Source organism: Mixophyes fleayi, chromosome 2 (assembly GCF_038048845.1).
Source record: "Mixophyes fleayi isolate aMixFle1 chromosome 2, aMixFle1.hap1, whole genome shotgun sequence".
NCBI classification, from domain to species: Eukaryota; Metazoa; Chordata; class Amphibia; order Anura; family Limnodynastidae; genus Mixophyes; species Mixophyes fleayi.
In genome coordinates, this window is record NC_134403.1 from 64,300,719 (window position 1) to 64,372,807 (window position 72,089).

At 39.5% G+C, this 72,089-nt stretch overlaps 4 protein-coding genes across 4 annotated transcripts in view; all 4 read left to right on the forward strand.

Annotated features, from left to right (window-relative positions):
- The first annotated feature begins 772 nt into the window (after positions 1-772).
- LOC142140120 (keratin, type II cytoskeletal cochleal-like) lies at positions 773-10,652 on the forward strand. The gene is made up of 9 exons (XM_075197977.1): positions 773-1,189; positions 5,170-5,378; positions 5,777-5,837; positions 8,799-8,894; positions 9,022-9,186; positions 9,294-9,419; positions 10,005-10,225; positions 10,362-10,390; positions 10,489-10,652. The coding sequence occupies exons 1-9, from the start codon at positions 773-775 to the stop codon at positions 10,650-10,652; spliced, it is 1,488 nt and encodes a 495-aa protein (XP_075054078.1).
- Positions 10,653-22,221: 11,569 nt separating this feature from the next.
- Positions 22,222-32,073, forward strand: LOC142140121 (keratin, type II cytoskeletal cochleal-like). The gene is made up of 9 exons (XM_075197979.1): positions 22,222-22,638; positions 26,623-26,831; positions 27,230-27,290; positions 30,160-30,255; positions 30,383-30,547; positions 30,655-30,780; positions 31,375-31,595; positions 31,732-31,760; positions 31,859-32,073. The coding sequence occupies exons 1-9, from the start codon at positions 22,222-22,224 to the stop codon at positions 32,020-32,022; spliced, it is 1,488 nt and encodes a 495-aa protein (XP_075054080.1). The 3' UTR covers positions 32,023-32,073.
- A 13,711-nt stretch (positions 32,074-45,784) lies between these two features.
- On the forward strand, positions 45,785-52,615 carry LOC142140122 (keratin, type II cytoskeletal cochleal-like). Its single transcript, XM_075197980.1, has 9 exons — positions 45,785-46,195; positions 49,826-50,034; positions 50,386-50,446; positions 50,538-50,633; positions 50,760-50,924; positions 51,032-51,157; positions 51,875-52,095; positions 52,244-52,272; positions 52,371-52,615. Exons 1-9 carry the CDS (start codon positions 45,785-45,787, stop codon positions 52,532-52,534), a joined length of 1,482 nt encoding a protein of 493 aa, XP_075054081.1. The 3' UTR covers positions 52,535-52,615.
- A 13,156-nt stretch (positions 52,616-65,771) lies between these two features.
- The window catches only part of LOC142139811 (keratin, type II cytoskeletal cochleal-like), a 6,536-nt gene continuing 218 nt past the window's right edge, over positions 65,772-72,089 (forward strand). The window contains exons 1-8 of the mRNA XM_075197679.1: positions 65,772-66,182; positions 69,991-70,199; positions 70,575-70,635; positions 70,727-70,822; positions 70,949-71,113; positions 71,221-71,346; positions 71,648-71,868; positions 72,017-72,045. Coding sequence (XP_075053780.1) covers positions 65,772-66,182; positions 69,991-70,199; positions 70,575-70,635; positions 70,727-70,822; positions 70,949-71,113; positions 71,221-71,346; positions 71,648-71,868; positions 72,017-72,045 — 1,318 coding nt within the window. The remainder of the gene's footprint in view (positions 66,183-69,990; positions 70,200-70,574; positions 70,636-70,726; positions 70,823-70,948; positions 71,114-71,220; positions 71,347-71,647; positions 71,869-72,016; positions 72,046-72,089) is intronic.

Below are 72,089 nucleotides of genomic sequence, written 5' to 3' on the forward strand. Positions count from 1 at the left end.
TCTGTGGGCCCATTTAATTCAGGTACTAGGCCTATGTGAACTGATGACACTTTATATTGCACATATATATTGTACGTATCCAGCAGTGTGTTGTGTCTTTTACTTGAATATAGGCAAACGTGTGTGCAATTGCTGTCTATTTTAAAAAAAGCAAATTGAGTTCACTTTGCTTTCTTTGATGAATCCGGTCCTGTATTTTTTATTTTTCAAATAAGAAGAGAATAAACAAAAACATGTGGAGCACATATTTAGTGTCAAATTTTGCCAACTGAAACAAAGAAGTGTGATTTTATTTGACTACTTTTCACCAGCAGCTAATAAGTACAGTGCCACATTGGAGAAAGACATTGACGTTTCGTGCACATGTAAAGTATACAAGACATAAAAACATTAAAAACACCTTTCCCGGCATTGTACATTTTTACATCTGATATTTTTGAAAGGTAAAATTATTTTTTAAGGTTAGAAGATTTCTCTGTGCTAGTTTTTTCTTTGTGTACTTTCTGTCTGGAACTATTATGAAGATTATTCATTTAATTAAGAGCAGCCAATAACATATGTATTATAACTTTGATAATGCAGGCGTGTTTCTGGTCTGCCTACTATAAATTCAAGTAGATGATGCTACAAAACAATTCTTATGAGCACATAGTCATTTTATTTGATTGTTAATAACCTATTCAAGTATAAAAGCAACAGGTAAGAGCTCTACAGGGAAACAGCCAACTTGACTTCCTATCCTCTGTAGATCACCTCCAGGAGAAGAACCATCATGTCTCATCACTCCATCCTCTCCTCCTCTGGGCACAAGGGCTTCAGCTCCTGTTCTGTTGCTTTACCTAAACATTCCAGCTCACACAGCATCTTCTCACACTCTTCTAAACATGCAGGACATGGTCACAAGGCTCAGCATTGCTTTAGCAGTTCAAGTGCCCACAATATTGGATCAAAAGGACATAAAATTTCAGTGGGAAGTTTTCATGTAGGAAAAAGTGGACATGGATCTGGCTTTGGTGTTGGTAGTTTTGGGAGATCATCTTGTTCTGGAGGAATCACCTCTGTTACTGTGAATCAGGGTCTCCTGGCACCTCTCAACTTGGAAGTTGACCCCAACATCCAGAGAATGAGGACTGATGAGAAGAATCAGATCAAAGGTCTCAACAACAAGTTTGCCTCTTTCATCGACAAGGTGACATTTTTGTGCTTCATAAAATCTGCAGGGCTGTTAACAATAACATAGTTGAAATAAAAATAAACTACATATAGATTTACTTTGTCGAAAGCTAAGGTGTTGTATTTAAATAGAGAATAAGCAAGTTTGCATTGAAATGGCAAAATGTTACTTAGTTGTGAGAAATGTTTATACATATCCTGCATTGAATCTCTAGTTGTTAAGGCAATTCCTACCTAAACAGCATTATAAGAGTCTGAGCTTCGCTAAAGGTTTCTATATAGGGTTCATTGATAACATAAAAATTGCCATTCATGGTTTCATATCCTCTGCTGTTGTTTTAAGTTTATTAATTAAGGCCACATCTATCCCACATCTCTAGTTATAAATGCAGTAGCAGAGATTTTAATTATAAAGGTTTATTTGAACTGTTGTCAAAATCATCAGATCATAAAATAGCCCTTGAGAAGACATCTCAATTTGTCTACTTTACTATATGTTTATCCTTTAATCTGTTAACATATTTAAATTCCCATACGCTATTATCCTCTTTCACCACTAACCTTTCTGTGAGGTAACTCCTCCTTAAATTTTCCCTAATCATGTTACCCTTCTGATTTAGTGTTTGTCTCTAGTTCTAATACTTTTCTTCCTCTGTTGAATTTTATTTCCCGTACCTTGCTAAACCATTTATGTATTTAACTTAAATCATATCACCCCACTCTCTACTCCAAACCGTACATGTTTAAATCCCTTAGTCTTAGATCATTTAATATTTTCTGATTTTAGACCACGCACCATTTTACTTGCCCTCTGTATCTATGTGTAGGTGCCCAACAATTCTTCACACAAAAGGGTAAGTGGTAGGGCTTACATATATTGAAAAGAAATATCAGAACTCCAATGCCACCTGGCCATCAAGTTCAGTCCTTACGTTTAGATGCTGCCTAAGGTAAAACAGTTATATGAATCTATTCTAACTTATCCAGTATAAATAGTTTCCCAATCATGAAATAATAAGTGTTGCCCCATCATAATTAGGGGCCCTGGGCTTGATTCATTAGGGATCTTAACTAGAGAAACTTCTTATTTCAGTCTCCTGGACAAAACCATGTTACAATGCAAGGAGTGCAAATTAGTTTTCTGTTTTGCACATAAGTTAAATACTGACTGTTTTTTCATGTAGCACACAAATATCAACTTTAATTTCAGTGTACAAATAAGCTATCAAGTATTTGTGTGCTACATGAAAAAACAGTCAGTATTTAACTTATGTGCAAAACAGAATACTAATTTGCACCCCTTGCATTGTAACATGGTTTTGTCCAGGAGACTGAAATAAGAAGTTTCTCAAGCTAAGATCCTTAATGAATCAGGCCCCCTGTTAGCAATCAAATGTATCACTCTTTTTGTCGCCTGACTCAAGTGGGCATTTAGGTTGTGCAGACTGTGTGTGTCTTGTCTACTTTACCCTACCTCACGTAGCACAGTGCCTCCACCTCGGTCCAAGTGCAGTAGGTTTGTGGATGTGTATTGTTCTAGACAAGCAACACCAGAGGGAGACAGAGGAATCTACTAATAAAACCACAGGCACACATAAGAAATAAAATACAGTAACATACAGTTTGGTATTTAAAAGCCATGCTGGCACTTTTATTGGTGAGGCGCAAGCTTCCAAAAGATATTTTATGTCTATGCGGGTTCTTTTTATATCAAAAATAAGAATCTCATTTGGAAGTTAAACTTTGAAGAAATAACTTTTGAATATCAGTTACTAAAAAAGTCTACAATAGATATACTATAATGCAGTGCAATACCTCAACTACTATCTGCGCTTACTAAGAGGTACATCTGTTTTGCTAACCTGCTGTTACTCTACACATAGCAATAACCTTAACCCATAGTACACTTTACACTTCAGTAACATATAATTCAATTAATATAAAAGATCATAAATCAACATATACACATTTGCCTAAAGGATGCAATTAAGTGGTCTTTTCTATTAATGAAACAGATCTCCTCCGATGCTTTACTCCGCTAGCAGCAATTCAAGCACAAATGGCCAATGAATGAATGATAGTTCTCCTTCAAGACATATATTATTCCACACTGTGACACTTTGTTAGACTTTCACTATTCAGCAAACTCAGATTTTGAAGTGTGTTGGCTCCAATTTAGTGATAACATGAAGTAATATATGTGCACGTTTTCCCTCTTTCCTCGATTATCACAAAAGCACTGTCCCGAAGTAGATTATAGCTTTACAGTAGTCCGATATGATAAACTTCAAACTCCTGAGGTAAATTCTGTAGTCTATGGCAAAGTCTAACAATTTATCTAAGTCTTTGCTCCCTAAATGTCTTTCCTTATCTACCTTATAGCAGAAATAATACAATACTTAGTCCCAATACATGAATTCTGAAGCAAAAAAATGGGTACTTATCAGATTTTCCTCACAGGACTCTGCAGTTGTCTTGCTAATGACAGGCCGGATAAATCTGACAGACTCACTTTCTTCTGTTAGTGCTGAGAGAGCTGACTTGGTCCACTTTCCTGTCAGTCCCGATTGGTCACCAGGCTCTCAGCTGCTGCCCAGCTCCTCAGATGCCTCTCCCGGTCGGCTTTCATCAGGATTTTTTTTCTCATTAGAGGCTGACAGTGCTCTCCTATCACTCTCTCTCCTCTTATCTCTCTGCTGCAGCCTGGATCTGGGCGCTGCCTCTCTTTCTCTCAGAATTTCAACTGCCTTTTTTTTTTTACTGTTCCTTCCCCAGCTCCTCATTGCCACCTTATGCAGGGAGATGCTTTTCTCTGCCTGTAGGGGAGGTATCTAAAGAGCATGTGCAGCCTGCTCAGGTTGTCAGTGCTACACAAATAATATTGCCCCTTAATATAATTATAAAATAATATAGACCCGATCATTTTAATTTTGGAGGCTAAAATCACCAGAGATGTACGTTGTTTTACTCAAAATTGCCCAAAACATTGCGGCTTGATTTTTACTAATGCTTTGGATCTCTTACTATCAGTCTTTTCAGTGAATGAGCCACAGGAAAGATATAAGCAATGTACTACTCAAAACAGTATTAAACTCAACAGCCACAATCACCTCCCATTTTTCTACTTGGGGCAGCATGACTCCCAATTTTAATAGAAGTGTTGTTGATCCTAATTATTAAGTTTACCAATAAGGATTACAAATTTCCCCCTTTATCTTCATGGAACGTCCAAGGTAACGATGTCCTCAAGCAATTTTGCTCTTTTTTTCACATCGCATGCATAGATAAAGACAAAGAATTACATTTTGATTTCAATTCTGGTTGTAGACATTGTGTAAAATGTGTTTCCTGAAGGAACACAAAGATCTTATTTAAGTTGTTTTATGTCTACTGCAAATTTCTGGTTGCAGATACACCTCTTTCAGCAATGTTTGTAAATGTGTGGTTTGTTTCAGCAGAAAAAAATAGGTAGAGACAGGAGTTTACGGTTCATATCATGTCTAAAGTCTTTATGTGACTCTAATCTGGAAATATTATTGTGCTACAATGTATACTGTGAAGGAATTATATTACTAGCATAATTTTTATATTTGTGAGATTGGTTTGACCAAAAGTTCAAGGTCACCAAACTGGGTGGGTTCGACCGACTTTAATCTAGATTGAATAATTTGATCATCTCTATTGGGGCATATTAGCTGTTGTAAATTATAACGAACTTGGGTTAAGGTACATGTACCTCATAAACTTGAGAAATTAAAATGTGTTCTAAATTAAATAACTGGGCACAATGTGATTTATCTACAAACAGTGTTCACAGGAGCAAATTTGCAGCTCTCCATTTATCCTTCTAGTGCAAGGTTCCTTTTCAGCGATGTTAGCAAATGTGTGGTTAGTTCAAGCAGAAGAAAATAGTTATTGTCAAAATCATGCACATAGTCTTAACCTTCTTAATATATTTTATTGTTATAACTTTCTGTTTTTATGTTTTGTCTATAGGTGAGATTTCTGGAACAACAGAATAAGATGCTGGAGACCAAGTGGGATCTTCTCCAAGACCAAAATACAGCCAGAGTTCAGATTGAACCTCTGTTTGAAACTTTTATCAGCAACCTCAGGAGACAGATGGAAAACCTGGAATGTGAGAGCGCTCGTCTAGAAGCAGAAAGGAACAGCACAGAGGGCGCAATGGAAGAATTTAAGAGAAAGTAAGATATGTATGGTTATCATGAATTCATTACAAGGCACAAGAATTACCTCTTATAAACAGTTATGCTGAATTTCCAGAAGTAACAGAAAACCAGCTCTAGCGTGAAGACTTATTAAGCATCTTTATAACTAACATTAAGAGAAAAATGTGATTGCATTTAACACAGATATTAGAAGCTTAACAATAAGCAAAAGCAGCATATTCAGTGCTTCTATGTGATCGTTTCTGTAGCTTTGCCAGTCACAGTCAATATATTCAATGGTGAGTATTCAGTGTACTGGAATAATAAGACCAGAAATCCACAAATGATGTAACACAATGTAATAGATTTAATATCTAACTAACTAGATTACTAACTAACTTAACATGTTCACATAATTTGGTTGTGACTCACAGATATGAAGAAGAAATGAACCGACGCACAGCGGCAGAGAATGAGTTTGTCTTACTAAAGAGGGTATGTACAGTATCAGCATCTGGAATGGCACTTACTAATCATCATCATCATTTATTTATATAGCGCCAGCAAATTCCGTAGCACTTTACAATTGGAAACAAACATTAATAAAACAATACTGGGTAATACATACAGACAGAGAGGTAAGAGAACCCTGCTCGCAAGCTTACAATATATGGGACAATGGGAGTTTGAAACACAAGGGCACGTGCTCCATCATACTGCACATTGGACCAGCTAGAATGCAAAAGGTAAAAAGTATTGAGTGGACTTTGTGATCAGTCACACGGCAATGTTGGTCAGAGGTTTGTTGTCTTGTGTTAGCTGTGTAGAGGGTGGTAATAGGGTAACCTAGGAATATTAAGATGCTGGTTGAGGAATATCATAAGCTTGTCTGAAGAGGTGGGTTTTTTGAGAATGCTTGAAGGTTTGAAGACTAGAGGAAAGTCTCACTGTGCAAGGGAGGGAATTCCACAAAGTGGGTGCAGCCCGATAAAAGTCCTGTAAACGGGAATGGGAGGATGTGATGAGAGTGGAAGAGAGACGCAGATCTTGTGCAGAGCGGAGATGTGAACTTGGGAGATATTTTGAGACAAGTGAGGAGATGTATGTCGGTGCAATTTTGTTGGTGGCCTTGTATGCTAGTAGAAGAATATTATATTGGATTCATTGAAAAAAAGGCAACCAATGTAAGGACTAACAGAGTGGCTCAGCAGAGGAAGAATGGTTTGCAAGGAAAATCAATCTAGCCGCTGCATGCAAAATAGATTGTAGGGGTTCAAGTCTGACTTTGTGAAGACCAGTAAGGAGGGAATTGCAATAGTCGATTTGGGAGATGATGAGTGTATGAATTAAGGCTTTTGCAGTGACTTGTGTGAGATATGTGAGTATTCTGGAAATATTCTTTAGATGTATGTACCATGATTTAGATATAGAGTCAATGTGGGGAATAAACGATAGTTGTGAGCCAAGGATTAAACCTAGGCAGTGAGCTTGCGGGGTGGGATTTATGATCATGTTATCAACAGAAATAGAAAAGTCAGGCAGGAAACTGGCTTTGTTTTTGGTTGGGGAAATTATTAATTCAGTTTTTGAAAGATTGAGCTTCAATTGGTGAGAAGACATTCAAGATGAAATGGCAGAAAGACAGTCAGCAACACGAGACAGCACAGATGGTGAGAGATCAGGAGAGGAAAGATAGATTTGTATATCATCCACATAGAGATGATACTGAAATCCAAAGAAGCTTCTTAATTTTCCAAGAGAAGTGGTGTAGATAGAGAATAGCAGAGGACCTAGGACTGAGCCTTGTGGTACTCCAACTGATAAAGAAAGGGGAGCAGAGGTGGATCCAGAGAAATTAACACTGGAAGAGTGATTAGATAGGTAGGATGAGAACCAGGATAGGACAGTGGCTTCAAGACCTAGGGATTGTAGCGTTTGTATAAGGAGAGAGTGGTCAACAGTGTCAAATGCAGCAGAGAGATCCAGGAGAATTAAAAGAGAATAAAGGCCTTCAGTTTTTTGCTGTGATCAAATCATTGACAACCTTGGTCAGCGCAGTCTCTGTGAAGTGTTAAGAACAAAAGCCTGACTGAAGAGAATCCAGTAGGTTGTTTGCTGTAAGAAAGTGTGTGAAGCGAGTGTAGGAAATTCTCTCAAGAAGCTTGGAGGCGCATGGGAGCAGAGAGATGGGACAGTAATTTGAGAAAGAGTTTGGGTCAGAATTTTGTTCTTTCAAAATAGGAGTAATCACTGCTTGCTTGAATAGTGATGGAAAAATAGCAGTAGAGAGAGAGAGAGATTACAGATTTTAGTTAGAGGAGGAATGAGCACAGAAGACAGTGACCTACCAATTTGTAAGGGTATGGGAGCAAGAGGACAGCCGGTAGAGTAGGAAGATGAGAAGAGAGTAGAAACGTCCTCTTTATTTGTGGGATCAAATGAAGGGAGAGTGTCAGAGGGTGCTGCAAAAAAATTGAGCTGATTGCTTGTCGAGGGAGATTATACCATTTCAAGTCTGATCTTATCTATTTTGTCCTTGAAATAGGAAGCAAGATCCTGGGCACTGATGGAAGTCAGCGGGTTTGGGGTGGGAGGATTGATAAGAGATTTAAATGTGTTAAAAAGGCTTTTGGGGTTAGAAGCTTGAGCATATATGAGAGACTGGAAGTATGTTTGTTTTGCAGTGTCCAGAGCATTTCTATAGGAGTGGTAGATACCAGTATATGTTATGAAATCATTAGAGATAAAAAAAAGATTTACGCCAGTTATGTTCTGCTTTACGAGAAAGATTTTGTAGATTTTGTGTTTCTTTAGTGTGCCACGGTTGACAACGAAGTCTATGCGGAGTATGTAGAGTTGCTGGAGCCAGTTGATCAAGGGCAGCTGCTAGGGTTTGGTGAAAATGGGGTACTGAGCATAGTCTAGAGAAAGCAAGAACAAGACAGTGGCCATCCTGGTAAGAAGCGGATTCAATCCACTGGAAGAGGTCGAGTAGGGATGTTAGATAGTAGTTTGGAAGCAGCATTGGAACGTTGATTAGCAATAGGATGTTGAAATTACCCATGATGATGGTGGGGATGTCAGAGGATAAGAAGTGAGGGAGCCATGCATAGAAGTGTTCAACAAATTGTTGTTGTGGTCCAGGGGGGTGATAGATGACAGCAACATGCATAGAGAATGGGTTGAAAATCCTAACAGTATGTACTTCAAATGATGTGAACATGAGTGATGGGACATTTGGTAGCGCTGTTAAAGTGCATTGTGGGGAGAAAAGTAGTCCAACCCCACCTCCTTGTCTGCCTCCAGGTCTGGGGGTGTGGTTGAAATGGAGAACACCATGTGAAAGGGCTGCAGGTGAGGCAGTGTCTGATTGCGTGAGCCATGTTTCTGTTATTGCTAGAAGGTTACAATCTAAATTGTTAAGACACGAACATTCTACTTTCCTTCTTATCGTAGGATGTTGATGCTGCTTTTATGAACAAGGCCGAGCTGCAAGCAAGGGCCAGCTCCCTCACTGATGAGATCAATTTCCTGAGGACTCTGTATGATATGGTAAGTCATTTACATTTTGGCACAATGTTATAATACCCTTTAACTGAAACAGGTTATTTTGTTTCTTTGTTTTAAAGTAGCCAATACCAAAAGAAATTCAATAATTGTTTTTTTGTCTACTATGCAGGAGATCAGTCAGCTCCAGGCTCAGATCTCAGACACCTCGGTGGTCGTGTCCATGGATAACAGCCGAGACCTGGACATAAACAGCATCATCGCTGAGGTCAGAGCTCAATACGAGGACATTGCTAACAGGAGCAGAGCTGAGGCTGAGGCCATGTACCAGTCAAGGGTGAGTCTGACACACAGGAAGGTACTTTATACAATATCATATGTATGTCAGTGTAGACCAAAAGCTGATTAATATTAAATTACATTTTATCCTTCTTTCAACTACAGTTTGAGGATCTGCGCATGGCAACTGGAAGAAACGAGAATGATCTACAGAACAGCAGAAATGAGATCACTGAACTTAACAGAGCAGTTCAGAGACTTAAAGGAGAGATTGAGTGTGCTAAATCTCAGGTAAATCTCATATAAAAAGAAAATGTTAGGTATAGTATACATACTGAATGGATATTTGTATAGAGACCTCATGCTTATTTTTTGGTTGCAAAACTTGAAAAAGTGGATATTGCACATTAGTCAGAGATGTAAACTATTATTATTATTATTATTATTATTATTATTATTATTATTTATTATCTTTTATTTATAAGCCACCAGAAGGGTTGCATAACGCCAAACATATGGAGGTTGAACATACAACAAAATTACATATGTTCATAGATATAAGTACAATGGGTACAGATAAGTAGCATAATAAATGAATGGATACAATTAACAGAACAAATTGCATGGCAAATAAAAACAATTTAGCATAAGGCCAAACAGTGACAGAGGCGACAATGGTGAACTGACAGACATGAGACATAGAGAACACTTTCCAGGGTGTCAACTAGTGTTGAATTCCAAGTGGTGGAGGTGCTATAAGTGTTGTATTATAGGCTCCCTTAATGTGCTGTTAAATAATTATCAATCACTGATGAAATAGACATGCCAGATTGGTCTACTTTTTCCCTTATACATGACTGTATAATGTTTACCCAGCGCGCTGCACTGGAAGCTGCTATACGTAACGCTGAAGAACGTGGAGAAGCTGCTGTCAGAGACGCCAATAACAAACTGTGTGAGCTGGAGGCTGCTCTACAGAAGGCCAAGCAGGACATGGCTCGCCAACTGAGAGATTACCAGGAACTGATGAACGTCAAACTGGCTCTGGACATTGAGATTGCTACATATAGGAAGATGCTGGAGGGTGAAGAGTGCAGGTGAATTCAGTAGATATACTATAAGGTTTTACATAACAATTCAATAATACACAACAATATTCTGCAGTCTTAAAAAGTTTAGAAAACTATTGTGTGCTTACACAATAAATATGTAAATGCTTATGGTGTTTTTCAGATTGGCTTCGGATGGCTCTGTGAACATCTGTAAGTGAAACAAAATAATATGTATTTTTAAAATGCATACAATTAGTTCAAGGTGTTTAGCAGATTGCTATATACTAACAAATTTCTGTGTCACTTAGCTGTCCTGCACGCTAGCACTGGAGGGAAACACCACTCAGGAGGAATGTCCCAAGGTGGACATCATCATCATCATTCTCTAGGAGGATTCAGCTCAAGCAGTGGGAGAAGCCACAGCCATGTTCACAAAAGCATCCACCATTCCGGTCATGAGCATCACTGCTGAAGTGCAAACATTGGATATGCAAAATGCCATTAATTATAGTATTATGTCATCACTGTTAGACATCTGCTTTGTTACTCTACTTCATGCTGTATATTTCTCTTAAGCAGCTTCATGTGTGTTATGGCCTCGTATTGTGTTTATCTGTTACCTTATACTGCTCCTCAATAAACTGCTATTCATATGACAGTAAGTGACACAATTCTTTGGAAAATTACCAGATACTTTTTAATGACAAATATTGCAGAGTACAAGTTAGAGTTAGTGATAATGTCAGAGAATTCTTGTCATCATTACATTCATATCAAATGGTCTTTAACCTATTATGGAACGTTCTTTAGATGAAGTTATTTACTGACATACATTAATTCAGTAGGAATGGTATAACAAGAATTCACATACACAGATAATATAATTTGCTGCAGCTACATATAAACTGCTAGACTTACTGTCAGGCTTATATCTTGAATGGACTTTATTAAATCAGCGGTCCAAGGTGAAAGTCGTAGGTGTAAGCCTCACACACGGATACACACTTCTTTACTATAATTTTTTTCTTCCTTCAACTATGAGAACTTTCATTTCAGTAAGTTCTCCCACTGTGCTGGAGAACGTACCCCTTCTAGTGCTCCTAGCAATGACAAACCAGACAAATTCAAATACAAACAAAGCTATATTAGCTTCTAGCATAGACCCAGCAGACATACATGGGTGCCACTTTGAGGTTCATCACTGTATTTTACTAAGCTTTTGACAGCTGCCTGCAACAGTATTTAATGGAGCATTAGTTGCTGCAAAATTCATATCATTCAAATAGAAATGCTATGTGTCTCCTTGTGGTCAGATGAGGTACAATGGTGGATTGTGCACACTTTCATCCAAAGCTGCCTGATTCACCATTATACCCAGGATATCCAATGTTGATGTCCCATGATATTGCTCTTCCCATTGATATATAATATATATCTCTGGTCATTTAGCCTAAAACTCCTCTCATTTTATTTATAACTACGAACACTTTGGCTCTGAATTAAACACATACATTCAGGGGGCTACAAATGGCACCAAATTATGGATACTTATAGCGCAAACAGACCCAAAAGTTCCTAAATGAATTTCTAATAATTATAAATGATTAAATTGTAATAATGTCATTTATTTATTTCAGTATCACTCTTATAATAATATAAATAAACTATAATCATTGTAGCTAACCACTGTACTTTAGTCTAAATTGATTTTAAAGGCGGAATGCCAGAGAATTTTATTGTCCAGGCAATTTTTTTATTTTTGATGCCGTTCAATACAACAACAGATTTGTTATGTAGATATAAATGTATATAATTCACAGAGCTTATCTGTTGTCATACCCAAGGCAAATGAAAATAAACAAATCTGTATGGAAAATAAAGTTCTGTGAATGTGGAATTCCTCTTTAAAGAGAGTGATGGATAGCACGCAAAGACAACAAACTAATGAGGGATTGTGGGGACTATAATAAGGACATAGCTAGGACATACAATAGATATTCTAGGAATCAATCTAAAGGGAGAGATAGGTCTAATTATAGATATACTCGCCATGAGTCTGGACAAAGAGGACATCATTATTTGGAGAGAAATAGATTTGCCCCTGCCTCCCCACATAGATCAGGCTCCCGTTGAGATTTAGGGGGGAAACATTTTGATAAAGAACCTGTTCCAAGAGAAAGAAGAATGGGGGAAAGGGTTATGTTTCTGATTTTGAGACTAAATTGGTGAGAAATAGAAAATCCTTGTTTGAGAACCATGAGACTAATGATTACAATGGAAGGGTGTTACGATTTTGATGCCTTAGTCAGTATTAGCACAGGCTTACCTAGGGCGCGGAGTCTAACGGCCTTCCGGTCTTCACCAAGAACCACCGCAAGGTAGTGTGGGCTTAGCTGCCGAAGAACCGCAGGTCGCGGCCCCCAGATTAGCCTACTGACGTAAGGGAGAAAGTTCTAAGTGATGGCAGGCAGACAAGAAAATAGACAATGCGGTGCAAGTACAGGCACTAACCGTTAATTCCAGGCGTAGTAGGTCTGGAACAGTAACCGGTAGATGCACAGAGGCAATGGGTGCGTGGCAGGATCCAGAGAATAGTTGGTAACACAGCCGGGTCGGTACACAGAAGGTATCAGGTATACAGTGCCAGAGGGAGATCCAGAGAATAGTTGGTAACACAGCCGGGTCGGTACACAGAAGGTATCAGGTATACGGTGCCAGAGGGAGATCCAGAGAATAGTTGGTAACACAGCCGAGTAGGTACACAGAAGGTATCAGGTATGCGGTGCCAGAGGGAGATCCAGAGAATAGTTGGTAACACAGCCGAGTCGGTACACAGAAGATAGTCCAGTTGCGTAGTGCCAGGGATAAGCCAAAGAATAGTCAGGTCACAGCCAGGTAGGTACACAGGAGTAGGAGGAATAGAGGGGTAAACAGGGAGCAGGTTCACAGGAGTCAGGACACAGGAACTGTAGCCAGGAACAGGAAACACATTGCTCTGACACAGGCAGCGTGTCAGAGCAGGGAAGATATAGGAGTTTGAATTCCCCGCCCAGGAGTCACATGATCAGCAGCAGAGAGAACCCGGAAGTGCGGCAGCGCTAACAGAAGAAGCGCTGAAGAGATGGACACCGCTGTCAGCTCCCGCTGACAGCGCAGCGGAACGGGAACAAGGTAAGTTCCTAACAAAGGGAAGCCATGTTTAAATTGGCAAACTCTGCCCCCTTGAATAAGGACATGGCTCTGTCTACCTCCTGTACTTCTTCTTTTTTAGGGAGGGGCCACTATCCCCCGTCGTACTCACAAAGGGTCCAAGGAATAAATTTATATACATCTAAAAGATTAAGAGAAGATGAATTAGAGGATCCAGAGGAGGGACCCTCCAATCAACTAAAAAACATGCGCTGGTATCAATCGGGGAGAATTTAATTTGTCCTAAAAAAAACTGTCTCAGTTCGAATTGAAACTCTTACAAAAGAGGCTCAAGTTTGCCCCAGTGGCTAAACCGAATTTGTCTAATTTATTCGTAGATCTCAATAGATACGTTAGAACTCTTAGTCGAAAACGTTATTTTGCATGCAAAGCTATTAGGAAAACTAATACCACTTTCATACTGCCGCCCCTGCAATATCCCGGGTTTTTGAAGCCGGGTTTTTGCAGGGTCTCGGAGCGTCCCAGCTCAGAAACATCATTCATACTGCACCTCGGACCCGGGAATTTCCCGGGTTGACCCCATTCATACTGCACAAGTCTGTGCCCTGACAATTTGTGGGAGTCATCACCAGAGCAGTTTTCATTGGCTGAAAAATGGTGATGTCATTGAAAGGTGACTGGTTAAGGCTGGAACACAGCATTTATATGTCTCATAATCTGGGGATGTGATGATTCACGCAATCAATATAATAATGTGTATAGTATTTGGGATCTAAGTACCTTTCTTCATCACTCAGCGACTGAACTTATCATTCGGATTCCTGCACAATATTTACAAAAAGGTATGGTAAGAAGGTGTGTACCAAGATATTGGGATTTAAAGGTGCAGGGATAATAACTATTGGTGCTTAGAAGTTAATTTTACTCTATGGTAATAAAACGAGGCAGCAACTTGACATGTACATTAAGCTTTCTTCTTTGTGACCCCTCTGTGGCTGAAGAATGAGCATTATACAGCTGCAGGGACTGGCTAATTGACCTTTAATTGTTGATGACCTTTATATACTACTTATATTCCAAATTTAGTGTACTTGTAGCTCTATTCTGGTTGATGTTCTTAATTTTCTCACAATCCAAACCCAATTACTACATTTTACTCTTTCCCCTTTTAATAAAGAATAAAGAAAACTGAGAGGTCACCTTCAGTTCCAAAAAATGTATGTACACAGCTCACCCCGGGAAAAACCCGGGATTTTGGTGCAGTATGAATGGGGTATAAGCAAGATGTTTCCCCCCATTATATTAGAGGAGAATGAGCAATTAGCTCTGGCACATTTAGAATCTTTGAGGGCTGAAAGTAGGAACATAGAATCCCCATCAGTGATCAATTTGTATGATATCAACTCCTCTACATCCTTTAGGAAATTTAAATTAAAATCCAATTTTTATCACTTGCAATTCAAGGGTTCATATATAGATAGCTTTTACAAAAGCACTATGGAAAACTAGAGATAATTTAACTCCCCAAGAGAGGAAGGCTTTCAAAAATCTAATGACAGAAGCCACTATTATAATCAAATCGGCTAATAAGGGCAGGAGTGTAGTGGTCCAAGATAGGTCAGACCATTATATGGAAGCTATGAGACAATTAATGAACAAGCATTTTATACAAAACTAGATAGGGATCCTACATTTACCTATCAGCAAAAGCTTAGACACATTCTTGATGTGGCCCTTCTAGAGTGGGTGATTTCCAAAGAGACATTTTGGTTTTTGTTTAGGACACTATCATTTTTTTTAAATTGATTCAAGGTATCAATTGGAAACCTACTTTTCACTTTCTCACATGTGATGTGGAAGCACTGTATTCTAATATACCTCACAAATTAGACCTGTTTGGAAAAACAGAAGGATAGTGATCATACTATCATCTATTCATAACATTCTGCATCACAATTATTTTTTATTTGACTCACAATTTATTTACAGGTACTGGGCACGGCCATGGGGACCAGGTTCGCCCCAAGCTATGAAAATATATATATGGGGCTCTTAAGGAGCAGTACATATAGCATTCCTGGTTTGTGTCGTACCTGATCCTCTATTGTAGGTATATTGATGACCTTTTTTTTCGTTAGGGATGGTGATCCTCAATCACTACTTCTTTCTCACTTAAATTCCAATGAGTTCGATTTAAGGATCACTAGCAACTTTCATCCAGTAACCATCAATTATTTGGATATTACTTTAAAGATAATTCAAGGAGCTATAGTAACAGAAAACTACTCTAAGGATGTTGATACCTTGCATTTTCTGCATTGTAAGAGCAGTCATTGCAGGGCTTGGTGGGATAATATTCCAAAAGGGAAAATTCCTCCAAATTAAGAGGAATCCTTGTAAAGGATTGCAAATTGCATTCTGGTAAACTATACAAGTCATTTCAGGAACAGGGCTATCCCCAACACATTTTGGATAGGGCTTACAAGGAAGTGGAAGAGTTGGATAGACACAATATGTTTGCCCATCTTCCCAGACGGAGGGATGAGGACAAATCAATGGTTTGTACAACCCAATACAATAGTCATGCTGGTGAGATTAAATGTATTGTGAAAGAAATGCTGCCTTGCTAGAATTGAATGAATATATTTGTCCCTTGGTTAAGAAATGTATCATCACAGTGTTCAGGAGATCTACGAGTTTAAAGGAAAAATTAGCACCCAGTTTTTTCAAGAACACTAACACGTCAGCTATTTCTTTTACTGCCAAACCAAGTATCGAGAGATGGTTAGGGAGATCCAATGGGTTTTTAGATGTGGAAAATAAAAATGCACTACCTGTGGATTTGCAGATCACAAGTGTACAGATTTTACTTAATTTATATCAGGTGAAAGGTTTCCAATTGAAAAGTCTTTGGATTGTCAATCCACCTTTTGATTAGTTGCAAATGTGGTATCCAGTACGTGGGACATACAATCTGTGGGAGTACGATTCCAGAAACATCGTTGCAACATATTGAAGAATGTTAGAACACACCATTGATCTGCACATGTCAACCCATGTTAAGGGAGTCAGCTAGCAGATCTGAAGGTGAGGACCAAAGAACAGATTGGGATCACCAAGAGAGGAGGTGATAGGTTCTACTTCTTGTGTGAACGCAAAGCCTACTGGATATTCAGATGTAGAACATTGATACCACAGTGTTTAAATAATAATATATAGTTGAATAACTTCTGACTGTATTTTGATGATTATAGTCTCTACAAAAGATCATATATACAACAAAAAATTGTTTCCCATTTGTGTCTTTCTCATTTCCCTTATTTTGTCACATTATGAACATTATGGGGCAAGTAGTTTTTGATTCCCACTATTAACTAACAATTTGGTCTATACATATATATAAGTCCCGATCCGTTTTTACTGGTAACCATGATAGTGGCAGCACTAATTTTATGTGGGCCAGTGTCGGACTGGGGCATGAAGGGCCCACTGGGCCCACTGGGGGACTGCAATGCTAGGGGCCCACCAGAGGGGGTGTGGCCAGCCATCATAGAGGTGAGACCAGACACTAGAGGGGGAGTGGTCAGCCCACGAAGGACAGCTAGCACCATAGTGTAGTATATAAAGAATGCAGTGTGTTTATAAAGAATACACAGTCTTGACCTGCCCATTAGATTGGGCAGAACAGTCACCAAAAATCGGGATTGTCCCACTAGACCAGGCTTGGCTAACCTTTGGCACTCCAGGTGTTGTGAAACTACAAAGCCCCAGCATGCTTTGCCAATATATAGCAACTTATTGCTGGAAGGGTATGCTGGGACTTGTAGTTTCACAACACCTGGAGTGCCACAGGTTAGCCAAGCCTGCACTAGACTCAGAACATTTGACAGACTGTCCAACCTGTTCTTGTCACTTTTACCACCTGTGGCTGCTGGTTTCTTTAGTTGCGGCTTGTCTGGATCCTGGAATGTTGGGGGCCCTATTTGGAAAAATAATGGGTACATTTAGAAAATTCCAACCAGCCCCGGCGTTAAATCAATAGGACCCACAATTAATCCTTAGCCACCATCTACCACACACACATTACATTGCCACAAGCCCGCTGTGCCATCACACACACTACTGTGCACCTTAATCACCATGCTGCGCCTCCTAATGATCACACTGCGCCCACCATGCTGCTTTTGCTCCCCCCTTCTCATGGTCCCCTTTCATCACCCTGTGCCATGCTGCTTTGGCCCCCCTTCACACACTGCCATGCTGACCTGGACCCCCTTCACACTCTGCCATGCTGACTTGGCCCTCTTCACACTCTGCCATGCTGACTTGGACCCCCTTCACACTCTGCCATGCTGACCTGGCCCCCCCATTTACACTCTGCCATGCTGCCTCTGCCCCTTCTCACTCTGCCATGCTGCTTCTGCCTCTTCTCACTCTGAAATGCTCTTTTCTGTTTAAAAAAAAAAAAACAGGTTGGCTTGGGAGCGCACTTAGTCACTTACCTGTGACTGTGAAAAGCTCTGGCATCCTGCTCCTCTGGGGGGCCGCAATAGAAACTCCTCCTCCCCTGCTGAAATGAAAAACCCACTACCGCCCAAGTGCAGAGAGCCCAGGCACAGCTCTCTGCACCTGGTAGTGTGTTTGTTGCCGACACTGCCGCCGCTGACATCGCCAGTCAGGTGTTCCACATAAGCTCTGCCCTAACAGCGGAGGGGGCAGAGCTTTAACGGGTCGGGCCTATCGGTGGATAACCCGGCTGCACGGCAGGCCAGACCGAGGCTGATGTGGGCCATACTTTCTTGACAGATGAATGGAGACCTAGTTTCTTTGGCAGCCAAGGAACATGTGATCATCGGAAAGACTATTGGGGGATATAGATCATGTGACCTTGACTTGGTGCTATAAACAATGTTTCGATATGAACTATTCGGTATGCCTCTGGTGAAAAGGTTCCTTATCAGCCGAGAAACACGTCACCTTTTAGCGGCTAATTTGGTGGAAACCGGTGGCTCACTATCCCCGGGGGTTAATTACCCCATAGCACCTCCAGCTGCTTCAAGCTTCTTATTACCGGATTGATCGAGGGACGGATGTTCATTATATCTCATTCTTCAGGCTGAAGAAATGGCCAACTGTATTTTTGGAAATTATTTCTTCCTGTGTTTTTTCTCTAATGAAGATCTGATACACACGCATCTGTAATAAAAGGGTGGTACAGCCACGGAGTACTTTGAATCTGATATCCCACATTAATCATAGGAAATTTCCCCATGGATGTTGTTGACTTTATCCTGAGGGTTTTCATTCAATAATCCAAGTCCCCTGAAGCTCGAATGTGACAATGTGATAAGCACCAATGATATGACTTAATAGATTACACGAATACACATTTGTCTTTTTATATATTAAGGATTTTTTATGTATCAATTGAATATTTAAATAAAGTGCTAATATCTGGTTTTAAGCTTAGCGCTCTCTTTTGGTTTCTTATAACTCTTTAAAGAGCACCCGCCACCTGACTTTTACACATTAAAATCATCTATAGGCACATAAACAACATATAAAAAGCATATGTTGTTTTTGTTGTCCCTTTTGCTATTCCTTGCATTTGCCAAGATTTTGCATACACAGGGCCTGATTTAAGAGTCAGACACAATCTACACGTAACTCGTAAATGTAAATTACAATTCATAATTTGCACAGTATTCCAAGTCAAATGGATCTTTAGATCCCTGCAACTCAGAATACTATGCAAATTCTACAAACACACCTCTTTATCTACCTTATGGGCCAGTGTGCATGATACACTTAAGTGTACTAGTCAGAGCAGCATTGTAATAAAGATTACTGCATTAGTAAATGAATGAAAAAAAAAAAAATAAGATTGTGTTTTTTCCCACCAGACAGCACTAGGGTTGTTTAAGCTGTTTGGGAGGGGGTGCACACCTTTTTTGTTAAATTTTTTTTTTTTTTTAATACTGCAAGTTCTGTTTCACCAGCAGAAAGCACACACACAAATTACATCTCCTAGAGACTTGTCTGCAGCTGCTTTCAACTCAGCATAGCATGTAAAGTGCATGAACACGACTTTACATTGCTAGACACGCCCACTACCTTCCACCTTTCCCGGTCTCTAAGCGCAGAGAGGTGCAAGAAGAAGATCTGTCTCAGTCTGAATGAAATCTGATCCTTGGCTAATAGTGATTTTTGCACTGTTCAGTTGGACTTGCATCCAACTCTACTTAAGTCCCATAGTCTGGTTAGACATTCATGTATTCTTCTCTGCAAAGCATTTGATATGCCCCCAACACCCCCTTTGCAGCACTACATGGTATTAGGTGGGCCCCAGTCATTGGTTTCCTGGGTGGGCCCTTCATGCCCCAGTCTGACACCGGTTGCCTAGATGCTGACATAAAGTCTATGCAAAAAGTTAATTGAGGCAAACTTTTTGAAACATCCTATAGTAGCTGGTGACAATCAAGTTCTGTGAAATGTTTGCCTTTTTCTGCATTTGGACGCAAAATGTTACACATTTCACTGCATATAATTTGGCCAAAAAATGCTCCCAGTCCTAGCCTAACCCAAACACACAGCAGAATAGATTAAGTATTGCAAGTTCTATTCATCCTGCGACATGCAGTGTTACAAACACAAAGCAAAATGGGATTCCACAATATGGTAAAGCAAACACAGAACTCAAGAAAAGTTTCACAAAAACTTGCACCTCTATGAAACGTCCTGATCTGCTGCAAAGCTCGATTTGCCCTAAGTATTGCTCTAATTTGATGCATATCTCTTCCTGCACCAGAATTCTCTTATAGAAAAGGTTCAGTATTTTGCTTTGAAGTCCACTAAAATGTATATACCTGTTTTATAATCTAAACAGCAGCCAAACTCTTGTTATTGTGGGACAATTTTAGACATTGTCAGCCTGATTCATCAAAGAACGTGAGTCCCATTGCGTGCTGTATTTTGCATGAAATTGCTCTGCACATGCTCAGAAATGGACTTTACGCCAGTCTACGCAAGTGCACAAAATTCTAGCTTTAATGCAAATGACACTTCCAACTGCATATGCACAGTAAGGACGTGCCAAGGCGGAGTGCAGACACATTTGTCCAATTGAAGCTCAGGGCATTTCTCAGGAACATGATTTTTAGCCATATCACTTACACCAGCTACAGGTTAGGTGTGAGTGCAGATGGATAGTGTTGACCGACATGTATGCTTGCCAGAATATGTGTTTGCAATTAACGCCAACTGTAAAAATGCATTTTATGTACAGTAGGCATTAATAACATCCAGATAAATGTATTTCAAATAAATGTAAAATGGGTGCCCCCCGGAGCCTGAGAAGTGGGTGAAGGATGAAGCAGAATAATACCCACCTGATCGACTGCTGGATGCAGGTAAGTTCTTTTTTGGTCTTGCAGGTCCCAGCGCTGGCGACAGCTGATAGGAAATTTTTTGCTGCCAGCCAATCACTATCTGTAAGGGTGAGCCAATCAGGGCTCACTACCAGCCTTTGGATTTATGGGTGCCGCCACAAGTCAATCATTGATCACTGCATCACTGTTTTGCGCCTTCGCGATGACTATTTTATAGTCATCACGTGTGCCGAGAGTTCAGAGTAAAGACGGAGATGCACTAGGATGGGGCTCCAGGGGAATGACGCTGGAAAGAAGACAGAAGGCAATAGAAGAAGAAAAGAAAGAAAGGATAAAAAAAGAAGAGGAGAAAAGAGAAGCGCCGAAAGGGAGAAGAGGCACAATTGGGTGGAGGGTCAAAAAGAGACAGAAATGCCAGAAAGAAGGTTGGTTTCCTGCGTAAAGCAGATAACTATTATCCTCATACTTTACTCACTATACCCCTGCTAGGCATGTTGGGCACAAGACCCATAGCACATATCAGGCACTAAGCCCATGCAGCACTAGTGCGCATAAGGCCCTGTGTAGTTAGGTGTGACTAGGTAATTGTAATTATCTTTCCCTGTGGAAATATGTGTTCTAAATTCAGTCTCAGCCTGTGCAACAATATAATTTCAGGATTAGCCTGTGGTGCAAATTAAAAGTCAGGATTAGCCTGTGGTGCAAGTTGAAAGGTTAACAGTCAGATTTAGTCTGTGGGCCCATTTAATTCAGGTACTAGGCCTATGTGACCTGATGACACTTTATATTGCACATATATATTGTACGTATCCAGCAGTGTGTTGTGTCTTTTACTTGAATATAGGCAAACGTGTGTGCAATTGCTGTCTATTTTAAAAAAAGCAAATTGAGTTCACTTTGCTTTCTTTGATGAATCCGGTCCTGTATTTTTTATTTTTCAAATAAGAAGAGAATAAACAAAAACATGTGGAGCACATATTTAGTGTCAAATTTTGCCAACTGAAACAAAGAAGTGTGATTTTATTTGACTACTTTTCACCAGCAGCTAATAAGTACAGTGCCACATTGGAGAAAGACATTGACGTTTCGTGCACATGTAAAGTTTACAAGACATAAAAACATTAAAAACACCTTTCCCGGCATTGTACATTTTTACATCTGATATTTTTGAAAGGTAAAATTATTTTTTAAGGTTAGAAGATTTCTCTGTGCTAGTTTTTTCTTTGTGTACTTTCTGTCTGGAACTATTATGAAGATTATTCATTTAATTAAGAGCAGCCAATAACATATGTATTATAACTTTGATAATGCAGGCGTGTTTCTGGTCTGCCTACTATAAATTCAAGTAGATGATGCTACAAAACAATTCTTATGAGCACATAGTCATTTTATTTGATTGTTAATTACCTATTCAAGTATAAAAGCAACAGGTAAGAGCTCTACAGGGAAACAGCCAACTTGACTTCCCATCCTCTGTAGATCACCTCCAGGAGAAGAACCATCATGTCTCATCACTCCATCCTCTCCTCCTCTGGGCACAAGGGCTTTAGCTCCTGTTCTGTTGCTTTACCTAAACATTCCAGCTCACACAGCATCTTCTCACACTCTTCTAAACATGCAGGACATGGTCACAAGGCTCAGCATTGCTATAGCAGTAAGAGTGCACACAATATTGGATCAAAAGGACATAAAATTTCAGTGGGAAGTTTTCATGTAGGAAAAAGTGGACATGGATCTGGCTTTGGTGTTGGTAGTTTTGGGAGATCATCTTGTTCTGGAGGAATCACCTCTGTTACTGTGAACCAGGGTCTCCTGGCACCTCTTAACTTGGAGGTTGACCCCAACATCCAGAGAGTTAGGACAGATGAGAAGAATCAGATCAAAGGTCTCAACAACAAGTTTGCCTCTTTCATCGACAAGGTGACATTTTTGTGCTTCATATAATCTGCAGGGCTGTTAACAATAACAGAGTTGAAATAAAAATAAACTACATATAGATTTACTTTGTCGAAAGCTAAGGTGTTGTATTTAAATAGAGAATAAGCAAGTTTGCAATGAAATGGCAAAATGTTACTTAGTTGTGAGAAATGTTTATACATATCCTGCATTGAATCTCTAGTTGTTAAGGCAATTCCTACCTAAACAGCATTATAAGAGTCTGAGCTTCTCTAAAGGTTTCTATATAGGGTTCATTGATAACATAAAAATTGCCATTCATGGTCTCATATCCTCTGCTGTTGTTTTAAGTTTATTAATTAAGGCCACATCTATCCCACATCTCTAGTTATAGATGCAGTAGCAGAGATTTTAATTATAAAGGTTTATTTGAACTGTTGTCAAAATCATCAGATCATAAAATAGCCCTTGAGAAGACATCTCAATTTGTCTACTTTACTATATGTTTATCCTTTAATCTGTTAACATATTTAAATTCCCATATGCTATTATCCTCTTTCACAACTAACCTTTCTGTGAGGCAACTCCTCCTTAAATTTTCCCTAATCATGTTACCCTTCTGATTTAGTATTTGTCTCTAGTTCTAATACTTTTCTTCCTCTGTTGAATTTTATTTCCCGTACCTTGCTAAACCATTTATGTATTTAACTTAAATCATACCACCCCACTCTCTGCTCCAAACCGTACATGTTTAAATCCCTTAGTCTTAGATCATTTAATATTATCTGATTTTAGACCACGCACCATTTTACTTGCCCTCTGTATCTATGTGTAGGTGCCCAACAATTCTTCACACAAAGGGGTAAGTGGTAGGGCTTACATATATTGAAAAGAAATATCAGGACTCCAATGCCACCTGGCCATCAAGTTCAGTCCTTACGTTTAGATGCTGCCTAAGGTAAAACAGTTATAAGAATCTATTCTAACTTATCCAGTATAAATAGTTTCCCAATCATGAAATAATAAGTGTTGCCCCATCATAATTAGGGGCCCTGGGCTTGATTCATTAAAGATCTTAACTAGAGAAACTTCTTATTTCAGTCTCCTGGACAAAACCATGTTACAATGCAAGGGGTGCAAATTAGTTTTCTGTTTTGCACATAAGTTAAATACTGACTGTTTTTTCATGTAGCACACAAATATCAACTTTAAATTTCAGTGTACAAATAAGCTATCAAGTATTTGTGTGCTACATAAAAAAAACAGTCAGTATTTAACTTATGTGCAAAACAGAATACTAATTTGCACCCCTTGCATTGTAACATGGTTTTGTCCAGGAGACTGAAATAAGAAGTTTCTCAAGCTAAGATCCTTAATGAATCAGGCCCCCTGTTAGCAATCAAATGTATCACTCTTTTTGTCGCCTGACTCAAGTGGGCATTTAGGTTGTGCAGACTGTGTGTGTCTTGTCTACTTTACCCTACCTCACGTAGCACAGTGCCTCCACCTCGGTCCAAGTGCAGTAGGTTTGTGGATGTGTATTGTTCTAGACAAGCAACACCAGAGGGAGACAGAGGAATCTACTAATAAAACCACAGGCACACATAAGAAATAAAATACAGTAACATACAGTTTGGTATTTGAAAGCCATGCTGGCACTTTTATTGGTGAGGCGCAAGCTCCCAAAAGATATTTTATGTCTATGCGGGCTCTTTTTATATCAAAAATAAGAATCTCATTTGGAAGTTAAGCTTTGAAGAAATAACTTTTCAATATCAGTTACTATAAAAAGTCTACAATAGATATACTATAATGCAGTGCAATACCTCAACTACTATCTGCGCTTACTAAGAGGTACATCTGTTTTGCTAACCTGCTGTTACTCTACACATAGCAATGACCTTAACCCATAGTACACTTTACACTTCAGTAACATATAATTCAATTAATATAAATGATCATAAATCAACATATACACATTTGCCTAAAGGATGCAATTAAGTGGTCTTTTCTATTAATGAAACAGATCTCCTCCGATGCTTTACTCCGCTAGCAGCAATTCAAGCACAAATGGCCAATGAATGAATGATAGTTCTCCTTCAAGACATATATTATTCCACACTGTGACACTTTGTTAGACTTTCACTATTCAGCAAACTCAGATTTTGAAGTTTGTTGGCTCCATTTTAGTGATAACATGAAGTAATATATGTGCACGTTTTCCCTCTTTCCTCGATTATCACAAAAGCACTGTCCCGAAGTAGATTATAGCTTTACAGTAGTCCGATATGATAAACTTCAAACTCCTGAGGTAAATTCTGTAGTCTATGGCAAAGTCTAACAATTTATCTAAGTCTTTGCTCCCTAAATGTCTTTCCTTATCTACCTTATAGCAGAAATAATACAATACTTAGTCCCAATACATGAATTCTGAAGCAAAAAAATGGGTACTTATCAGTTTTTCCTCACAGGACTCTGCAGTTGTCTTGCTAATGACAGGCCGGATAAATCTGACAGACTCACTTTCTTCTGTTAGTGCTGAGAGAGCTGACTTGGTCCACTTTCCTGTCAGTCCCGATTGGTCACCAGGCTCTCAGCTGCTGCCCAGCTCCTCAGATGCCTGTCCCGGTCGGCTTTCCTCAGGATTTTTTTTCTCATTAGAGGCTGACAGTGCTCTCCTATCACTCTCTCTCCTCTTATCTCACTGCTGCAGCCTGGATCTGGGCGCTGCCTCTCTTTCTCTCAGAATTTCAACTGCCTTTTTTTTTTTTACTGTTCCTTCCCCAGCTCCTCATTGCCACCTTATGCAGGGAGATGCTTTTCTCTGCCTGTAGGGGAGGTATCTAAAGTGCATGTGCAGCCTGCTCAGGTTGTCAGTGCTACACAAATAATATTGCCCCTTAATATAATTATAAAATAATATAGACCCGATCATTTTAATTTTGGAGGCTAAAATCACCAGAGATGTACGTTGTTTTACTCAAAATTACCAAAAACATTGCAGCTTGATGTTTACTAATGTTTTGGATATCTTACTATCAGTCTTTTCAGTGAATGAGCCACAGGAAAGATATAAGCAATGTACTACTCAAAACAGTATTAAACTCAACAGCCACAATCACCTCCCATTTTTCTACTTGGGGCAGCATGACTCCCAATTTTAATAGAAGTGTTGTTGATCCTAATTATTAATTTTACCAATAAGGATTACAAATTTCCCCCTTTATCTTCATGGAACGACCAAGGTAACGATGTCCGCAAGCAATTTTGCTCTTTTTTTCACATCGCATGCATAGATAAAGACAAAGAATTACATTTTGATTTCAATTCTGGTTGTAGACATTGTGTAAAATGTGTTTCCTGAAGGAACACAAAGATCTTATTTAAGTTGTTTTATGTCTACTGCAAATTTCTGGTTGCAGATACACCTCTTTCAGCAATGTTTGTAAATGTGTGGTTTGTTTCAGCAGAAAAAAATAGGTAGAGACAGGAGTTTACGGTTCATATCATGTCTAAAGTCTTTATGTGACTCTAATCTGGAAATATTATTGTGCTACAATGTATACTGTGAAGGAATTATATTACTAGCATAATTTTTATATTTGTGAGATTGGTTTGACCAAAAGTTCAAGGTCACCAAACTGGGTGGGTTCGACCGACTTTAATCTAGATTGAATAATTTGATCATCTCTATTGGGGCATATTAGCTGTTGTAAATTATAACGAACTTGGGTTAAGGTACATGTACCTCATAAACTTGAGAAATTAAAATGTGTTCTAAATTAAATAACTGGGCACAATGTGATTTATCTACAAACAGTGTTCACAGGAGCAAATTTGCAGCTCTCCATTTATCCTTCTAGTGCAAGGTTCCTTTTCAGCGATGTTAGCAAATGTGTGGTTAGTTCAAACAGAAGAAAATAGTTATGGTCAAAATCATGCACATAGTCTTAACCTTCTTAATATATTTTATTGTTATAACTTTCTGTTTTTATGTTTTGTCTATAGGTGAGATTTCTGGAACAACAGAATAAGATGCTGGAGACCAAGTGGGCTCTTCTACAAGACCAAAATACAGCCAGAGTTCAGATTGAACCTCTGTTTGAAACTTTTATCAGCAACCTCAGGAGACAGCTGGAAAACCTGGAATGTGAGAGAGCTCGTCTAGAAGCAGAAAGGAACAGCACAGAGGGCGCAATGGAAGAATTTAAGAGAAAGTAAGATATGTATGGTTATCATGAATTCATTACAAGGCACAAGAATTACCTCTTATAAACAGTTATGCTGAATTTCCAGAAGTAACAGAAAACCAGCTCTAGTGTGAAGACATATTAAGCATCTTTATAACTAACATTAAGAGAAAAATGTAATTGCATTTAACACAGATATTAGAAGCTTAACAATAAGCAAAAGCAGCATATTCAGTGCTTCTATGTGATCGTTTCTGTAGCTTTGCCAGTCACAGTCAATATATTCAATGGTGAGTATTCAGTGTACTGCATTAATAAGGCCAGAAATCCACAAATGTTGTAACACAATGTAATAGATTTAATATCTAACTAACTAGATTACTAACTAACTTAACATGTTCACATAATTTGGTTGTGACTCACAGATATGAAGAAGAAATGAACCGACGCACAGCGGCAGAGAATGAGTTTGTCTTACTAAAGAGGGTATGTACAGTATCAGCTTCTGGAATGTAACTTACTAATCATCATCATCATTTATTTATATAGTGCCAGCAAATTCCGTAGCACTTTACAATTGGAAACAAATATTAATAAAACAATACTGGGTAATACATACAGACAGAGAGGTAAGAGAACCCTGCTCGCAAGCTTACAATATATGGGACAATGGGAGTTTGAAACACAAGGGCACATGCTCCATCATACTGCACATTGGACCAGCTAGAATGCAAAAGGTAAAAAGTATTGAGTGGACTTTGTGATCAGTCACACGGCAATGTTGGTCAGAGGTTTGTTGTCTTGTGTTAGTGTGTAGAGGGTGGTAATAGGGTAACCTAGGAATATTAAGATGCTGGTTGAGGAATATCATAAGCTTGTCTGAAGAGGTGGGTTTTTTGAGAATGCTTGAAGGTTTGAAGACTAGAGGAAAGTCTCACTGTGCAAGGGAGGGAATTCCACAAAGTGGGTGCAGCCCGATAAAAGTCCTGTAAACGGGAATGGGAGGATGTGATGAGAGTGGAAGAGAAACGCAGATCTTGTGCAGAGCGGAGATGTGAACTTGGGAGATATTTTGAGACAAGTGAGGAGATGTATGTCGGTGCAATTTTGTTGGTGGCCTTGTATGCTAGTAGAAGAATATTATATTGGATTCATTGAAAAACAGGCAACCAATGTAAGGACTAACAGAGTGGCTCAGCAGAGGAAGAATGGTTTGCAAGGAAAATCAATCTAGCCGCTGCATGCAAAATAGATTGTATGGGTTCAAGTCTGATTTTGAGAAGACCAGTAAGGACGAAATTGCAATGTATGTACCATGATTTAGATATAAAGTCAATGTGGAGAATAAACGATAGTTGTGAGCCAAGGATTACACCTAGGCAGTGAGCTTGCGGGGTGGGATTTATGATCATATTATCAACATAAATAGAAAAGTCAGGCAGGAAACTGACTTTGTTTTTGGTTGGGGAAATTATTAATTCAGTTTTTGAAAGATTGAGCTTCAATTGGTGAGAAGACATTCAAGATGTGAAATGGCAGAAAGACAGTCAGCAACACAAGACAGCACAGATGGTGAGAGATCAGGAGAGGAAAGATAGATTTGTATATCATCCACATAGAGATGATACTGAAATCCAAAGAAGCTTCTTAATTTTCCAAGAGAAGTGGTGTAGATAGAGAATAGCAGAGGACCTAGGACTGAGCCTTGTGGTACTCCAACTGATAAAGAAAGGGGAGCAGAGGTGGATCCAGAGAAATTAACACTGGAAGAGTGATTAGATAGGTAGGATGAGAACCAGGATAGGACAGTGGCTTCAAGACCTAGGGATTGTAGCGTTTGTATAAGGAGAGAGTGGTCAACAGTGTCAAATGCAGCAGAGAGATCCAGGAGAATTAAAAGAGAATAAAGGCCTTCAGTTTTTTGCTGTAATCAAATCATTGACAACCTTGGTCAGCGCAGTCTCTGTGAAGTGTTAAGAACAAAAGCCTGACTGAAGAGAATCCAGTAGGTTGTTTGCTGTAAGAAATTGTGTGAAGCGAGTGTAGGAAATTCTCTCAAGAAGCTTGGAGGGGCATGGGAGCAGAGAGATGGGACAGTAATTTGAGAGAGAGTTTGGGTCAGAATTTTGTTCTTTCAAAATAGGAGTAATCACTACTTGCTTGAATAGTGATGGAAAAATAGCAGTAGAGAGAGAGAGAGATTACAGATTTTAGTTAGAGGTGGAATGAGCACAGAAGACAGTGACCTACCAATTTGTAAGGGTATGGGAGCAAGAGGACAGCCGGTAGAGTAGGAAGATGAGAAGAGAGTAGAAACGTCCTCTTTATTTGTGGGATCAAATGAAGAGAGAGTGTCAGAGGGTGCTGCAAAGAAATTGAGCTGATTGCTTGTCGAGGGAGATTATACCATTTCAAGTCTGATCTTATCTATTTTGTCCTTGACATAGGAAGCAAGATCCTGGGCACTGATGGAAGTCAGCGGGATTGGGGTGGGAGGATTGAGATTTAAATGTGTTAAAAAGGCTTTTGGGGTTAGAAGCTTGAGCATAGATGAGAGACTGGAAGTATGTTTGTTTTGCAGTGTCCAGAGCATTTCTATAGGAGTGGTAGATACCAGTATATGTGATGAAAACATTAGAGATAAAAAAAAGATTTACGCCAGTTATGTTCTGCTTTATGAGAAAGATTTTGTAGATTTTGTGTTTCTTTAGTGTGCCACGGTTGACAACGAAGTCTATGCGGAGTATGTAGAGTTGCTGGAGCCAGTTGATCAAGGGCAGCTGCTAGGGTTTGGTGAAAATGGGGTACTGAGCACAGTCTAGAGAAAGCAAGAACAAGACAGTGGCCATCCTGGTAAGAAGCGGATTCAATCCACTGGAAGAGGTCGAGTAGGGATGTTAGATAGTAGTTTGGAAGCAGCATTGGAAATTTGGTTAGCAATAGGGATGTTGAAATTACCCATGATGATGGTGGGGATGTCAGAGGATAAGAAGTGAGGGAGCCATGCATAGAAGTGTTCAACAAATTGTTGTTGTGGTCCAGGGGGGTGATAGATGACATCAACACGCATAGAGAATGGGTTAAAAATCCTAACAGTATGTACTTCAAATGATGTGAACGTGAGTGATGGGACATTTGGTAGAGCTGTTAAAGTGCCCTGTGGGGAGAAAAGTAGTCCAACCTCCCCCTCCTTGTCTGCCTCCAGGTCTGGGGGTATGGTTGAAATGGAGAACACCATGTGAAAGGGCTTCAGGTGAGGCAGTGTCTGATTGCGTGAGCCATGTTTCTGTTATTGCTAGAAGGTTACAATCTAAATTGTTAAGACACGAACATTCTACTTTCCTTCTTATTGTAGGATGTTGATGCTGCTTTTATGAACAAGGCCGAGCTGCAAGCAAGGGCCAGCTCCCTCACTGATGAGATCAATTTCCTGAGGACTCTGTATGATATAGTAAGTCATTTACTTTTTGGCACAATGTTATATTACCCTTTAACTGAAACAGTTTATTTTGTTTCTTTGTTTTAAAGTAGCCAATACCAAAAGAAATTCAAAAATTGTTTTTTTGTCTACTATGCAGGAGATCAGTCAGCTCCAGGCTCAGATCTCAGACACCTCGGTGGTCGTGTCCATGGATAACAGCCGAGACCTGGACATAAACAGCATCATTGCTGAGGTCAGAGCTCAATACGAGGACATTGCTAACAGGAGCAGAGCTGAGGCTGAGGCCATGTACCAGTCAAGGGTGAGTCTGACACACAGGAAGGTACTTTATACAATATAATATGTATGTCAGTGTAGACCAAAAGCTGATTAATATTAAATTACATTTTATCCTTCTTTCAACTACAGTTTGAGGATCTGCGCATGGCAACTGGAAGAAACGAGAATGATCTACAGAACAGCAGAAATGAGATCGCTGAACTTAACAGAGCAGTTCAGAGACTTAAAGGAGAGATTGAGTGTGCTAAATCTCAGGTAACTCTCATATAAAAAGAAAATGTTAGGTATAGTGCACATACTGAATGGATATTTGTATAGAGACCTCATGCTTATTTTTTGGTTGCAAAACTTGAAAAAGTGGATATTGCACATTAGTCAGAGATGTAAACTATTATTATTATTATTATTATTATTATTATTATTATTATTATTATTATGTATTATCTTTTATTTATAAGCCACCAGAAGGGTTTCATAACGCCAAACATATGGAGGTTGAACATACAACAAAATTACATATGTTCATAGATGTAAGTACAATGGGTACAGATAAACAGCATAATAAATGAATGGATACAATTAACAGAACAAGTTGCATGGCAAATAAAAACAATTTAGCATAAGGCCAAACAGTGACAGAGGCGAGAATGGTGAACTGACAGATATGAGACATAGAAAACACTTTCCAGGGTGTCAACTACTGTTGAATTCCAAGTGGTGGAGGTGCTGTAAGTGTTGTATTAAGGGCTCCCTTAATGTGCTGTTAAATAATTATCAATCACTGATGAAATAGACATGCCAGATTGGTCTACTTTTTCCCTTATACATGACTGTGTAATGTTTTCCCAGCGTGCTGCACTGGAAGCTGCTATACGTAACGCTGAAGAACGTGGAGAAGCTGCTGTCAGAGACGCCAATAACAAACTGTGTGAGCTGGAGGCTGCTCTACAGAAGGCCAAGCAGGACATGGCTCGCCAACTGCGAGATTACCAGGAACTGATGAATGTCAAACTGGCTCTGGACATTGAGATTGCTACATATAGGAAGATGCTGGAGGGTGAAGAATGCAGGTGAATTCAGTAGATATACTGTAAGGTTTTACATAACAATTCAATAATACACAACAATATTCTGCAGTCTTAAAAAGTTTAGAACACTATTGTGTGCTTACACAGTAAATATGTAAATGCTTATGGTGTTTTTCAGATTGGCTTCGGATGGCTCTGTGAACATCTGTAAGTGAAACAAAATAATATGTATTTTTAAAATGCATACAATTAGTTCAAGGTGTTTTGCAGATTGCTATATACTAACAAATTTCTGTGTCACTTAGCTGTCCTGCACGCTAGCACTGGAGGGAAACACCACTCAGGAGGAATGTCCCAAGGAGGACATCATCATCATCATTCTCTAGGAGGATTCAGCTCAAGCAGTGGGAGAAGCCACAGCCATGTTCACAAAAGCATCCACCATTCCGGTCATGAGCATCACTGCTGAAGTGAAAACATTGAATATGCAAAATGCCATTAATTATAGTATTATGTCATCACTGTTAGACATCTGCTTTGTTACTCTACTTCATGCTGTATATTTCTCTTAAGCAGCTTCATGTGTGTTATGTCCTCGTAGTGTGTTTATCTGTTACCTTATACTGCTCCTCAATAAACTGCTATTCATATGACAGTAAGTGACACAATTCTTTGGAAAATTACCAGATACCTTTTAATGACAAATATTGCAGAGTACAAGTTAGAGTTAGTGATAATGTCAGAGAATGCTTGTCAACATTACATTCATATCAAATGGTATTCAACCTATTATGGAACGTTCTTTAGATGAAGTTATTTACTGACATACATTAATTCAGTAGGAATGGTATAACAAGAATTCACATACACAGATAACATAATTTGCTGCAGCTACATATAAACTGCTAGACTTACTGTCAGGCTTATATCTTGAATGGACTTTATTAAATCATCGGTCCAAGCTGAAAGTCGTAGGTGTAAGCCTCACACACGGATACACACTTCTTTACTATAATTTTTTTCTTCCTTCAACTATGAGAACTTTCATTTCAGTAAGTTCTCCCAAAGTGCAGGAGAACGTACCCCTTCTAGCAGGGTCGGATTTACCGCTAGGCAACCTAGGCACCTGCCTAGGGCCTAGCGGCTCTCGGGGGGGCACAGCTGGGGGGGACAGGAGTAATTTTTAAAAAAAAAAAATAAAAAAAAAAAAAAATTCGGCCCCTCCCCCGACTCGTGGGGGGGGGGGGGGTGCCGCGAGTCGGGAGAGGGGGGGTCGGGTGCCGCAAATCGGGTCCCGGCAGCCTCTTGGCACAGAAGTGGTGATGGTGAAGGGCACAGAGGTGGTGATGGTGAAGGGCACAGAGATGGTGATTGGCACAGAAGTGGTGATGGTGATTGGCACAGAAGTGGTGATGGGCACAGAGGTGGTGATGGTGAAGGGCACAGAGGTGGTGATGGTAAAGGTTCACAGAATTGGTGATGGTGATTGGCACAGAGGTGGTGATGGTGAAGGGCACAGAGGTGGTGATGGTGATTGGCACAGAGGTGGTGATGGTGAAGGGCACAGAGGTGGTGATGGTGAAGGGCACAGAGGTGGTGATGGTGAAGAGGCACAGAGGTGGTGATGGGCACAGAGGTGGTGATGGTGAAGGGCACAGAGGTGGTGATGGTGAAGAGGCACAGAGGTGGTGATGGTGAAGAGGCACAGAGGTGGTGATGGGCACAGAGGTGGTGATGGTGAAGGGCACAGAGGTGGTGATGGTGAAGAGGCACAGAGGTGGTGATGGGCACAGAGGTGGTGATGGTGAAGGGCACAGAGGTGGTGATGGTGAAGGGCACAGAGGTGGTGATGGTGAAGGGCACAGAGATGGTGATTGGCACAGAAGTGGTGATGGTGATTGGCACAGAAGTGGTGATGGGCACAGAGGTGGTGATGGTGAAGGGCACAGAGGTGGTGATGGTAAAGGTTCACAGAATTAGTGATGGTGATTGGCACAGAGGTGGTGATGGTGAAGGGCACAGAGGTGGTGATGGTGATTGGCACAGAGGTGGTGATGGTGAAGGGCACAGAGGTGGTGATGGTGAAGGGCACAGAGGTGGTGATGGTGAAGAGGCACAGAGGTGGTGATGGGCACAGAGGTGGTGATGGTGAAGGGCACAAAGGTGGTGATGGTGAAGAGGCACAGAGGTGGTGATGGTGATTGGCACAGAAGTGGTGATGGTGAAGGGCACAGAGGTGGTGATGGTGAAGAGGCACAGAGGTGGTGATGGTGATTGGCACAGAAGTGGTGATGGTGAAGGGCACAGAGGTGGTGATGGTGAAGAGGCACAGAGGTGGTGATGGTGATTGGCACAGAAGTGGTGATGGTGAAGGGTACAGAGGTGGTAATGGGCACAGAGGTGGTGATGGTGATTGGCACAGAGGTGGTGATGGTGATGGGCACAGAGGTGATGGGGAAAGGGCACATGTGATATTGTGAAGGGGAAAAAGTGACAATGAAGGGGCACAGTGTGATGATAGAGGGACAAAAGTGACAAGAGCACATACTTGGATTTATGCGTATTATTTTTGCAAACAACTTAAGTAAGTATTTCTGCGGCGGCACATGCTTTCATATCTACTTAACTATAGGGGTATATGGTAGGCATGCGGCGGCACATGCTTTCACTTCTACGTAACTATAGGGGTATATGGTAGGCTGCAAAAATATAGTGCTATGGATTGTTTCAGGGAGGGGGCCCAAAAAAAGTATCCTGCTTAGGGCCCTATGAGGTCTAAATCCGGCTCTGCCTTCTAGCGCTCCTAGCAATGACAAACCAGACAAATTCAAATATAAACAAAGCTATATTAGCTTCTAGCATAGACCTAGCAGACATACATGGGTTTCACTTTGAGGTTCATCACTGTATTTTACTAAGCTTTTGACAGCTGCCTGCAACAGTATTTAATGGAGCATTAGTTGCTGCAAAATTCATATCATGCAAATAGAAATGCTATGTGTCTCCTTGTGGTCAGATGAGGTATAATGGTGGATTGTGCACACTTTCATCCAAAGATGCCTGATTCACCATTATACCCAGGATATCCAATGTTGATGTCCCATGATATTGCTCTTCCCATTGATATATAATATATATCTCTGGTCATTTGGCCTAAAACTCCTCTCATTTTATTTATAACTACGAACACTTTGGCTCTGAAATTAAACACATACATTCAGGGGGCTACAAATGGCACCAAATTATGGATACTTATAGCGCAAACAGACCCAAAAGTTCCTAAATTAATTTCTAATAATTATAAATGATTAAATTGTAATAATGTCATTTATTTATTTCAGTATCACTCTTTTAATAAAATAAATAAACTATAATCATTGTAGCTTACCACTGTACTTTAACTGTTTAACGTAAACAGTCTAAATTGATTTTAAAGGCAGAATGCCAGAGAATTTTATTGTCCAGGCAATTTTTTTATTTTTGACGCCGTTCAATACAACAACAGATTTGTTATGTAGATATAAATGTATATAATTCACAGAGCTTATCTGTTGTCATACCCAAGGCAAATGAAACTAAACAAATCTGTATGGAAAATAAAGTTCTGTGAATGTGGAATTCCTCTTTAAAGAGAGTGATGGATAGCACGCAAAGACAACAAACTAATGAGAGATTGTGGGGACTATAATAAGGGCGTAGCTAGGACATATAATAGATATTCTAGGAATCAATCTAAAGGGAGAGATAGGTCTAATTATAGATATACTCGCCATGAGTCTGGACAAAGAGGACGTCATTATTTGGAGAGAAATAGATTTGCCCCTGCCTCCCCACATAGATCAGGCTCCCGTAGAGATTTAGGGGGGAAACATTTTGATAAAGAACCTGTTCCAAGAGAAAGAAGAATGGGGGAAGGGGTTATGTTTCTGATTTTGAGACTAAATTGGTGAGAAATAGAAAATCCTTGTTTGAGAACCATGAGACTAATGATTACAATGGAAGGGAAGCCATGTTCAAATTGGTAAACTCTTGTGATGATTCTGCCCCCTTGAATAAGATCATGGCTCTGTCTACCTCCTGTAATTCTTCTTTTTTAGGGAGGGGCCGCTATCCCCCATCGTACTCACAAAGGGTCCAAGGAATAAATTTATATAGATCCAAAAGATTAAGAGAAGATGAATTAGAGGATCCAGAGGAGGGACCCTCAAATCAACTAAAAAACATGCGCTGGTATCAATCGGGGAGAATTTAATTTGTCCTAAAAAAACTGTCTCAGTTCGAATTGAAACTCTTACAAAAGAGGCTCAAGTTTGCCCCAGTGGCTAAACTGAATTTGTCTAATTTATTCGTAGATCTCACTAGATACGTTAGAACTCTTATTCGAAAACGTTATTTTGCATGCAAAGCTATTAGGAAAACTAAGCAAGATGTTTCCCCCATTATATTAGATGAGGATGAGCAATTAGCTCTGGCACATTTAGAATCTTTGAGGGCTGAAAGTAGGAACATAGAATCCCCATCAGTAATCAATTTGTATGATATCAACTCCTCTGCATCCTTTAGGAAATTTAAATTAAAATCCAATTTTTATCACTTGCAATTCAAGGGATCATATATAGATAGCTTTTAGAAAAGCACTATGGAAAACTAGAGATAATTTAACTCCCCAATAGAGGAAGGCTTTCAAAAATCTAATGACAGAAGCCACTATTATAATCAAACCGGCTGATAAGGGCGGGAGTGTAGTGGTCCAAGATAGGTCAGACCATTATATGGAAGCTATGAGACAATTAAACAACAAGCATTTTATACAAAACTAGATAGGGATCCTAAATTTACCTCTCAGCAAAAGCTTAGACACATTCTTGATGTGGCCCTTCTAGAGGGGGTGATTTCCAAAGAAACCTACTTTTCACTTTCTCACATGTGATGTGGAAGCACTGTATTCTAATATACCTCACAAATTAGACCTGTTTAGAAAAACAGAAGGATAGTGATCATACTATCATCTATTCATTTCATTCTGCATCAAAATTATTTTTTATTTGACTCACAATTTATTTACAGGTACTGGGCATGGCCATGGGGACCAGGTTCGCCTCGAGCTATGAAAATATATATATATGGGGCTCTTAAGGAGCAGTACATATAGCATTCCTGGTTTGGGGCGTACCTGATCCTCTATTGTAGGTATATTGATGACCTTTTTTTTCGTTAGGGAGGGATGGTGATCCTCAATCTATTTCACTACTTCTTTCTCACTTAAATTCCAATGAGTTCGATTTAAGGATCACTAGCAACTTTCATCCAGTAACCATCAATTATTTGGATATTACTTTAAAAATAATTCAAGGAGCTTTAGTAACAGAAAACTACTCTAAGGATGTTGATACCTTGCATTTTCTGCATTGTAAGAGCAGTCATTGCAGGGCTTGGTGGGATAATATTCCAAAAGGGAAATTCCTCCGAATTAAGAGGAATCCTTGTAAAGGATTTCAAATTGCATTCTGGTAAACTATACAAGTCATTTCAGGAACAGGGATATCCCCAACACATTTTGGATAGGGCTTACAAGGAAGTGGAAGAGTTGGATAGACACAATATGTTTGCCCATCTTCCCAGACGGAGGGATGAGGACAAATCAATGGTTTGTACAACCCAATACAATAGTCATGCTGGTGAGATTAAATGTATTGTGAATAAAATGCTGCCTTGTTAGAATTGAATGAATATATTGGTCCCTTGGTTAAGAAATGTATCATCACAGTGTTCAGGAGATCTACGAGTTTAAAGGAAAAATTAGCACCCAGTTTTTTCAAGAACACCAACACGTCAGCTATTTCTTTTACTGCCAAACCAAGTATCGAGAGATGGTTAGGGAGATCCAATGGGTTTTTAGATGTGGAAAATAAAAATGCACTACCTGTGGATTTGCAGATCACAAGTGTACAGATTTCACTTAATTTATATCAGGTGAAAGGTTTCCAATTGAAAAGTCTTTGGATTGTAAATCCACCTTTGTTATCTATTTGATTAGTTGCAAATGTGGTATCCAGTACGTGGGACATACAATAAGATCGGTGGGAGTACGATTCCAGAAACATCGTTGCAACATATTGAAGAATGTTAGAACACACCGTTTATCTGCACATGTCAACTCATGTTAAGGTAGTCAGCTAGCAGATCTGAAGGTGAGGACCATAGAACAGATTGGGATCACCAAGAGAGGAGGTGATATGTTCTACTTCTTGTGTGAACGCGAGGCCTACTGGATATTCAGATGTAGGACATTGATACCACAGTGTTTAAATGATAATATAGAGTTGAATAACTTCTGACTGTATTTTGATGATTATAGTCTCTACAAAAGATTATATATACAAAAAAAAATTGTTTCCCATTTGTGTCTTTCTCATTTCCCTTATTTTGTCACATTATGAACATTATGGGGCAATTAGTTTTTGATTCCCACTATTAATTAGCTTCTTATTTTGTGGGGTTTCTGTATAAGTTGCTCTATCAAATATGATGGTTTAGCTAGTTATGATGATTATTTCTGTGAGTGATTCCTCACTTTCAAATTTTTATGGTTGCCTTTCCCCACTTTTTTTAATGTGAATTTTCCTTAATTTTGGTTTGGATCTAGACATATTAATGAAACAAGTTAATCCGTGCATGATACTCATGCATTCTAGTCAAATCAAGCTACTTAAGGTGTTAAAAAGGTTCTTGTCATGCATTTGGGCCATAGCCCAGGCCTTCTCAGGGGAAGAGCGTTACTTCCCGACATAAGCGCCCTTTTTTAACGTGGTTTTGTCACCACCTCATCATTCTTCTCCATCACCTCATCCTTAATTTTCATCGCCACATCTATCCAGATGTCTATCCAGACACAGGGATCTCTCTCAGCGGTCCTGAGAATCACACTCCTCTCACTCTGTCACCCCCGGCAACCACCAACCACTCCCCACTGTCACCCGCGGCAACCACCAACCACTCCCAACTGTCACTTCTCCTTCAAGAAATATATATATATTTTTTTAAATCTTTATAAACACTTTTAACAATTAACAAATTAAATTAACAAATTAAAAACATCTTAGTATACCAAGTTTCAGCCCTTTCTGAATTTTTTTTCCACACACACTAAGAATTTAGTAGGTTGGTGTATAACTCCGCCCAGCAGGTGGCGCTGCAGCTTGGTTTTATTTTTTCCACACACACACAGACAGACTAACACACGCCACTAAGCATTTATATTATAGATATTTTATTTGTATGGAAGCAATTATGGGAATTTATTTTACATTCAATATTATCGTTGATATACGACCGGTTGTTTTTTGTATTTTTTTTTTATATTTTTTAAAGAGATATTAGTAAGTCAATTACTCGTTGACAACGTATAAATATTTTTTATTTGTCAATATCTTACTAATATTTTTTTATATGTGATAATTTTATAATACCTGATTTTTTTATATGTGATAAAGAGTTGCTAACAATTTATGTGTTGTTATGGTGCTTTGGATCTTATGTGCTATCTACATAAGCTTGCGAGCAATATATGTCAATACACCCGACCTTGGCTTCGAATAAAATCCAAGGTGGATGTTAAGAAGGTTATATACAAACGGGATGTTATTCCTCTAACATCTTATGGAATGTGAATATTTCAGCTTACGATCCTCAATCCTACAATTTGATCTATACATATATATAAGTCCCAATCCATTTTTACTGGTAACCATGATAGTGGCAGCACTAATTTTATGTGGGCCAGTGTCGAACTGGGGCATGAAGGGCCCACTGGGGGACCCACCAGAGGGGGTGTGGCCAGCCATCATAGAGGCGAGACCAGACACTAGAGGGGGAGTGGTCAGCCCACGAAGGACAGCTAGCACCATAGTGTAGTATATAAAGAATGCAGTGTGTGTATAAAGAATACACAGTCTTGACCTGCCCCTTAGATTGGGCAGAACAGTCACCAAAAATCGGGATTGTCCCACTAGACCAGGCTTGGCTAACCTTTGGCACTCCAGGTGTTGTGAAACTACAAAGCCCCAGCATGCTTTGCCAATATATAGCAGCTTATTGCTGGAGTGCTGGAGTGCCACAGGTTAGCCAAGCCTGCACTAGACTCAGAACATTTGACAGACTATCCAACCTGTTCTTGTCACTTTTACCACCTGTGGCTACTGATTTCTTTAGTTGCGGCTTGTCTGGATCCTGGAATGTTGGGGGCCCTATTTGGAAAAAATAATGGGTACATTTAGAAAATTCCAACTAGCCCCGGCGTTAAATCAATAGGACCCACAATTAATCCTTAGCCACCATCTAGCACACACACATTACATTGCCACAAGCCCGCTGTGCCATCACACACACTACTGTGCCCCTTAATCACCATGCTGCGCCTCCTAATGATCACACAGCACCAACCATGCTGCTTTTGCTCCCCCCTTTTCATGGTCCCCTTTCATCACCCTGTGCCATGCTGCTTTGGCCCCCCTTCACACTCTGCCATGCTGACCTGGCCCTTCTTCACACACTGCCATGCTGACTTGGCCCCCCTTTCACACTCTGCCATGCTGACCTGGTGCCCCTTCACACTCTGCCATGCTGACCTGGCCCCCCTTCACACACTGCCATGCTGACCTGGCCCCCCTTCACACACTGCCATGCTGACCTGGCCCCTTCACACTCTGCCATGCTGACTTGGCTCCCCCTTCACACTCTGCCATGTTGACCTGGCCCCCCTTCACACTCTGCCATGCTGACCTGGTCCCCCTTCACACTCTGCCATGCTGACTTGGCCCCCCTTCACACTCTGCCATGCTGACTTGGCCCCCCTTCACACACTGCCATGCTGACCTGGCCCCTTCACACTCTGCCATGCTGACTTGGCTCCCCCTTCACACTCTGCCATGCTGACCTGGCCCCCCTTCACACTCTGCCATGCTGACCTGGTCCCCCTTTACACACTGCCATGCTGACTTGGCCCCCCTTCACACTCTGCCATGCTGACTTGGCCCCCTTTACACACTGCCATGCTGACTTGGCCCCCCTTCACACTCTGCCATGCTGACTTGGCCCCCCTTCACACTCTGCCATGCTGACTCGGCCCCCTTCACACTCTGCCATGCTGACTTGGACCCCCTTCACACTCTGCCATGCTGACCTGGCCCCCCATTCACACTCTGCCATGCTGCCTCTGCCCCTTCTCATTCTGCCATGCTGCCTCTGCCTCTTCTCACTCTGAAATGCTCTTTTCTGTTTAAAAAAAAAAAACAGGTTGGCTTGGGAGCGCACTGAGTCACTTACCTGTGACTGTGAAAAGCTCTGGCATCCTGCTCCTCTGGGCGGCCGCAATAGAAACTCCTCCTCCCCTGCTGAAGTGAAAAACCCACTACTGCGCAAGTGTAGAGAGCCCAGACACAGCTCTCTGCACCTGGTAGTGTGTTTGTTACCGACACTGCCGCCGCTGACATCGCCAGTCAGGTGTTCCATGTAAGCTCCGCCCTAACAGCGGAGGGGGCGGAGCTTTAATGAGTCGGGCCTATCGGTGCATAGCCCGGCTGCCCGGCAGGCCAGTCCGAGGCTGATGTGGGCCATACTTTCTTGACAGATGAATGGAGACCTAGTTTCTTTGGCAGCCAAGGAACATGTGATCATCTGAAAGACTATTGGGGGATATAGATCATGTGACCTTGACTTGGTGCTATAAACAGTGTTTCGATATGAACTATTCGGTATGCCTCTGGTGAAACGGTTCCTTATCAGCCGAGAAACACGTCACCTATTAGCGGCTAATTTGGTGGAAACTGGTGGCTCACTATCCCCGGGGTTAATTACCCCATAGCACCTCCAGCTGCTTCAAGCTTCTTATTACTGGATTGATCGAGGGACGGATGTTCATTACATCTCATTCTTCAGGCTGAAGAAACGGCCAACTGTATTTTTGGAAATTATTTCTTGTATACACCCTGTGTTTTTTCTCTAATGAAGATCTGATACACATGCATCTGTAATAAAAGGGTGGTACAGCCACGGAGTATTTTGAATCTGATATCCCACATTAATCATAGGAAATTTCCCCATGGATGTTGTTGACTTTGTCCTGAGGGTTTTCATTCAATAATCCAAATCACCTGAAGCTCGAATGTGACAATGTGATAAGCACCAATGATATGATTTAATAGATTACACGAATACACATTTGTCTTTTTATATATTAAAGATTTTTTATGTATCAATTGAATATTTAAATAAAGTGCTAATATCTGGTTTTAAGCTTAGCGCTCTCTTTTGACTTCTTTTAACTCTTTAAAGAGCACCCGCCACCTGACTTTTACACATTAAAATCATCTATAGGCACATAAACAACATATAAAAAGCATATGTTGTTTTTGTTGTCTGTTTTGCTATTCCTTGCATTTTACAAGATTTTGCATACAGAGGGCCTAATTTAAGAGTCAGACACAACCTACACGTAACTCGTAAATGTAAATTACAATTCGAAATTTGCACAGTATTCCAAGTCAAATGGATCTTTAGATCCCTGCAACTCAGAATACTATGCAAATTCTACAAACACACCTCTTTATCTACCTTATGGGCCAGTGTGCATGATACACTTAAGTGTACTAGTCAGAGCAGCTTTGTAATAAAGATTACTAAATGAATGGGAAAAAAAAATAAGATTGTGTTTTTTCCCACCAGACAGCAATAGGGTTGTTTAAGCTGTTTGGGAGGGGTGCACACCTTTTTTGTTAAATTTTATTATTTTTTTTTATTATTTTTTTAATACTGCAAGTTCTGTTTCACCAGCAAAAAGCACACACACAAAATACATCTCCTAGAGAACTGTCTGCAGCTGCTTTCAACTCAGCATAGCATGTAAAGTGCATGAACACGACTTTACATTGCTAGACACGCCCACTACCTTCCACGTTTCCCGGTCTCTAAGCGCAGAGAGGTGCAAGAAGGAGATCTGTCTCAGTCTGAATGAAATCTGATCCTTGGCTAATAGTGATTTTTGCACTGTTCAGTTGGACTTGCATCCAACTCTACTTAAGGCCCATAGTCTGGTTAGACATTCATGTATTCTTCTCTGCAAAGCATTTCCAGATCAACATCTGACATTGAAAGCCAGTGATCTGAGAGAGGTGAGAGAGCAAGGAAATGGCAGGAAATGAGGTCCATTACACTGGAACTGCATATTTCACTTTAAATGAGTAATGTAAATGCAGCTTTTCATTTGATACGCCCCCAACACCCCCTTTGCAGCACTACACGGTATTAGGCGGGGCCCCAGTCATTGGTTTCCTGGGTGGGCCCTCCATACCCCAGTCTGACACTGGTTGCCTGGATGCTGACTTAAAGTCTATGCAAAAAGTTAATTGAGGCAAAGTTTTTGAAACATCCTATAGTAGCTGGTGACAATCAAGTTCTGTGAAATGTTTGCCTTTTTCTGCATTTGGACGCAAAATGTTACACATTTCACTGCATATAATTTGGCCAAAAAATGCTCCCAGTCCTAGCCTAACCCAAACACACAGCAGAATAGATTAAGTATTGTAAGTTCCATTCATCCTGCAACATGCAGTGTTACAAACACAGAGCAAAATGGGATTCCACAATATGGTAAAGCAAACACAGAACTCAAGAAAAGTTTCACAAAAACTTGCACCTCTACGAAACGTCCTGATCTGCTGCAAAGCTCGATTTGCCCTAAGTATTGCTCTAATTTGATGCATATCTCTTCCTGCACCAGAATTCTCTTATAGAAAAGGTTCAGTATTTTGCTTTGAAGTCCACTAAAATGTATATACCTGTTTTATAATCTAAACAGCAGCCAAACTCTTGTTATTGTGGGACAATTTTAGACATTCTAGTTTGTATGCAAATGACACTACCGACAGCCTACGCACAGTAAGGACGTGCCAATGCGGAGTGCAGACACATTCGTCCAATTGAAGCTCAGGGCATTTCTCAGGAACATGATTTTTAGCCATATCACTTGCACCAGCTACAGGTTAGGTGTAAGTGCATATTGATAGTGATGACAGACACGTATGCTTGCCAGAATATGTTTTTGCAATTAAGGCCAACTGTAAAAATGCATTTTATGTACAGTAGGCATTATTAACATCCAGATAAATGTATTTATCTGGATGTTATTAGAAGAGGCACAATTGGGTGGAGGGTCAAGAAGAGACGGAAACGCCAGAAAGATGGTTGGTTTCCTGCGTAAAGCAGATAACTATTATCCTCATACTTTGCTCACTATACCCCTACTAGGCATGTTGGGCACAAGACCCATAGCACATATCAGGCACTAAGCCCATGCAGCACTAGTGCGCATAAGGCCCTGTGTAGTTAGGTGTGACTAGGTAATTGTAATTATCTTTCCCTGTGGAAATATGTGTTCTAAATTCAGTCTCAGCCTGTGCAACAATATAATTTCAGGAATAGCCTGTGGTGCAAATTAAAAGTCAGGATTAGCCTGTGGTGCAAGTTGAAAGGTTAACAGTCAAATTTAGTCTGTGGGCCCATTTAATTCAGGTACTAGGCCTGTGAGTTTAGATTGGAATTAGGCCAGAAGCAGTTAGGAGGTACCTTGCCATTTGTGACCGTGCCTGGTCTGTCACCACTGAATTGTAATTTACCTTTGTGCGGTGGTCCTATTCACTGTACTTATTTGCATTATACTTTACTGTATTGGGTGTTTTTGCTTTAGTATTTTGCCTTCCAGGATCCAGAAGTAAAGCCCCATTAAACGTAGGTTTTTGGTATCAGTATATCCTGTCTGCATTTTGTGAATTGTGTTTGTGAACTGTAGGGTTTGAGTTAGGGTAGTCCACAACACCAAGTGCTAGGAGTTTATAGTTGCACGGCATCTGGTCATATAGTTTGGCTGTTATGAGTAGGGCTCTGTTTTGTATTACAGTAGCTAGCACTAGTGTGGGAAGTACATACTAGCCCGGTAGACAACATTGTGGGTGGGCTGTCTTGTGTCGCTTCTGTTTCTAGACGTCAATTTTGGGAGTGCAGACGACCATCAAGAGGAGGCGGCAATTACCTGGTAAGAAACATCTTTCTGTTCCGTTTTTTCACTCTTGGTGGCTTGGTGGGGGCGCTCATCAGTACATCGGTGAGTGGGATATTTGAGCAGGATATTTACCTGACTCTCCACTCCTAGCTGTCAACTCATACACCCCCTATCCCCTTCCTTCCACTTTGTATCCATACCCATCAGTAATGTATTGTGGTTTCTTCCTAGACTAAAGAGGTGTGGAGCCATGGTGAGGGTTCCATGCGAATGGTAGGTAGACCAGTCGTGACAAAGGTAAGATCTTTGTGTCCATCTGTCCATTCCCCACAGGCGTTACATTCCAAAAAATAATTACAAAAAAAAAAATCAATCTATTTTTATTAATGATTATAGTATTAACAGGTGTTAATATATTTAATATATATTTTTTCTATGTGACCTGATGACACTTTATATTGCACATATATATTGTACGTATCCAGCATTGTGTTGTGTCTTGTACTTGAATATAGGCAAACGTGTGTGCAATTGCTGTCTATTTTAAAAAAAGCAAATTGAGTTTACTTTGCGTTCTTTGATGAATCCGGTCCTGTATTTTATATTTTTCAAATAAAAAGAGAATAAACAAAAACATGTGGAGCACAAATTTAGTGTCAAAGTTTGCCAACTGAAACAAAGAAGAAGTGTGATTTTATTTGACTACTTTTCACCAGCAGCTAATAAGTACAGTGCCACATTGGAGAAAGACATTGACGTTTCGTGCACATGTAAAATATAGAACACATAAAAACATTAAAAACACCTTTCCCGGCATTGTACATTTTTACATCTGATATTTTTGAAAGGTAAAATTATTTTTTAAGGTTTAAAGATTTCTCTGTGCTAGTTTTTTCTTTGTGTACTTTCTGTCTGGAACTATTAAGAAGATTATTCATTTAATTAAGAGCAGCCAATAACATATGTATTATAACTTTGATAATGCAGGCGTGTTTCTGGTCTGCCTACTATAAATTCAAGTAGATGATGCTACAAAACAATTCTTATGAGCACATAGTCATTTTATTTGATTGTTAATAACCTATTCAAGTATAAAAGCAACAGGTAAGAGCTCTATAGGGAAACAGCCAACTTGACTTCACATCCTCTGTAGATCACCTCCAGGAGAAGAACCATCATGTCTCATCACTCCATCCTCTCCTCCTCTGGGCACAAGGGCTCCTGTTCTGTTGCTTTACCTAAACATTTTAGCTCACACAGCATCTTCTCACACTCTTCTAAACATGCAGGACACAGTCACAAGGCTCAGCATTGCTTTACCAGTTCTAGTGCCCACAATATTGGATCAAAAGGACATAAAATTTCAGTGGGAAGTTTTCATGTAGGAAAAAGTGGACATGGATCTGGCTTTGGTGTTGGTAGTTTTGGGAGATCATCTTGTTCTGGAGGAATCACCTCTGTTACTGTGAACCAGGGTCTCCTGGCACCTCTCAACTTGGAAGTTAACCCCAACATCCAGAGAGTGAGGACGGATGAGAAGAATCAGATCAAAGGTCTCAACAACAAGTTTGCCTCTTTCATCGACAAGGTGACATTTTTGTGCTTCATATAATCTGCAGGGCTGTTAACAATAACAGAGTTGAAATGAAAAGAAACTACATATAGATTTACTTTGTCGAAAGCTAAGGTGTTGTATTTAAATAGAGAATAAGCAAGTTTGCAATGAAATGGCAAAATGTTACTAAGTTGTGAGAAATGTTTATACATATCCTGTATTGAACCTCTAGTTGTTAAGGCAAAACCTACGTAAACAGCATTATAAGAGTCTGAGCTTCTCTAAAGGTTTCTATATAGGGTTCATTGATAACATAAAAATTGCCATTCATGGTCTCATATACTCTGCTGTTGTTTTAAGTTAATTAATTAAGGCCACATCTATCCCACATCTCTAGTTATAAATGCCGTAACAGACTTTAATTATAAAGGAACTGTTTTCAAAATCATCAGTTTATAAATTGGCCCTTTAGAAGACATCTCAATTTGTCTACTTTACTATATTTTTATGCTTTAATCTGTTAACATGTTTAAATTCCTATACGGTATTATCCTCTTCCACCACTAACCTTTCTGTGAGGTAGCTCTTCCTCAAATTTTCCCTAATCATGTTACCCTTCAGATTTAGAGTTTGTCTCTAGTTCTAATACTTTTCTTTCTCTGTTGAATTTTACTTCCCTTACCTTGTTAAAACCATTTATATATTTTAAAACTTCAATCATATCACCCCAATTTCAGCTCCAAACTGTACATGTTTCAATCCTTTACTCTTAGATCATTTAATAGTTTCCAATTTTAGACCACGCACCATTTTACTTGCCCTTGTATCTATGTGTAGGTGCCCAACAATTCTTCACACAAAGGTGTAAGTGGTAGGGCTTACATATATTGAAAATAAATATCAGGACTCCCATGCCACCTGGCCATCAAGTTCAGTCCTTACGTTTAGATTCTGCCTAAGGTAAAACAGTTATATGAACCTATTCTAACTTATCCAGTATAAATAGTTTCCCAATCATGAAATAATAAGTGTTGCCCCATCATAATTACGGGCCCTGTTAGCATTCAAATGTATCACCCTTTTTGTCACCTGACTCAAGTGGGCATTTAGGTTGTGCAGACTCTGTGTGTCTTGTCTGGAGCGATCTACTTTACCCTACCTCACGTAGCACAGTGCCTCCACCTTGGTCCAAGTGCAGTAGGTTTTTCGATGTGTATTGTTCTAGACAAGCAACACCAGAGGGAGACCGAGGAACCTTCCGTCCCCTACTAATAAAACCACAGGCACACACAGAAAAAAAACCCAGTAAGATACAGTATTTGAAAGCCTTGCTGGCACTTTTATTGGTGAGGCGCAAGCTCCCAAAGGATTTTTTATGTCTATGCGGGCTCTTTTTATATCAAAAATAAGAATCTCACTTGGAAAGTAAACTTTGAAGAAATAACTTTTGAATATCAGTTACTATAAAAAGTCTACAATAGATATACTATAATGCAGTGCAATACCTTAACTACTATCTGTGCTTATTAAGAGGAACATCTGTTTTGCTAACCTGCTGTTACTCTACACATAGCAATAACCTTAACCCATACTACACTTTACACTTCAGTAACATATAACTCAATTAAAATAAAAGATCATAAATCAACACATTTGCCTAAAGGATGCAATTAAGTGGTCTTTTCTATTAAAGAAACAGATCTCCTCCGATGCTTTACTCCGCTAGCAGCAATACAAGCACAAATGGCCAATGAAGATGTCACAGCTGTTAGTTTACCTCCAAGACATATATTATTCCACACTGTGACACTTTGTTAGACTTTCACTATTCAGCAAACTCAGATTTTGAAGTGTCTTGGCTCCAATTTTAGTAATAACATGAAGTAATATATATACACGGTTTCCCTCTTTCCTCGATTATCACAAAAGCACTGTCCCGAAGTAGATTATAGCTTTACAGTAGTCCGATATGATAAACTTCATACTCCTGAGGTAAATTCTGTAGTCTATGGCAAAGTCTCACAATTTATCTAAGTCTTTGCTCCCTAAATGTATTTCCTTATCTACCTTATAGCAGAAATAATACAATACTTAGTCTTAATACATGACTTCTGAAACCAAACAATGGGTACTTATGAGATTTTCCTCACAGGACTCTGCAGTTGTCTTTCTAATGACAGGCCGGATAAATCTGAAAGACTCTCTTTCTTCTGTTAGTGCTGAGAGGGCTGACTTGGTCCTCTTTCCTGTCAGTCCCACTAGGTCACCCGGTTTTCAGCGGCTGCCCAGCTCCTCAGATGCCTTTCCTCAGGACTTGTTTCTCATTAGAGGCTGACAGTGCTCTTCTGTCACTCTCTCTCTTTCTCTTATCTCACTGCTGCAGCCTGGATCTGGGCGCTGCCACTCTGCCATTTTTTTTTACTGTTCCTTCAACAGCTCCTCTTTCCCACCTTATGCTGGGAGATGCTTTTCTCTGCCTGTAGGTAAGTGCATGTGCAGCCTGCTCGGGTTGCCAGTGCTACACAAATAATATTGCAACTTAATATAATTATAAAATAATAAAGACCCGATCATTTTAATTTTGGAGGCTAAAATCACCAGAGATGTATGTTGTTTTACTCAAAATTGCCAAAAACATTGCAGCTTGATGTTAACTAATGCTTTGGAAGCCTTACTATCAGTCTTTTCAGTTGAATGAGCCACGTGGAAGATCTATGCAATGTGCTTCTCAAAACAGTATTAAATTCAACAGCCACAATCACCTCACATTTTTCTACTTGGGGCAGCATGACTCCCAGTATTAATAGAAGCGTTGTTGATCCTGATTATTTAATCTACCAATAAGTATTACAAATGTTCCCCCTTTATCTCCATGGAACGTCCAAAGGTAATGTGGACCGCAAGCAATATTGCTCGTTTTTGTCACATCTCATGCATAGATAAAGACAAAGGATAAAATTTGGATTTCAATTCTGGGTGTAGACATTGTGTAAAATGTGTCTCTTGAAGGAACACAAGGTCTCATTGAAGTTGTTTTATGTCTACTGCAAGTTTGACAATGAAAACAAATTTCTGGTTGCAGGTTCTCCTCTTTCAGCAATGTTTGTAAATGTGTGGTTTGTTTCAGCAGAGAAAATAGGTAGAGACAGGAGCTTACAGTTCATATCATGTCTAAAGTCTTAATGTGACCCTAATCTGGAAATATTATTGCGCTGCAATGTATACTGTGAAGGAATTATCATAGCATAGCTTTTATATTTATGAGAATGGTTTGACCAAAGATCAAGGTCACCAAACGAGGTGGGTTCGACCAACTTTAATCTGGATTGAATAATTTGATTATCTCTATTGGGGCATATTAGCTGTAGTAAATTATAATGAACTTGGGCTAAGGTACATGTACCTCATAATTATGTGAAATTAAAATGTGTTCTAAAATAAATAATTGGGCACAATGTGAGTTATCTACAAACACTGTTCACAGGAGCAAATATGCAGCTCTCCATTTATCCTTCTAGCGCAAGGTTCCTTTTCAGCGATGTTAGTAAATGTTTGGTTAGTTCAAGCAGAAGGAAATAGCTATGGTCAAAATCATGCACAAAGTCTTAACCTTCTTAATATAATTTATTGTTATAACTTTCTGTTTTTATGTTTTGTCTATAGGTGAGATTTCTGGAACAACAGAACAAGATGCTGGAGACCAAGTGGGCTCTTCTACAAGACCAAAATACAGCCAGATATCAGATTGAACCTCTATTTGAAACTTTTATCAGCAACCTCAGGAGACAGCTGGAAAACCTGGAATGTGAGAGCGCTCGTCTGGATGCAGAAAGGAACAACACAGAGGGCGCAATGGAAGGATTTAGGAGAAAGTAAGATATGTATGGTTATCATGAATTCATTACAAGGCACAAGAATTACCTCTTATAATTCATATTAAGCATCTTAATAACTAAAATTAAGAGAAAAATGTCCTTGCAACTAACACAAATTTTAGCAGCTTAACAATAAGCACAAGCAACATATTCAGTGCATTTATGTGATCGTTTCTGTAGCTTTGTCAGCCACAGTCAATCTTAAATCAATGATGAGTATTTATTGTACTGCATTAATAAGGTGAGATATCTACAAATGTTGTACCACAATGTAATAGATATAATATCTAACAAACTAGATTACTAACTAGCTTAAACATGTTCTCATCTTTTGGTTGTGACTCACAGATATGAAGAAGAAATGAACCGACGCACAGCGGCAGAGAATGAGTTTGTCTTACTAAAGAGGGTATGTACAGTATCAGCATCTGGAATGGTACTTACTAAGTTATAGTTTGATTTACTAAGACACAAGCATTTTACTTTCCTTCTTATTGTAGGATGTTGATGCTGCTTTTATGAACAAGGCCGAGCTGCAAGCAAGGGCCATCTCCCTCACTGATGAGATCAATTTCCTGAGGACCCTGTATGATATGGTAAGTTATTTCCTTTTTGGCACAATGTTATATTACTCTTTAACTGAAACAGTTTATTTTTTTTTTTCATTTAAATTACCCAATACCAAAAGAAATACAATGATTGTTTACTTGATTACTATGCAGGAGATCAGTCAGCTCCAGGCTCAGATCTCAGACACCTCGGTGGTCGTGTCCATGGATAACAGCCGAGACCTGGACCTAAACAGCATCATCGCTGAGGTCAGAGCTCAATACGAGGAGATTGCTAACAGGAGCAGAGCTGAGGCTGAGGCCATGTACCAGTCAAGGGTGAGTCTGACACACAGGAAGGTACTTTATACAATATGATATGTATGTCAGTGTAGACCAAAAGCTGATTAATTTTAAATTACATTTTATCCTTCTTTCAACTACAGTTTGAGGATCTGCGCATGGCAACTGGAAGAAACGAGAATGATCTACAGAACAGCAGAAATGAGATCACTGAACTTAACAGAGCAGTTCAGAGACTTAAAGGAGAGATTGAGTGTGCTAAATCTCAGGTAAATATCACATAAAAAGTAAAGGTTAGGTATAGTATACATACTGAATGGGGATTTGTACAAAGACCTTATCTTTATATTTTGGTTGCAAAACTCAAAAAAGTGGATGCTGCACATTAGTCTGAGATACAAAACTTTATTATTATTATTATTAGTAGTAGTAGTAGTAGTATTATTATTATTATTATTATTATTAGTATTATTATTATTATTAGTAGTAGTAGTAGTAGTAGTAGTATTATTATTATTATTATTAGTAGTAGTAGTAGTAGTAGTAGTAGTAGTAGTATTATTAGTAGTAGTATTATTATCTTTTATTTATAAGCCACCACAAGGCTTCCATAATGCCGAACATATGGAGGTTGAACATACAACAATATTACATAGGTTCATAGAGATAAGTACAATGGGTACAGATAAGCAGAGTAAAAAATGCATGGATACAATTAACAGAACAAATTGCATGGCAAATTAAAGCAATTCAGCATAAGACCAAAAAGGGACAGAGGTGACAATGGTGAACGGACAGACATGAAACATAGAGAACACTTTCCAGGGTGTCAACTAGTGTTGAATTCCAAGTGGTGGAGGTGCTGTAAGTGTTGTATTATGGGCTCCCTTAATGTGCTGCTAAATTATGTATCATTCATTGATGAAATAGACATGCCAGATTGGTCTACTTTTTCCCTTATACATGAATATATAATGTTTTCCCAGCGTGCTGCACTGGAAGCTGCTATACGTAACGCTGAAGAACGTGGAGAAGCTGCTGTCAGAGACGCCAATAACAAACTGTGTGAGCTGGAGGCTGCTCTACAGAAGGCCAAGCAGGACATGGCTCGCCAACTGCGAGATTACCAGGAACTGATGAATGTCAAACTGGCTCTGGACATTGAGATTGCTACATATAGGAAGATGCTGGAGGGGGAAGAGTGCAGGTGAATCCAGTAGATATACTTTAAGGTTTTACATAACAATTCAATAATACATAACAATATTCTTCTATCTTAAAAAGTTTAGAACACTATCGTGTGGTTACATAGTAAATCTTATTAATAAATATGTAAACGCTTATGGTTTTTTCAGATTGGCTTCGGATGGCTCTGTGAACATCTGTAAGTGAAACAAAATAATATGTATTTTTAAAATGCATACAATTAGTTCAAGGTGTTTTGCAGATTGCTATATACTAACAAATTTCTGTGTCACTTAGCTGTCCTGCACGCTAGCACTGGAGGGAAACACCACTCAGGAGGAATGTCCCAAGGAGGACATCATCATCATCATTCTCTAGGAGGATTCAGCTCAAGCAGTGGGAGAAGCCACAGCCATGTTCACAAAAGCATCCACCATTCCGGTCATGAGCATCACTGCTGAAGTGAAAACATTGAATATGCAAAATGCCATTAATTATAGTATTATGTCATCACTGTTAGACATCTGCTTTGTTACTCTACTTCATGCTGTATATTTCTCTTAAGCAGCTTCATGTGTGTTATGTCCTCGTATTGTGTTTATCTGTTACCTTATACTGCTCCTCAATAAACTGCTATTCATATGACAGTAAGTGACACAATTCTTTGGAAAATTACCAGATACCTTTTAATGACAAATATTGCAGAGTACAAGTTAGAGTTAGTGATAATGTCAGAGAATGCTTGTCAACATTACATTCATATCAAATGGTATTCAACCTATTATGGAACGTTCTTTAGATGAAGTTATTTACTGACATACATTAATTCAGTAGGAATGGTATAACAAGAATTCACATACACAGATAATATAATTTGCTGCAGCTACATATAAACTGCTAGACTTACTGTCAGGCTTATATCTTGAATGGACTTTATTAAATCATCGGTCCAAGGTGAAAGTCGTTGGTGTAAGCCTCACACACGGATACACACTTCTTTACTATAATTTTTTTCTTCCTTCAACTATGAGAACTTTCATTTCAGTAAGTTCTCCCAAAGTGCAGGAGAACGTACCCCTTCTAGTGCTCCTAGCAATGACAAACCAGACAAATTCAAATACAAACAAAGCTATATTAGCTTCTAGCATAGACCTAGCAGACATACATGGGTTCCACTTTGAGGTTCATCACTGTATTTTACTAAGCTTTTGACAGCTGCCTGCAACAGTATTTAATGGAGCATTAGTTGCTGCAAAATTCATATCATGCAAATAGAAATGCTATGTGTCTCCTTGTGGTCAGATGAGGTACAATGGTGGATTGTGCACACTTTCATCCAAAGCTGCCTGATTCACCATTATACCCAGGATATCCAATGTTGATGTCCCATGATATTGCTCTTCCCATTGATATATAATATATATCTCTGGTCATTTTGCCTAAAACTCCTCTAATTTTATTTATAACTACGAACACTTTGGCTCTGAAATTAAACACATACATTCAGGGGGCTACAAATGGCACCAAATTATGGATACTTATAGCGCAAACAGACCCAAAAGTTCCTAAATGAATTTCTAATAATTATAAATGATTAAATTGTAATAATGTCATTTATTTATTTCAGTATCACTCTTTTAATAAAATAAATAAACTATAATCATTGTAGCCTACCACTGTACTTTAACTGTTTAACATAAACAGTCTAAATTGATTTTAAAGGCAGAATGCCAGAGAATTTTATTGTCCAGGCAATTTTTTTATTTTTGATGCCGTTCAATACAACAACAGATTTGTTATGTAGATATAAATGTATATAATTCACAGAGCTTATCTGTTGTCATACCCAAGGCAAATGAAACTAAACAAATCTGTATGGAAAATAAAGTTCCGTGAATGTGGAATTCCTCTTTAAAGAGAGTGATGGATAGCACGCAAAGACAACAAACTAATGAGAGATTGTGGGGACTATAATAAGGGCGTAGCTAGGACATACAATAGATATTCTAGGAATCAATCTAAAGGGAGAGATAGGTCTAATTATAGATATACTCGCCATGAGTCTGGACAAAGAGGACGTCATTATTTGGAGAGAAATAGATTTGCCCCTGCCTCCCCACATAGATCAGGCTCCCGTAGAGATTTAGGGGGGAAACATTTTGATAAAGAACCTGTTCCAAGAGAAAGAAGAATGGAGGAAGGGGTTATGTTTCTGATTTTGAGACTAAATTGGTGAGAAATAGAAAATCCTTGTTTGAGAACCATGAGACTAATGATTACAATGGAAGGGAAGCCATGTTCAAATTGGCAAACTCTTGTGATGATTCTGCCCCCTTGAATAAGATCATGGCTCTGTCTACCTCTTGTAATTCTTCTTTTTTAGGGAGGGGCCACTATCCCCCGTCGTACTCACAAAGGGTCCAAGGAATAAATTTATATAGATCCAAAAGATTAAGAGAAGATGAATTAGAGGATCCAGAGGAGGGACCCTCAAATCAACTAAAAAACATGCGCTGGTATCAATCGGGGAGAATTTAATTTGTCCTAAAAAAACTGTCTCAGTTCGAATTGAAACTCTTATAAAAGAGGCTCAAGTTTGCCCTAGTGGCTAAACTGAATTTGTCTAATTTATTCGTAGATCTCACTAGATACGTTAGAACTCTTAGTCGAAAACGTTATTTTCCATGCAAAGCTATTAGGAAAACTAAGCAAGATGTTTCCCCCATTATATTAGATGAGGATGAGCAATTAGCTCTGGCACATTTAGAATCTTTGAGGGCTGAAAGTAGGAACATAGAATCCCCATCAGTAATCAATTTGTATGATATCAACTCCTCTGCATCCTTTAGGAAATTTAAATTAAAATCCAATTTTTATCACTTGCAATTCAAGGGATCATATATAGATAGCTTTTACAAAAGCACTATGGAAAACTAGAGATAATTTAACTCCCCAATAGAGGAAGGCTTTCAAAAATCTAATGACAGAAGCCACTATTATAATCAAACCGGCTGATAAGGGCGGGAGTGTAGTGGTCCAAGATAGGTCAGACCATTATATGGAAGCTATGAGACAATTAAACAACAAGCATTTTATACAAAACTAGATAGGGATTGTCGAAGTCAGTAAATTGGATAAAGTCATTTCAATTAAAGTCTAGCAAACTTGGTTGTCTTTGTTTGAAAAGATGCGTACGGTACGCATCGATGTACAAGGGCACGCTACGGCGTGAAAGGGCGTACGCATCCACTACACGTGGCAGCAACAGTAATTGGTCTTTTACCATACATTCGCACTAACACGCATACTTATAAAATAGTACACATTAATGGTAGTTGCAACACATAGTCAGTTATGTCGAAATATAGTAGTATTTATATGTTATATCAGAGTTACATGCATATTAGTGAAATACACGGAACGGGTTAAAGGAATAACATCATGAGTGGTATCATAATGAACCTTGTTACATATCCTACTGTTTGGTTCACTCTGCGAGGGAATCGCAGAGTGCATATGCAAGTTATGAATGATAGGGAATTATGAACTACTTAAGACTAAGGAATCCTGGCGGGAAGAGCAGAGCATACCCCCTGCAGAGATGACCCCCTCCTTTGGATTCCTTAGGATGAACCAGCCAATGATTGACGACCCCTTGGACATTCCTGAGACCCGGACCAATAGATGCAAGCCATACCATCTTCATTGTATTACTGTATTTGATTGTGTATATAAGCAGCAGCTTGTGATCCAGAGGGCAGACATCTTGTCCCCAGACTTCAGGATTGAATGACTGCACTGGATCCAGAGCGCCTGCGATAAGTAACGGCTGTATTTACTATTACTTCGCTTGAGCATATTTTTCCACTTATTGCGAATAAATCTTTGTGCTTTGGAAACACAAATCGAGGTTCGACAATCGTTATTGGTTAGCGACAATACGCACATTAACAGGATCCTACATTTACCTCTCAGCAAAAGCTTAGACACATTCTTGATATGGCCCTTCTAGAGGGGGTGATTTCCAAAGAAACCTACTTTTCACTTTCTCACATGTGATGTGGAAGCACTGTATTCTAATATACCTCACAAATTAGATCTGTTTGGATAAACAGAAGGATAGTGATCATACTATCATCTATTCATTTCATTCTGCATCACAATTATTTTTTATTTGACTCACAATTTATTTACAGGTACTGGGCATTGCCATGGGGACCAGGTTCGCCCCGAGCTATGAAAATATATATATATGGGGCTCTTAAGGAGCAGTACATATAGCATTCCTGGTTTGGGGCGTACCTGATCCTCTATTGTAGGTATATTGATGACCTTTTTTTTTTCGTTAGGGAGGGATGGTGATCCTCAATCTATTTTACTACTTCTTTCTCACTTAAATTCCAATGAGTTCGATTTAAGGATCACTAGCAACTTTCATCCAGTAACCATCAATTATTTGGATATTACTTTAAAAATAATTCAAGGAGCTTTAGTAACAGAAAACTACTCTAAGGATGTTGATACCTTGCATTTTCTGCATTGTAAGAGCAGTCATTGCAGGGCTTGGTGGGATAATATTCCAAAAGGGAAATTCCTCCGAATTAAGAGGAATCCTTGTAAAGGATTTCAAATTGCATTCTGGTAAACTATACAAGTCATTTCAGGAACAAGGCTATCCCCAACACATTTTGGATAGGGCTTACAAGGAAGTGGAAGAGTTGGATAGACACAATATGTTTGCCCATCTTCCCAGACGGAGGGATGAGGACAAATCAATGGTTTGTACAACCCAATACAATAGTCATGCTGGTGAGATTAAATGTATTGTGAATAAAATGCTGCCTTGTTAGAATTGAATGAATATATTGGTCCCTTGGTTAAGAAATGTATCATCACAGTGTTCAGGAGATCTACGAGTTTAAAGGAAAAATTAGCACCCAGTTTTTTCAAGAACACCAACACGTCAGCTATTTCTTTTACTGCCAAACCAAGTATCGAGAGATGGTTAGGGAGATCCAATGGGTTTTTAGATGTGGAAAATAAAAATGCACTACCTGTGGATTTGCAGATCACAAGTGTACAGATTTCACTTAATTTATATCAGGTGAAAGGTTTCCAATTGAAAAGTCTTTGGATTGTCAATCCCCCTTTGTTATCTATTTGATTAGTTGCAAATGTGGTATCCAGTACGTGGGACATACAATAAGATCGGTGGGAGTACGATTCCAGAAACATCGTTGCAACATATTGAAGAATGTTAGAACACACCGTTTATCTGCACATGTCAACTCATGTTAAGGTAGTCAGCTAGCAGATCTGAAGGTGAGGACCATAGAACAGATTGGGATCACCAAGAGAGGAGGTGATAGGTTCTACTTCTTGTGTGAACTCGAGGCCTACTGGATATTCAGATGTAGGACATTTATACCACAGTGTTTAAATGATAATATAGAGTTGAATAACCTCTGACTGCATTTTGATGATTATAGTCTCTACAAAAGATTATATATACAACAAAAAATTGTTTTCCATTTGTGTCTTTCTCATTTCCCTTATTTTGTCACATTATGAACATTATGGGGCAATTAGTTTTTGATTCCCACTATTAACTAGCTTCTTATTTTGTAGGGTTTCTGTATAAGTTGCTCTATCAAATATGATGGTTTAGCTAGTTATGATGATTATTTCTGTGAGTGATTCCTCACTTTCACATTTTTATGGTTGCCTTTCCCCACTTTTTTTTTATGTGAATTTTCCTTAATTTTGGTTTGGATCTAGACATATTAATGAAACAAGTTAATCCGTGCATGATACTCATGCATTCTAGTCAAATCAAGCTACTTAAGGTGTTAAAAAGGTTCTTGTCATGCATTTGGGCCATAGCCCAGGCCTCCTCAGGGGAAGAGCGTTACTTCCCGACGTAAGCGCCCTTTTTTAACGTGGTTTTGTCACCACCTCATCATTCTTCTCCATCACCTCATCCTTAATTTTCATCGCCACATCTATCCAGATGTCTATCCAGACACAGGGATCTCTCTCAGCGGTCCTGAGTATCACACTCCTCTCACTCTGTCACCCCCGGCAACCACCAACCACTCCCCACTGTCACCCGCGGCAACCACCAACCACTCCCAACTGTCACTTCTCCTTCAAGAAATATATATATATTTTTTTAAATCTTTATAAACACTTTTAACAATTAACAAATTAAATTAACAAATTAAAAACATCTTAGTATACCAAATTTCAGCCCTTTCTGAATTTTTTTTTCCACACACACTAAGAATTTAGTAGGTCGGTGTATAACTCCGCCCAGCAGGTGGCGCTGCAGCTTGGTTTTATTTTTTCCACACACACACAGACAGCTTAACACACGCCACTAAGCATTTATATTATAGATATTTTATTTGTATGGAAGCAATTATGGGAATTTATTTTACATTCAATATTATCGTTGATATATACGACCGGTTGTTTTTTGTATTTTTTTTTAATATTTTTTAAAGAGATATTAGTAAGTCAATTACTCGTTGACAACGTATAAATATTTTTTATTTGTCAATATCTTACTAATATTTTTTTATATGTGATAATTTTATAATACCTGATTTTTTTATATGTGATAAAGAGTTGCTAACAATTTATGTGTTGTTATGGTGCTTTGGATCTTATGTGCTATCTACATAAGCTTGCGAGCAATATATGTCAATACACCCGACCTTGGCTTCGAATAAAATCCAAGGTGGATTTTAAGAAGGTTATATACAAACGGGATGTTGTTCCTCTAACATCATATGGAATGTGAATATTTCAGCTTACGATCCTCAATCCTACAATTTGATATATACATATATATGAGTCCCAATCCATTTTTACTGGTAACCATGATAGTGGCAGCACTAATTTTATGTGGGCCAGTGTCGGACTGGGGCATGAAGGGCCCACTGGGGGACCCACCAGAGGGGGTGTGGCCAGCCATCATAGAGGCGAGACCAGACACTAGAGGAGGAGTGGTCAGCCCACGAAGGACAGCTAGCACCATAGTGTAGTATATAAAGAATGCAGTGTGTGTATAAAGAATACACAGTCTTGACCTGCCCCTTAGATTGGGCAGAACAGTCACCAAAAATCGGGATTGTCCCACTAGACCAGGCTTGGCTAACCTTTGGCACTCCAGGTGTTGTGAAACTACAAAGCCCCAGCATGCTTTGCCAATATATAGCAGCTTATTGCTGGAGTGCTGGAGTGCCACAGGTTAGCCAAGCCTGCACTAGACTCAGAACATTTGACAGACTGTCCAACCTGTTCTTGTCACTTTTACCACCTGTGGCTACTGATTTCTTTAGTTGCGGCTTGTCTGAATCCTGGAATGTTGGGGGCTCTATTTGGAAAAAATAATGGGTACATTTAGAAAATTCCAACCAGCCCCGGCGTTAAATCAAGAGGACCCACAATTAATCCTTAGCCACCATCTAGCACACACACATTACATTGCCACAAGCCCGCTGTGCCATCACACACACTACTGTGCCCCTTATTCACCATGCTGCGCCTCCTAATGATCACACTGCACCAACCATGCTGCTTTTGCTCACCCCTTTTCATGGTCCCCTTTCATCACCCTGTGCCATGCTGCTTTGGCCCCCCTTCACACTCTGCCATGCTGACCTGGCCCCCCTTCACACTCTGCCATGCTGACTTGGCCCCCCTTTCACACTCTGCCATGCTGACCTGGCCCCCCTTCACACTCTGCCATGCTGACCTGGTGCCCCTTCACACTCTGCCATGCTGACCTGGCCCCCCTTCACACACTGCCATGCTGACCTGGCCCCCCTTCACACACTGCCATGCTGACCTGGACCCCCTTCACACTCTGCCATGCTGACTTGGCTCCCCCTTCACACTCTGCCATGCTGACCTGGCCCCCCTTCACACTCTGCCATGCTGACCTGGTCCCCCTTCACACTCTGCCATGCTGACCTGGCCCCCTTTACACACTGCCATGCTGACTTGGCCCCCCTTCACACTCTGCCATGCTGACTTGGCCCCCTTCACACTCTGCCATGCTGACTTGGACCCCCTTCACACTCTGCCATGCTGACCTGGCCCCCCATTCACACTCTGCCATGCTGCCTCTGCCCCTTCTCACTCTGCCATGCTGCCTCTGCCTCTTCTCACTCTGAAATGCTCTTTTCTGTTGAAAAAAAAAAAACAGGTTGGCTTGGGAGCGCACTGAGTCACTTACCTGTGACTGTGAAAAGCTCTGGCATCCTGCTCCTCTGGGCGGCCGCAATAGAAACTCCTCCTCCCCTGCTGAAGTGAAAAACCCACTACTGTGCAAGTGCAGAGAGCCCAGACACAGCTCTCTGCACCTGGTAGTGTGTTTGTTGCCGACACTGCCGCCGCTGACATCGCCAGTCAGGTGTTCCACGTAAGCTCCGCCCTAACAGCGGAGGGAGCGGAGCTTTAACGAGTCGGGCCTATCGGTGCATAGCCCGGCTGCCCGGCAGGCCAGTCCGAGGCTGATGTGGGCCATACTTTCTTGACAGATGAATGGAGACCTAGTTTCTTTGGCAGCCAAGGAACATGTGATCGTCGGAAAGACTATTGGGGGATATAGATCATGTGACCTTGACTTGGTGCTATAAACAGTGTTTCAATATGAACTATTCGGTATGCCTCTGGTGAAACGGTTCCTTATCAGCCGAGAAACCCGTCATCTATTAGCGGCTAATTTGGTGGAAACTGGTGGCTCACTATCCCCGGGGTTAATTACCCCATAGCACCTCCAGCTGCTTCAAGCTTCTTATTACCGGATTGACCGAGGGACGGATGTTCATTACATCTCATTCTTCAGGCTGAAGAAATGGCCAACTGTATTTTTGGAAATTATTTCTTGTATACACCCTGTGTTTTTTCTCTAATGAAGATCTGATACACATGCATCTGTAATAAAAGGGTGGTACAGCCACGGAGTATTTTGAATCTGATATCCCACATTAATCATAGGAAATTTCCCCATGGATGTTGTTGACTTTGTCCTGAGGGTTTTCATTCAATAATCCAAATCACCTGAAGCTCGAATGTGACAATGTGATAAGCACCAATGATATGATTTAATAGATTACACGAATACACATTTGTCTTTTTATATATTAAAGATTTTTTTATGTATCAATTGAATATTTAAATAAAGTGCTAATATCTGGTTTTAAGCTTAGCGCTCTCTTTTGGCTTCTTATAACTCTTTAAAGAGCACCCGCCACCTGACTATTACACATTAAAATCATCTATAGGCACATAAACAACATATAAAAAGCATATGTTGTTTTTGTTGTCTGTTTTGCTATTCCTTGCATTTTACAAGATTTTGCATACAGAGGGCCTGATTTAAGAGTCAGACACAATCTACACGTAACTCGTAAATGTAAATTACAATTCGAAATTTGCACAGTATTCCAAGTCAAATGGATCTTTAGATCCCTGCAACTCAGAATACTATGCAAATTCTACAAACACACCTCTTTATCTACCTTATGGGCCAGTGTGCATGATACACTTAAGTGTACTAGTCAGAGCAGCTTTGTAATAAAGATTACTGCATTAGTAAATTAATGGAAAAAAAAAATAAGATTGTGTTTTTTCCCACCAGACAGCAATAGGGTTGTTTAAGCTGTTTGGGAGGGGTGCACACCTTTTTTGTTAAATTTTATTATTTTTTTTTATTATTTTTTTAATACAGCAAGTTCTGTTTCACCAGCAGAAAGCACACACACAAAATACATCTCCTAGAGACCTGTCTGCAGCTACTTTCAACTCAGCATAGCATGTAAAGTGCATGAACACGACTTTACATTGCTAGACACGCCCACTACCTTCCACGTTTCCCGGTCTCTAAGCGCAGAGAGGTGCAAGAAGGAGATCTGTCTCAGTCTGAATGAAATCTGATCCTTGGCTAATAGTGATTTTTGCACTGTTCATATGGACTTGCATCCAACTCTACTTAAGGCCCATAGTCTGGTTAGACATTCATGTACTATTCTCTGCAAAGCATTTCCAGATCAACAACTGACATTGAAAGCCAGTGATCTGAGAGAGGTGAGAGAGCAAGGAAATGGCAGGAAATGAGTTCCATTACACTGGAACTGCATATTTCACTTTAAATGAGTAATGTAAATGCAGCTTTTTCATTTGATACGCCCCCAACACCCCCTTTCCAGCACTACATGGTATTAGGTGGGCCCCAGTCATTGGTTTCCTGGGTGGGCCCTTCATGCCCCAGTCTGACACCGGTTGTCTGGATGCTGACCTAAAGTCTATGCAAAAAGTTAATTGAGGCAAACTTTTTGAAACATCCTATAGTAGCTGGTGACAATCAAGTTCTGTGAAATTTTTGCCTTTTTCTGCATTTGGACGCAAAATGTTACACATTTCACTGCATATAATTTGGCCAAAAAATGCTCCCAGTCCTAGCCTTACCCAATCTCACAGCAGAATAGATTAGGTATTGTAAGTTCTATTCATCCTGCAACATGCAGTGTTACAAACACAGAGCAAAATGGGATTCCACAATATGGTAAAGCAAACACAGAACTCAAGAAAAGTTTCACAAACACTGCACCTCTACGAAACGTCCTGATCTGCTGCAAAGCTCGATTTGCCCTAAGTACTGCTCTAATTTGATGCATATCTCTTTCTGCACCAGAATTCTCTAATAGAAAAGGTTCAGTATTTTGCTTTGAAGTCCACTAAAATGTATATACCTGTTTTACAATCTAAACAACAGCCAAACTCTTGTTATTGTGGGACAATTTTAGACATTGTCAGCCTGATTCATCAAAGAACGTGAGTCCCATTGCGTGCTGTATTTTGCGTGAAATTGCTCTGCACAATCTCAGAAATGGACTTTACGCCAGTCTACGCAAGTGCACAAAATTCTAGCTTTAATGCAAATGACACTTCCAACAGCCTATGCACAGTAAGGACGTGCCAAGGCGGAGTGCAGACACATTTGTCCAATTGAAGCTAGGGCATTTCTCAGGAACATGATTTTTAGCCGTATCACTTACACCAGCTAAAGGTTAGGTGTAAGTGAAGATTGATAGTGATGACAGACACGTATGCTTGCCAGAATATGTGTTTGCAATTAAGGCCAACTGTAAAAATGCATTTTATGTACAGTAGGCATTAATAACATCCAGATAAATGTATTTCAAATAAATGTAAAATGGGTGCCCCCCAGAGCCTGAGAAGTGGGTGAAGGATGAAGCAGAATACTCACCTGATCGACTTCTGGATGCAGGTAAGTTCTTTTTTGGTCTTGCAGGTCCCAGCGCTGGCGACAGCTAATAGGAAATGTTTTGCTGCCAGCCAATCACTGTCTGTAGCGGTGAGCCAATCAGGGCTCACTACCAGCCTTTGGATTTATGGGTGCCGCCACAAGTCAATCATTGATCACTGCATCACTGTTTTGCGCCTTCGCGATGACTATTTTATAGTCATCACGTGTGCCGAGAGTTCAGAGTAAAGACGGAGATGCACTAGGATGGGGCTCCAGGGGAATGATGCTGGAAAGAAGACAGAAGGCAATAGAAGAAGAAAAGAAAGAAAGGATAAAAAAAGAAGAGGAGAAAAGAGAAGCGCCGAAAGGGAGAAGAGGCACAATTGGGTGGAGGGTCAAAAAGAGACGGAAACGCCAGAAAGAAGGTTGGTTTTCTGCGTGGAGCAGATAACTATTATCCTCATACTTTGCTCACTATACCCCTGCTAGTCATGTTGGGCACAAGACCCATAGCGCATATCAGGCACTAAGCCCATGCAGCACTAGTGCGCATAAGGCCCTGTGTAGTTAGGTGTGACTAGGTAATTTTAATTATCTTTCCCTGTGGAAATATGTGTTCTAAATTCAGTCTCAGCCTGTGCAACAATATAATTTCAGGATTAGCCTGTGGTGCAAATTAAAAGTCAGGATTAGCCTGTGGTGCAAGTTGAAAGGTTAACAGTCAGATTTAGTCTGTGGGCCCATTTAATTCAGGTACTAGGCCTGTGAGTTTAGATTGGAATTAGGCCAGTAGCAGTTAGGAGGTACCTTGCCATTTGTGACCGTGCCTCGTCTGTCACCACTGAATTGTAATTTACCTTTATGCGGTGGTCCCTTTCACTGTACTTATTTGCATTATACTTTACTGTATTGGGTGTTTTTGCTTTAGTATTTTGCCTTCCAGGATCCAGAAGTAAAGCCCCATTAAAGGTAGGTTTTTGGTATCAGTATATCGTGTCTGCATTTTGTGAATTGTGTTTGTGAACTGTGGGGTTTGAGTTAGGGTAGTCCACAACACCAAGTGCTAGGATTTTATAGTTGCACGGCATCTGGTCACATAGTTTGGCTGCTATGAGTAGGGCTCTGTTTTGTATTACAGTAGCTAGCACTAGTGTGGGAAGTACATACTAGCCCGGTAGACAGCATTGTGGGTGGGCTGTCTTGTGTCGCTTCTGTTTCTAGACGTCAATCTCGGGAGTGCAGACGACCATCAAGAGGAGGCGACAATTACCTGGTAAGAAACATCTTTCTGTTCCGTCTTTCACTCTTGGTGGCTTGGTGGGGGGCGCTCATCAGTACATTGGTGAGTGGGATATTTGAGCAGGATATTTACCTGACTCTCAACTCCTAGCTGTCAACTCATACACCCCCTATCCCCTTCCTTCCACTTTGTATCCATACCCATCAGTAATGTATTGTGGTTTCTTCCTAGACTAAAGAGGTGTGGAGCCATGGTGAGGGTTCCATGCGAATGGTAGGTAGACCAGTTGTGACGAAGGTAAGATCTTTGTGTCCATCTGTCCATTCCCCACAGGCGTTACATTACAAAAAATAATTACAAAAAAAAAAAAATCAATCTATTTTTATTAATGATTATAGTATTAACAGGTGTTAATATATTTAATATATTTTTTCTATGTGACCTGATGACACTTTATATTGCACATATATATTGTACGTATCCAGCATTGTGTTGTGTCTTGTACTTGAATATAGGCAAACGTGTGTGAAATTGCTGTCTATTTTAAAAAAAGCATATTGAGTTCACTTTGCGTTCCTTGATGAATCCGGTCCTCTATTTTATAATTTTCAAATAAAAAGAGAATAAACAAAAACATGTGGAGGACAAATTTAGTGTCAAAGTTTGCCAACTGAACCAAAGAAGAAGTGTGATTTTATTTGACTACTTTTCACCAGCAGCTAATAAGTACAGTGCCACATTGGAGAAAGACATTGACGTTTCGTGCACATGTAAAGTATAGAACACATAAAAACATTAAAAACACCTTTCCCGGCATTGTACATTTTTACATCTGATATTTTTGAAAGGTAAAATTATTTTTTAAGGTTTAAAGATTTCTCTGTGCTAGTTTTTTCTTTGTGTACTTTCTGTCTGGAACTATTAAGAAGATTATTCATTTAATTAAGAGCAGCCAATAACATATGTATTATAACTTTGATAATGCAGGCGTGTTTCTGGTCTGCCTACTATAAATTCAAGTAGATGATGCTACAAAACAATTCTTATGAGCACATAGTCATTTTATTTGATTGTTAATAACCTATTCAAGTATAAAAGCAACAGGTAAGAGCTCTATAGGGAAACAGCCAACTTGACTTCACATCCTCTGTAGATCACCTCCAGGAGAAGAACCATCATGTCTCATCACTCCATCCTCTCCTCCTCTGGGCACAAGGGCTCCTGTTCTGTTGCTTTACCTAAACATTTTAGCTCACACAGCATCTTCTCACACTCTTCTAAACATGCAGGACACAGTCACAAGGCTCAGCATTGCTTTACCAGTTCAAGTGCCCACAATATTGGATCAAAAGGACATAAAATTTCAGTGGGAAGTTTTCATGTAGGAAAAAGTGGACACGGATCTGGCTTTGGTACTGGTAGTTTTGGGAGATCATCTTGTTCTGGAGGAATCACCTCTGTTACTGTGAACCAGGGTCTCCTGGCACCTCTCAACTTGGAAGTTAACCCCAACATCCAGAGAGTGAGGACGGATGAGAAGAATCAGATCAAAGGTCTCAACAACAAGTTTGCCTCTTTCATCGACAAGGTGACATTTTTGTGCTTCATATAATCTGCAGGGCTGTTAACAATAACAGAGTTGAAATAAAAATAAACTACATATAGATTTACTTTGTCGAAAGCTAAGGTGTTGTATTTAAATAGAGAATAAGCAAGTTTGCAATTAAATGGCAAAATGTTACTTAGTTGTGAGAAATGTTTATACCTATCCTGTATTGAATCTCTAGTTGTTATGGCAATTCCTACCTAAACAGCATTATAAGAGTCTGAGCTTCTCTAAAGGTTTCTATATAGGGTTCATTGATAACATAAAAATTGCCATTCATGGTCTCATATCCTCTGCTGTTGTTTTAAGTTAATTAAGGCCACATCTAACCCACATCTCTAGTTATAAATGACGTAACAGACTTTAATTATAAAGGTGTATATATATTGGAACTGTTTTCAAAATGTTATAAATTGGCCCTTTAGAAGACATCTCAATTTGTCTACTTTACTATATTTTTATGCTTTAATCTGTTAACATGTTTAAATTCCCATATGGTATTATCCTCTTTCACCACTAACCTTTCTGTGAGGTAACTCTTCCTCAAATTTTCCCTAATCATGTTACCCTTCAGATTTAGAGTTTGTCTCTAGTTCTAATACTTTTCTTCCTCTGTTGAATTTTACTTCCCTTACCTTGTTAAAACCATTTATATATTTAAAAACTTCAATCATATCAGCCCACTTTCAGCTCCAAACTGTACATGTTTCAATCCTTTACTCTTAGATCATTTAATAGTTTCCAATTTTAGACCACGCACCATTTTACTTGCCCTCTGTATCTATGTGTAGGTGCCCAACAATTCTTCACACAAAGGGGTAAGTGGTAGGGCTTACATATATTGAAAAGAAATATCAGGACTCCCATACCACCTGGCCATCAAGTTCAGTCCTTACGTTTAGATTCTGCCTAAGGTAAAACAGTTATATGAACCTATTCTAACTTATCCAGTATAAATAGTTTCCCAATCATGAAATAATAAGTGTTGCCCCATCATAATTAGGGGCCTTGTTAGCATTCAAATGTATCACTCTTTTTGTCACCTGACTCAAGTGGGCATTTAGGTTGTGCAGACTGTGTGTGTCTTGTCTACTTTACCCTACCTCACGTAGCACAGTGCCTCCACCTCGGTCCAAGTGCAGTAGGTTTTTGGATGTGTATTGTTCTAGACAAGCAACACCAGAGGGAGACAGAGGAATCTACTAATAAAACCACAGGCACACATAAGAAATAAAATACAGTAACATACAGTTTGGTATTTGAAAGCCATGCTGGCACTTTTATTGGTGAGGCGCAAGCTCCCAAAATATATTTTATGTCTATGCGGGCTCTTTTTATATCAAAAATAAGAATCTCATTTGGAAGTTAAACTTTGAAGAAATAACTTTTGAATATCAGTTACTATAAAAAGTCTACAATAGATATACTATAATGCAGTGCAATACCTCAACTACTATCTGCGCTTACTAAGAGGTACATCTGTTTTGCTAACCTGCTGTTACTCTACACATAGCAATGACCTTAACCCATAGTACACTTTACACTTCAGTAACATATAATTCAATTAATATAAAAGATCATAAATCAACATATACACATTTGCCTAAAGGATGCAATTAAGTGGTCTTTTCTATTAATGAAACAGATCTCCTCCGATGCTTTACTCCGCTAGCAGCAATTCAAGCACAAATGGCCAATGAATGAATGATAGTTTTCCTTCAAGACATATATTATTCCACACTGTGACACTTTGTTAGACTTTCACTATTCAGCAAACTCAGATTTTGAAGTGTGTTGGCTCCAATTTAGTGATAACATGAAGTAATATATGTGCACGTTTTCCCTCTTTCCTCGATTATCACAAAAGCACTGTCCCGAAGTAGATTATAGCTTTACAGTAGTCCGATATGATAAACTTCATACTCCTGAGGTAAATTCTGTAGTCTATGGCAAAGTTTCACAATTTATCTAAGTCTTTGCTCCCTAAATGTCTTTCCTTATCTACCTTATAGCAGAAATAATACAATACTTAGGGCTAGATTTACTAAGCTGCGGGTTTGAAAAAGTGGGGATGTTGCCTATAGCAACCAATCAGGTTCTAGCTGTCATTTTGTAGAAGGTAATAAATAAATGAAAGCTAGAATCTGATTGGTTGCTATAGGCAACATCCCCACTTTTTCAAACCCGCAGCTTAGTAAATCTAGCCCTTAGTCTTAATACATGACTTCTGAAACCAAACAATGGGTACTTATCAGATTTTCCTCACAGGACTCTGCAGTTGTCTTTCTAATGACAGGCCGAATAAATATGAAAAACTCTCTTTCTTCTGTTAGTGCTGAGAGGGCTGACTTGGTCCTCTTTCCTGTCAGTCCCACTAGGTCACCCGGTTTTCAGCGGCTGCCCAGCTCCTCAGATGCCTTTCCTCAGGATTTTTTTCTCATTAGAGGCTGACAGTGCTCTTCTGTCACTCTCTCTCTTTCTCTTATCTCACTGCTGCAGCCTGGATCTGGGCGCTGCCACTCTGCCATTTTTTTTTACTGTTCCTTCAACAGCTCCTCTTTCCCACCTTATGCTGGGAGATGCTTTTCTCTGCCTGTAGGTGAGGTATCTAAAGTGCATGTGCAGCCTGCTCGGGTTGCCAGTGCTACACAAATAATATTGCAACTTAATATAATTATAAAATAATAAAGACCCGATCATTTTAATTTTGGAGGCTAAAATCACCAGAGATGTATGTTGTTTTACTCAAAATTGCCAAAAACATTGCAGCTTGATGTTAACTAATGCTTTGGAAGCCTTACTATCAGTCTTTGCAGTTGAATGAGCCACGTGGAAGATCTATGCAATGTGCTTCTCAAAACAGTATTAAATTCAACAGCCACAATCACCTCACATTTTTCTACTTGGGGCAGCATGACTCCCAGTATTAATAGAAGCGTTGTTGATCCTGATTATTTAATCTACCAATAAGGATTACAAATGTTCCCCCTTTATCTCCATGGAACGTCCAAAGGTAATATGGACCGCAAGCAATATTGCTCGTTTTTGTCACATCTCATGCATAGATAAAGACAAAGGATACAATTTGGATTTCAATTCTGGGTGTAGACATTGTGTAAAATGTGTCTCTTGAAGGAACACAAGGTCTCATTGAAGTTGTTTTATGTCTACTGCAAGTTTGACAATGAAAACAAATTTCTGGTTGCAGGTTCTCCTCTTTTAGCAATGTTTGTAAATGTGTGGTTTGTTTCAGCAGAAAAAAATAGGTAGAGACAGGCGTTTACGGTTCATATCATGTCTAAAGTCTTAATGTGACCCTAATCTGGAAATATTATTGCGCTGCATTGTATACTGTGAAGGAATTATCATAGCATAGCTTTTATATTTATGAGAATGGTTTGACCAAAGATCAAGGTCACCAAACTAGGTGGGTTCGACCAACTTTAATCTGGATTGAATAATTTGATTATCTCTATTGGGGCATATTAGCTGTAGTAAATTACAATGAACTTGGGCTAAGGTACATGTACCTCATAATTATGTGAAATTAAAATGTGTTCTAAAATAAATAATTGGGCACAATGTGAGTTATCTACAAACACTGTTCACAGGAGCAAATATGCAGCTCTCCATTTATCCTTCTAGCGCAAAGTTCCTTTTCAGCGATGTTAGTAAATGTTTGGTTAGTTCAAGCAGAAGGAAATAGTTATGGTCAAAATCATGCACAAAGTCTTAACCTTCTTAATATAATTTATTGTTATAACTTTCTGTTTTTATGTTTTGTCTATAGGTGAGATTTCTGGAACAACAGAACAAGATGCTGGAGACCAAGTGGGCTCTTCTACAAGACCAAAATACAGCCAGATATCAGATTGAACCTCTGTTTGAAACTTTTATCAGCAACCTCAGGAGACAGCTGGAAAACCTGGAATGTGAGAGAGCTCGTCTGGATGCAGAAAGGAACAGCACAGAGGGCGCAATGGAAGAATTTAGGAGAAAGTAAGATATGTATGGTTATCATGAATTCATTACAAGGCACAAGAATTACCTCTTATAATTCATATTAAGCATCTTAATAACTAAAAGTAAGAGAAAATTGTCCTTGCAACTAACACAAATATATAGCAGCTTATAAATAAATATTAGCAGCTTAACAATAAGCACAAGCAACATATTCAGTGCATTTATGTGATCGTTTCTGTAGCTTTGTCAGCCACAGTCAATCTTAAATCAATGATGAGTATTCAGTGTACTGCATTAATAAGGACAGATATCTAGAAGATATCTCTACCACAATGTAATAGATATAATATCTAACTTACTAGATTACTAACTAGCTTAAACATGTTCTCATCTTTTGGTTGTGGCTCACAGATATGAAGAAGAAATGAACCGACGCACAGCGGCAGAGAATGAGTTTGTCTTATTAAAGAGGGTATGTACAGTATCAGCTTCTGGAATGGTACTTACTAAGTTATAGTTTGATTTACTAAGACACAAGTATTTAACTTTCGTTCTTATTGTAGGATGTTGATGCTGCTTTTATGAACAAGGCCGAGCTGCAAGCAAAGGCCAGCTCCCTCACTGATGAGATCAATTTCCTGAGGACCCTCTATGATATGGTAAGTTATTTCCTTTTTGGCACAATGTTATATTACTCTTTAACTGAAACAGGTTATTTTTTTTTTTCATTTAAATTACCCAATACCAAAAGAAATCCAATGATTGTTTACTTGATTACTATGCAGGAGATCAGTCAGCTCCAGGCTCAGATCTCAGACACCTCGGTGGTCGTGTCCATGGATAACAGCCGAGACCTGGACCTAAACAGCATCATCGCTGAGGTCAGAGCTCAATACGAGGAGATTGCTAACAGGAGCAGAGCTGAGGCTGAGGCCATGTACCAGTCAAGGGTGAGTCTGACACACAGGAAGGTACTTTATACAATATAATATGTATGTCAGTGTAGACCAAAAGCTGATTAATATTAAATTACATTTTATCCTTCTTTCTACTACAGTTTGAGGATCTCCGCATGGCAACTGGAAGAAACGAGAATGATCTACAGAACAGCAGAAATGAGATCGCTGAACTTAACAGAGCAGTTCAGAGACTTAAAGGAGAGATTGAGTGTGCTAAATCTCAGGTAAATCTCATATAGAAAGTAAAGGTTAGGTATAGTGAACAAATTGCATGGCAAATTAAAACAATTCAGCATAAGACCAAACAGTGACAGAGGCGACAATGGTGAACGGGCAGACATAAGACATAGAGAACACTTTCCAGGGTGTCAACTAGTGTTGAATTCCAAGTGGTGGAGGTGCTGTAAGTGTTGTATTTTGGGCTCCCTTAATGTGCTGCTAAATTATGTATCATTCATTGATGAAATATATATGCCAGATTGGTCTACTTTTTCCCCTATACATGACTGTGTAATGTTTTCCCAGCGTGCTGCACTGGAAGCTGCTATACGTAACGCTGAAGAACGTGGAGAAGCTGCTGTCAGAGACGCCAATAACAAACTGTGTGAGCTGGAGGCTGCTCTACAGAAGGCCAAGCAGGACATGGCTCGCCAACTGAGAGATTACCAGGAACTGATGAACGTCAAACTGGCTCTGGATATTGAGATTGCTACGTATAGGAAGATGCTGGAGGGTGAAGAATGCAGGTGAATCCAGTAGATATACTGTAAGGTTTTACATAACAATTCAATAATATTTAACAATATTCTTCTATCTTAAAAAGGTTATAACACTATTGTGTGCTTACACAGTAATTCTTATTAATAAATATGTAAACCATTATGGTTTTTTCAGATTGGCTTCGGATGGCTCTGTGAACATCTGTAAGTGAAACAAACTAATATTTATTTGCAAAATGCATACAATT

Coding starts and splice junctions, on each gene's coding strand:
- LOC142140120 (XM_075197977.1), top strand. CDS start 773: ATGTCTCATCACTCCATCCTCTCCTCCTCTGGGCACAAGGGCTTCAGC. Junction 1,190..5,169: donor TTGCCTCTTTCATCGACAAG/GTGACATTTTTG, acceptor TTTTGTCTATAG/GTGAGATTTCTGGAACAACA. Junction 10,226..10,361: donor CTGGAGGGTGAAGAGTGCAG/GTGAATTCAGTA, acceptor GGTGTTTTTCAG/ATTGGCTTCGGATGGCTCTG.
- LOC142140122 (XM_075197980.1), top strand. CDS start 45,785: ATGTCTCATCACTCCATCCTCTCCTCCTCTGGGCACAAGGGCTCCTGT. Junction 51,158..51,874: donor TTGAGTGTGCTAAATCTCAG/GTAAATATCACA, acceptor ATGTTTTCCCAG/CGTGCTGCACTGGAAGCTGC. Junction 52,273..52,370: donor GGATGGCTCTGTGAACATCT/GTAAGTGAAACA, acceptor TGTGTCACTTAG/CTGTCCTGCACGCTAGCACT.
- LOC142140121 (XM_075197979.1), top strand. CDS start 22,222: ATGTCTCATCACTCCATCCTCTCCTCCTCTGGGCACAAGGGCTTTAGC. Junction 30,256..30,382: donor TGAGGACTCTGTATGATATA/GTAAGTCATTTA, acceptor TCTACTATGCAG/GAGATCAGTCAGCTCCAGGC. Junction 30,781..31,374: donor TTGAGTGTGCTAAATCTCAG/GTAACTCTCATA, acceptor ATGTTTTCCCAG/CGTGCTGCACTGGAAGCTGC.